Raw genomic sequence first — 51,743 nt, forward strand, 5'->3', positions numbered from 1 at the left:
TCCTGAAAAATCAAGTTATTTTATTTATTACGTTCTTAAACGGTATAAAGTATATTTATATATATATATATATATATATATATATATATATATATATATATATATATATATATATATATATATATATATATTTATATATATATACAATATATATATATATATATATTTATAAATATATATATATATATATATATATAAATATATATATATATATATATATATATATATATATATATATATATAAATATATAAATATATATATATATATATATATATATATATATATATATATATATATATATATATATATATATATATATATATATATATATATATATATATATATATATATATATATATATATATATATATATATATATATATTTAAATATATATATATATTTATATATATATATATATATATATATATATATATATATATATATATATATATATATATATATATATATATATATATATATATATATATATATATATATATATATGTATATATGTATATATATATATATATATATATATATATATATATATATATATATATATATTTATATATATATATATATATATATATATATATATATATATATTTATATATATATTATATATATATATATATATATATATATATATATATATATATTTATATATATATATATATATATATATATATATATATATATATATATATATATATATATATATATATATATATATATATATATATATATATTTATTTATATTTATATATATTTATATATATATATATATATATATATATATATATATATATATATATATATATATATATATATATATATATATATATATATATATATATATATATATATATATATATATATATATATATATATATATATATATACGTATATATATATATATATATATATATATATATATATATATATATATATATATATATATAAATATATATTTATATATATTTATATATATATATATATTTATATATATATATATATATATATATATATATATATATATATATATATATATATATACATATATATATATATATATATATATATATACATATATACATATATGTATATATCTTTCAAACTGTTTTCTTTTTAATATAAAGCATAAGTATGAAAATCATTTTGTATATAATAAATATTATTACATGAATTAAAAATCAACAATAAAAATTAACAATAAAGTTTTGACAAGAGTCATAATAATTCATGATCGCATTTAAATCAGGCCATAGAAAATTTCAAAAAGAAATATTTGTACAAATATTTTACATCCAGACAGTAAAAATATTAGGTTTCTTACCATTGCTCAGCTAGAATTGATCGTCAAGACTCGATCTAACTGCGCAGCATCCACGAAAGCGGAACTATACCTGATCGAGAGGGTGCGTAATGACGATTTCTCCGTCTGTAACTCCAAGATAAAAGAGTATGCGTACTGCGTCTACCAGACTCTCGGCCTGCTGACGGTTGATGGGAAACTTGACTTGATTGCTGGGGTCAACATGCTTCCGGGAGAGACCAACCCCTTGACCTTCATAGCTGTTGCGGAGGCTTGCAACAACAGGTTTGGGTTTACCAAGCCTGGCAAACTGTGGAGTATCTTGGTCTGCTACAATAGGAAGTTTCCGGGAGATGTATTCGTCCTGTAATTTAATCTTGTTCATATTTTTTCAACCCTAAATTACGGGACATTCGTAAAAATTACTAATGACAACATTTTTTTCAATTGTTAATAAAGACACTTTTAATAAAGATATTTAGTATATTAAAAGCATTTTATTAAAATTATATTCTTGAATATACCACTTTAATGAGTTTTAATTCTATTTACGACTAGTTTCGAAAACGACAGATGTTTTCATCTTCTGGTACAAATTAAAACAGTTTTAATTTGTACCAGAAAATGAAAACATCTGTCGTTTTCGCAACTAGCCTTAAATAGAAATAAAACTCATTAAAGTGATATAATCCAGTGCTTAATTTTAATAAAATAATCATGTCATTCCACAAAGTTAATGCCGAATCAATAAATACATAATATTAAAAGCATTGTTAACATTGTTTTATTTTTTTTAAGAAAAGAGAAATATTTGTGTTTTTATCATTTACAGAAACACTTAGTAAATCAACAAAGTATAAGTGATTTTTTCATTATAATATATATTCAATATTACCCTGGACTAGTATCTGAAGCGGAGGGCTGATCACCTTTATTTCATATGTTAACGATCAAGATAACAATGTGTTTATATGATGACTTCCTGTAAAAAAAAATTATAGAAAAGAAAAGTATTTGTTTTTAATTTTTTATAAATAATACTTCAATTTCATACTTTTTCTGAGAGCGGCTCATTACTAGAAATAGGTATCAAATTGTGGTGGAGTGGGTTCGAACCGAGAAACTCTGACTCGAGAGTAAATAACACTAACCACGGGACCACAACCCGACACAATATAACACTATCCTTATCATTCATAGTTCATTTTGTATAATACCCTTTTAATAAACACTAGTTCATTAAAAACCTAATAATTAATAAAAACCTAATAATAAAAACCCTTATCCGCACCCCAATGGTGCATAGGGCACTGTGTCATATTAACGCAGTGTTATCTTGATCGTTTACACATGAAGGAAAGGTGATCAGCCCTCCGCTTCAGGTACCAGTCCATGGTGATATTGTATAAATATTACAGTGAAAAAATTACTTATATTTATTTTACTCCCCTTGGGAATCGAACCCGGGACCTCCAGAACGGTAGCCGAGCGTGCTGACCATTACGGAGGCGGACAATAAAAACCTAATAATTAACAAAACTAAATTTAACACCAAGTTCACACAAGTTTTAAAATATTCCCATTGTGATTAATTTGTCTGCTTTGTCTTTTTAAAAACAAATATTGTACATATGTCAGACCGTTATTATTTTATTATAATGACCTGATTATGGAATGATTATCCCGATACAGGTGGTCACAGTCACGTTAAATAAATTGGTATTATACAAAGTGAACGTCAAATGAAAAGGAGTGTTACACCTATTTATTACTACTGGAGTATTATATTTAGTTTTTTAATGACTAGTTTCGGAAGCTACAGATGCCTCCGAAACTAGTCGTTAAAAAAATATAATACCCAAGTGGTAAAAAAATATTTTTATTTAAAATTTAAACATGTGTTACCGCAAAGTGAATGCCGAAGCAATAAATAAAATGACTATATTCTCCATGGTTTTTTGTCCACTTTTGGATGACACTTCTAATGCTAGACTGCGGTCCATACGAGATGTCATGTCTTTGCCAACTTTATAGCTATTTTGCATCAGCGTTGTTAATTTTTTCGTACACTTTCGAAGCGTAAGGGCCAGCACGCTCGGCTACCGTACTTGGTAAAATGTGACTTTTTCCTACTGTCGTAAATTTTACGATAGTCTCGTATTAAGGTACTTTTAAACAAGTTCCGCGGTGTATGGTTTAATGAGTAGCAAATAAATATCTTACTTTGGAATTTATACAAATAATTAGACAAGGTAGCATTTTTTTAATGTATTTTTTAAGGAATTATTATCGTGTGTATTTGAGGGAGCATTATATAAAATTGTTTTGTTTTTATGGTAATGTTAATAAATAATTATGAGAAGAAAAAAATTTTTTTTTTTATCCAATACTTTTATTTTATTTTCATACAATCAGAGGGTTTTTTAACATTAAAAAACATAATTTCAATTTACTGATGTATTAATTAAGCAAATAATTTATATTTTATCAAATATTTATGAAAATTACAAATTAATTATAGTAAGGAAGGCAAAGGGAGAAGGGAGTTTAGGGAAAGAGGTAGAGGTATAAGCTAAGGGATTATGTTAGATGGGCAGTAAGGATTCTAATGATTGACAGTATAGCCAATCTGGCAGTGCACAACGGAGTCCTAGTTCCAACTCTAATGTATGGAAGTGAAACATGGAGTTGGCAAAAGAAGGATGAAACTAGACTGAATGCAGTCGAAATGCGATCTCTCAGAAAAATGTGCGACAAAACGATGTATGATAGATGTGCGAATAGTGAAATAAGGAAGGAATGCAAAGCTGAGATAAGCATTATCGAAAAAATTAAGAAAGGTGTGTTGAGATGGTTTGGACATGTAGAACGAATGTGTGAGGAAAGAACGGTAAAACAAATTTATGAGGCGAATGTTAGTGGGAAAAAAAGCAGAGGAAGACCGAGAAAAACATGGCACGATTAGGTATGCTAAATACTTGAAAGTGGTCAGGTTAGGAGTCGTAACAATCGGCGGGTATGTATGAGGAGATGCATGAACGTGGAAGAGGCGAAGAATGTTTGCAAGGACAGAGTGGTGTGGTGCTCTATTCTCTCTGCCTACCCCTGCGGTAAGCGGCGTGATGGTTAGTTAGTTAGTTAGTTAGACAGTATAATATAACATTTATGAATGAATTCCAAAATTTGGGTAGCATGGTTGTCAATCATGGGTAAAATGGTGAATGTTACACGTGTGTACAGTGATCACTTGACCAGGCTATGACTAGTCATAAGCCGTGTTTCCTTCCCAGACTTTCCTATTCTTCCTCATCATTGTTGAGATGTCAAAAGATATAAAATAACCCGTCGAGAAACCCAGATCTGTGAACAAGTATTTCGACCCACTCATTTTTTTATTGAAATATGTATTTACAACATTTTGAGTGTGTCCAAATACTTGTTCACAAAATCTGGATTATCTCCAATTACAGGAGTTATTTTCATATTATTTTTTGACATCTCATCAAAGATGAAGAAGAATATGGAAGTCTGGGCATTTACGGGGCTGACGACCGTCATAGGCTGGCGTTTCTCATGTGTGTGATTATAATCCAGGATTCGGACCTCACATACTAATATAAGAGCTTCTGCTTAGTAAAAAGCTTCTTTACATCTCACCAATAGATGTCTCTAGTGAAGTTCTAGTGATTCAAGAACAAGGTTTCTAAATTGGTTCATATATATACAGAACTTCCAAGAATTTGAGTAGTGTGGTTGTCAATAATGGGTAGAATTGGTGAATGTTACACGCGTGTAAAGTGGTCACTTAAACCAGCCTATGACGGTCGTCAGCCCCGTAAATGCCCAGACTTCCATATTCTTCTTCATCTTTGATGAGATGTCAAAAAATAATATGAAATATGTATTTGTTTACTATACATTTATTTACAACATTTTGAGTATGTCCAAATACTTAATAAATAAAAAAAATTAAAAAAAAACTATACATTTATATTCATATGAATACATGAATACAAATATTTAAAATTTTAAAAACATAATTATCTTTTTTTTTGTTGCTGAAACTCACCAAGCTACCTTGTGCGTCTTGTTCCCATTTTCAATATTTTTGTGGATTTTACACCCAAGAGTTTATTCCATATCTTAAAAAGGATAAATAATCGCTTGGGCAGGAGGGAAATCGCTGTCGTGGACCCTATTAGTGGTGTTACAACTGCTAGTAGTATCTCTTTGGAAAAACTTGGATCTCATATCGCTCACTCCTTTCAACAACGTCATATATCAAAAATCGTCAATTTTCAGTTGTGCCTGTTTTCGGAATACCCAGAAAATGTAATATATCCCAGCAAAAGCGGCTAATTTTTAACTTAATATTTACCCGGTACAGGGCAGAAAGTGTTGTTTTTGCATTTTGAAGAAAGGTATTATTGAATTATTTGTTTAAACATACTAAATATTTTTCAAATAGAGAAAAAATTCAGGTTTTACCTAAAATGATCGTTGCACAGCAAAAAGTTCAATAAGTGGGTTGGTATTTATTTTTAATACATTGTATTATATCTTCAAACTTTTAAAACGATCTCCTGAAAAATGAAGTTTCTTTTTATATATGACGTTGTTGAAACGAGTGAGCGATATGGCTAGGGGACCAAAGTGTTTTAAGAAGGTGCTGATCAACTGACCTGTTTCTTTCAACAAGACGAGAGAATCACAAAGATTTTTTTTTTTATTCTTCATCTTATTATTTTTTGTAATTATATTATTATTATTCTTTTTAAAGATCCTCAGGATCTGTCTGTACCTTCGACTTCGTCTCCGCCTGTCGCTCTTAGGATGTTGACTCCCAGCTGTCTTTCCATCTTTTCGGAGGTCTGCCTGGGGGTCTGCGTCCTTGAAGGGCGATTCGTGGAAGTCTGTCTTCTGGAATTCTGTTAACATGCTCATTCCAGTATCGCCTTCGTTGTCGTCCCGAACTCACGATATCCTCCGTCTTACAGATGCCCCAGATATCACTGTTTCTTACGCGGATTCGCAACGTGTTTCCGGTTATAGATCGGAGACTTTGCATCTCTGAGATTCGAAGTAGAGATTTTGTTCTAGAAGTATCTGCTCTTGCTGAATTCATTTTATTTATTAATTTATTTAAATTATCCCGACAATTTAGAATAACATATTATTTTCGTATAAAAAAATGTTTCTGCGTAAAAAATTGTTATGACAAGTTGATAATAGATATACTAAAAACTATTTATTCGTTACTCTCAAAAATAGGTATCAAGGTTCAACTGATAAATTATGTAGGCAAACACGTAAAGAAATAGAAAAAAGTCATTTTGATACGGAATTATGTTTTTTTTTCTAAAGCCAAGATCGTCACAACTCGTAGGTTCGTAGGTGAAAAAAAAAACATTTTGTTATTTTTCCTATACATTTTTTCAGACCAACGTACAGTGAGGAATTGGGATGCGAATTTTGATTTTTGAAAATTCTACTTAAGTAATCTAAGTGTCCGCTTCCGTAGTGTGATGGTCAGCACACTCGACTACTGTATAGGAGGTCCCGGGTTCTTTATTCCGGGTATTTATTTTTACCCTTACCCGCATGAATCTGGAAGACGCAAAGGATGTTTGCAAAACATATTGGTGTGGCGTTTTTTTATCTGCCCAGCTCTGCAAAAAAGTAGTGTGATGGCTAGTTATTTGCTTCATAAAAAGAGTAGGTAATTATAATTCATTGTAAATTATGTAGATACATTTGATAAAGCTGATAAACCTTTGAAAACCGTAAAAACAACATTTTAAAAAATGTCCTACAAAAAAAGCATACACGCAAACATTTTGCAAACGCATTTTGTATTGAAAATGAACTTTGATTATCATTTTTTTATTATAAGCTGATTAAATGTGTTGATTTTTTTAAAAATCATTCGGCTTAAACCATCACGTAGTTGAATAAGAACGTCATTAAACGAAATCGTATATAAAGCTTGAAAATTTCAAAAAATATCATCAGTTACTTCTACGTAGTCTAATCAACCATTCAACATGAAGTCCGCTATTATCTTGTTGGTGATTTCAAGCATTTTTGCTTTGGGGATGGTAAGACATTTTTCATATCAACATTAAGATTCAAAAATAAAATTAAAACTATTTTAATATCAATTTACATTTCGTAGATACTGTTGAATGGAACTACTTTTTAATGATTCGTATATTCTCGATTCTAAAGATATCGACGATTCATTGGGTGTATTTCCTTATCTCCCCTTCATTATTTATTGATTTATTGTATATTCAAATAAAAAAAAACCCAAACACTTGTTTTATACTACTTTCGAGTTTATTAATCTATACACGACTAGTTTCGGACACTACAGATGTTCTCATCATACTGAGTTGAAAAACAGTTGAACAGGTGAAAAGTCATACTGACTTTCTCAACATTGAGAATGCCTTGTGTTCCTCGATCTTTCTCAGCTCCTTTTCCTAACTACATTTGCCTAATAAATTTGTTTTACCGTTCTTCCTACACTCATTCGATCAACACGTCTAAACCATCTCAACACACCTTTCTGAATTTTATCGACAATGCTTCTCTGAGCTTTATTTTTTCATTATTTCCCCATTGGAAGATTTACTCCATTGTGTACTGTTAGTTTAGTTTTCTTAAACTTTTCTCGAACCATAATTTCAGTAAATTACGTATTTACTCCTTTTTGTTTTAACAATAGACTTGTGTATAATAAAAACATATAATTTTTTAGTCTTCCTCTAGATGTCTTCCTCGAAAGACGTCAAGAGAAATACCAAAAAGTTATGGTCATAGATGCTACATAAAAATAGCATGATTCGAAGACATGTCCTATCCAAGAAGGGTGAAAAGCCATAAAAAAGAAGAAGAAGAAGACATGGCCTAGGTGACGTTGTATATGATAGAAGGACCAACGACCTGAGGACGAAGAGCGCTCACCCCAACGGCCTACAAAGACAATAAGTTTGAATGGAATCAAAAATAATATAACAGACTGTTTTTCATTTTTGTTTTTAGGGCCAAACAATCTTACAATGGGCGAAGATTTTAACAGCGCGTGGAGCCTGCGAGGCTAGCTCAGGAATCACTGATCCAACACTCGCCAATATCCGTGCGGGAACTTTGAATGTCACAGACACTCCGTCACAATTGTACTCCTTCTGCGTCTACAAAGCTCTTAACCTCGTGAATACTGCCGGAACTGTGAACGCCACAGCTGTAGCAGAAATGCTTCCCTCTACCATCGATGAAGCCACATTTACCGCCGATGTAGAGACCTGTAATTCCAAGTTCTGCGTCACCCCAGTGTGGAGACTGTGGAGCGTTCTCAAGTGCCTGGCTGCTATAGAACCTGACTACACATTCGTGCTGTAATTCCCTATACTGCGAACATTCATCATTCTCGTTCGAGTCAATATCACAAATTTCAGGACATTTAAATTTTTAAACCTTCTTTTTTCTTGATCTTATGAATTTCTTTGAACAGAAAAGAGCTCTACCCATTTTGACCAATCTTACAATTCATGATTCTGTACTTAAAAATTGAGTGAGCACATCCAACTCTACGATCAATATAGCTATTTTTGTGATATTTTCTCGAACGAGAGCAATACTTGATGCCTACCACGTCGATATAACTTGTAATATAATACCTTCTCCCTCAAAAAGTACAATGCCAATGTTTATCCTAAAATCAAGGACTACCGCTGAAATATTTTTTTCAGTTTTTCATAAGTCCCGTTACCGGATATTTTGTATGTGCAAGTTATTTCGACGAATGAAGTTTCTTTATATTGAGGTATTTGGCTGATTCCTTTCCTTTTTAATGTATTAGTTTAGTTTAGCAATTTATATTTATTTGATTAGCAAATAAATTTTCAACGAGCATCCACAACTTTTGTTTTATTATTCAAACACCCTGTTATCATTTTTCCATTTTTGACTGTTTATTTAATAAAATACATGCACATACATTACATTGCTGATAAATAACTATGCACATGCCTACCCAAAAAAAAGTGCATCAAAGAAGGTTGTGAAATTACATATTATTATTCATTAATAAATTTCGTGACATAACACTATTTTATTTTTATTTTAGAAGCTATTTTTTATTAAATAAATAAAAAATTAACACAAGTACACTTTTTGAAGTTCTGTTTCAAGTTTCAAGTTTTAACTTTCTAACTAACCATCATGCTGCTTGCTCGCAGGGGTATGCAGAGATAATAGAACGCCAAACCAATCTGTCATTACAAACAATCTCGTCATGCATACCTCATATAAGAAAGATCAGTAAAATAACATTTTTGGCAAATGTAGTTAAAATATGAGTAGAAGAACACCGATAAAAACTTGGCACAATAAGAATTTTAAAAACTTTTAAAGAAAACATTTTGTGGTGACTAATTGCTCTCGCGTTCTTCCCCGTAGAAGCAACTAAAATATATTTTTTTCATTAATTGATTCGGCATTCATTTTGTATTAATCAACTCATTTTTAATTTTAGTTTTACTTGCTAAAAAACCACTTATTTCTAAAATCTGTTGACACGTGTTTCGATGCAATCCGCATCATTTTCAAATAGCAAACAGTGTTTGAAAATAATACGGAATGCATCCAAACACGTTTCATAATAGATTTTAAGAAATACTACCAAGTACGTAATAAATTATAAATAAAATAAAAATTAAAAAGGATACTCCTATATATATGGACAAAAAACTCTCGTATCTATGCAAGAAAATGCGACAAAGCAGGCCGTATATCAATAACTTCAAAAGAGGATCTCAAGAAAATTACATAGCGATTACTGCCTTCCCACTCCAACAAACTCTACTTTATAAGTATCCTAGTGCAAGCTCATTCCACATCTCACCACTCTTAAACATACAGAATCTTATTCCATATAAATACATCACACAACACACCTTATTCATATCTCTTACAACGCTTGGTGCTCAAAAACTTATGGCCGCTCTGTGCTGGCTCTCCATCGGAGGCTCCCAAAAGATCAATATTTTAACACAATCATACCTCTCAATTAATTTCTTTAATATTTTCAGTGTGTCAAACCGCAATTATGGCTGCAAGCAATCTTAAAATCTATCACGCCTTAAGTATATATTATTAAAATGTACGTGGTTTGAGAACCAAACTTCTTGAATTTTCACAAAATGTACTTAATAATGACTATGACATAATTGCGGTCACAGAGAGCTGGCTTACTGATAGCATATCTGATTCCGAAATATGAGACGAACGCTTTGATCTGTTTCGTTGTGACCGTGATAAGACTGTAACTGGACATTCTCGTGGAGGTGGGGTCTTCATTGCAGTGCGACGTACAATTCGTGCCCAAATTAACGTCAACTGGAAGTGCGAGGCTGAATGTACTTGGATAACCATTCCTTCGGATAACTTTAACCATAATAGTCAACTTCACAAGTCTTGTATTTATATACCTGGAGGTCCCACTCATGCTTCTCAGTTACATTATTTATGTGATTTGGTTGGCCAGCTCACTGTAGACAAAAAAATGATCGGTTCTTGGTGATGGGAGATTTCAATTTACCACATATTGTCTGGGAACGAGATCCTGTCGCGTTATCCCTTATACCGCATGCTATAGGTAGTGCAGATTGTATACTGAGTGAGTGCATATCATTGTCTGGTTTGCATCAGTACAATAGCATAGTGAACTCAAATGGCAGGATTCTTGACTTAATGCTTAGCAACACGGAATTGAAAGTACATCGTAGCGATTTCACTTTTGTGAAGGAGGATTGTCATCATCCGGCACTAGCTGTGGAATTGAGTACACCAGTCACCCGTTCTCTTCCCGAAGTGGGACGTGTTACGTACAACTTTAGACGCGCGCAATATGAATCTATTAACAATTCTCCGTCAACTATAAACTGGGAACATAAATTTACCAATTGTGAATGTGTAAACTCCGCTGTTGCAGAATTTTATTTGGTAATAAATAATGTTCTGGATGAATTTGCACCATCTAAAACTGTAAAAAACAACTCATATCCGCTTTGGTATAGTTTTTCGCTCATAAAAATAATCAAAGAAAAATCAAAATATCATAATAAGTGGAAAAAATTCAAGAAAAAATTCAAAAATTCAATAATTCATAATTGATTGTGAAAAAGCCATCATTGACGACCCAAAATCATTCTGGTCTTATATCAAGGGTAAACGTAACTCTAACAACATTCCATTGAATTTGCAGTATCAAAACCATATATCAAACAATGCCCAGGAAGTAGTTGACAACTTCTCAAGATATTTTAATTCAGTCTATACCCAAAGTAACTCGGTCGATAAGGCCTCTACTGACTCTACATTCTCTGAGCGTTTATGTAATATTAAATCATCAATCTATGCCTCTCCTGATGACGTACTCAAAATTATTACTGAATTGGATGCTAGCAAAGGTACTGGAAGTGATGATACTCCGCCTTTATTTGTTGTTAAATGTGCAAGTCAACTCGCTTTACCTCTTTCTAACTTAGCCCTGTTCACGACAGATATTACTGAATATATGGCCGGAGGATTGCAAGCTGACGTGATATACACGGATTATTCTAAGGCATTTGACCGTGTTGATCATTTGTTAATTATAAAAAAAAATGTGAAAGGAATTGATATATGTAATGATCTTTTAGGTTGGTTAAGGTCTTATATAAGCAATAAAAGTCAAGCAGTCGTAGTTGGGGGTCATACTTCTGAGTTTTCGTTGCTTCCTTCAGGCGTCCCCCAAGGTAGCCACCTAGGGCCACTTACTTAATTGTTATTAACTGTACTACGTAATTGTTTTATTAACTGTAAATTCATAATGTATGCTGACGATATGAAGGTGTACTTAAACATTCGAGATACTTATGGCTGTCATAGAATGCAAGAAGATCTAAATAGATTATCCGTGTTCTGTAAAAATAATATGTTATCTCCTAATCCGGATAAATGTTTGAAGATTTCATTCAACAGAAAAAAACGCTATCAGTTACAATTACAACTTAAATAATACTAATATTAAATCTGTTTCAATAATTCGAGATCTAGGTGTAATACTCGATGAAAAATTAACTTTTAATCATAACATTGAGAGCATAACCAACAAAGCACTCGGAACACTTGGATTTATATTACGCACAATTAAACCGTTTAATAAAACGATCACTCTTAAAACTGTATATTTTTCTTATGTGCGTAGTTTACTTGAATTTTCGTCGCCAATTTGGTCTCCTTCTCATAAAAATCACTCTGATAAAATTGAAAGAATACAAAAAAAATCGTAAAAATCTTAAATCGTAAAGAACATCTTTTTTTGCCGACTACCGCGAAGCGTGCTCATTCCATAAAATCCAAACTCTTGCTGATAGACGTACGATAGCCGATATGGTTTTACTGGCTAATATCCTTTCTGATAAAATAGATTCACCAGAACTGGTTACCTCCATCCATTTTAGGGTACCGCAGAGGCAAACGCGTTATAATCAACTTTTTCATGTACCTAAATGTAATACTGATTTTTCCAGATACACTATAATTAACCGCATTATGGATACTTATTATAAAATGTTTAATGACGTAGATATATTTGGGAAAAGCACTAATTCCATTAAAAATGACATAACCAGGAAATTAGGTGAATGATTGATCGTTGCCTTTTGTTCAACAAGCCAACTGTTTATAATCTCTGTTTGTTGGATGATTTATGTTGACATGGAATAGGTACTACACACACACACACACACACACACACACACACACACACACACACACACACACACACACACACACACACACACACACACACACACACACACACACACACACACTCAACCAACATAACTTTCATAAGAATAGCATTATCGGAGGATTTTTTTAATTGGCCATAGTTTTGTTAATTAATATTGTATAATATATTGTTTGGGCTGTAAAAATCCCAAATAAAATAAAATAAAATAAAATAAAATTTTCTTTCGGGCTGTTATTTCTTTAATCATACACCTTGTTTAATTAGACACCCTTATAGAAAAGATACTGTCGTGCAGACATGGCTCTAATTTAAGAGAGAGTGAGTTCACGCCATGCTAAACATATCCCTTATATATCATTTTTTGACATCTCATCAAAGATGAAGAAAAGTATGTGAGTCTGGGCATTTACGGGGCTGACGACCGTCATAAACTGGTTTATTATATTCTTCTTCATCTTTGATGATATGTCAAAAAATGATATGAAAATAACTCCTGTAATTGGAGATAATCCAGATTTTGTGAACAAGTATAAAAAGTAAGAAGGCTGAAGTTGAAAGTTCAGGTACTTCTATATCTGAGCACGTGTATCTGAGGAAAGATGGACCAAGAAGGTGCTTGATCACCTTGCCTTCATGCAAGTAATGATCAAGATAACACTGCGTCAATTCGAAGCAATGCACCATTGGGTGCGGATAATGGTTATTAGTAAGTAAAAACATGAATGAATGTGCAGCGTGGATCTTAGATCGTCGGAAAAAATATTTTTTCAACTCCTAATTATATAAAATTTATTTTTACCCTTATCCGCGTGAATCTGGAAGACGCAAAGCATGTTTGCAAAACAAATTGGTGTGGCGTTTTTAAAATTTCTTCCTAGTTCTGCAAAGAAGCAGTGTGATGGTTAGTTAGTTGCTTCATAAAAAAGCGCAGATAATTAATTCAAGGTTAATTATGTACATTTGATTAAACTGAATTGAAAACCGTAAAACCAATATTTTTTTAAATGTCCTACAAAAACAGCATACACGTGTACATATTGACGCATTTTGTATTGAATATGAACTTGGATTACCACTTTTTTTAATGATAAGCGGATTAAATGTGTAAAACAGTTTTTTTTAATCATTCGGTTTGAACCATCGCGTTGTTGAATAAGAACGTCATTAAACGTAATGTAAGAAAACCGTATATAAACCATGGAAATTTCATGAAATATCATCAGTTACTTCTTCGTAGTCAAATCAAACATTCAACATGAAGTCCGCTATTATCTTGTTGGTGATTTCAAGCATTTTCGCTTTGGGAATGGTAAGTAATTTTTCATATTAACATTTGAATTTTAAAAAATATATAATAAAACTATTTTAAATGGAGTTACTTTTTAATGATTGTTTATTCTCGATTCTTAAAATATCGATGATTCTTTGGGTGTATTTCTTACCTCAACGTCATTATTTATTGATTCATTGTTTTACAACATTTTGAATGTGTCCAAATACTTGTTCACAAAATCTGGAATATCTCCAATTACAGGAGTTAATTTTGTATTATTTTTTGACATCTGATTTTTTATTTTTCATCTCACCAATAGATGTCTGTTGTGAAATTCTAGTGATTCAATAACAATGTTTTAAAATTGGTTCATATATATAGAACTTCCAGCAATTTGAGTAGTGTGGTTGTCGATAATAGGAAGAATCGGTGAATGTTACACGTGTGTAAAGCGATCACTTAAACAAGCCTATGACGGTCGTCAGCCCCGTAAATGCCCAGACTTCCATATTCTTCTTCATCTTTGATGAGATGTCAAAAAAGAATATGATTTATTGTTTGTTCGAATAAAAAGCCGAAACACTTGTTTTAGACCACTTTCGAGTTTATGAATGTATACACGACTAGTTTCGAACACTACAGATGTTCTCATCAACAGGTGAAAATTCATACTGGGTTTCTCAACATTGATCAAACCTTGTGTTCCTCGGTCTTCCCCTGCTCCCTTTTCCAACAACATTTGCCTAATAAATCTCTTTTACCGTTCTTCATACACTCATTTGATCAACACATCCAAACCATCTCAAAACGCCTTTCTTAATTTTATCGACAATGCTTATCTGAGCTTCACTTTTTAATTATTTCTCCATTTTAATATCAACTCCATTATGTACTGCCAGTACTGACATTATGTACTGACTTGTGTTTTATAAAAACATATAATTTTTTGTTCATATCTAGATGTATTATCTAGATGTATTATCTAGATGTATCAAAAAAAAATCATGAATGCTACGGAAAAATAGCATGATTCGAAGACATGGCTTAGGTGACGTTGTATATGATAGAAGGACCAACAACCCGAGTACGAAGACAGCTCACCCCAACGGCCTACAAAGACTATAAGTGTGAATGGAGCCAAAAATAATATAACAGACTGTTATTCGTTTTTGTTTTTAGGGCCAAACACTCGTACAATGGGCGAAGATTTTTGCAGCGCGTGGAGCCTGCGAGGCTAGCTCAGGAATCACTAATCCAGCACTCACCAATATCCGTGTGGGAATTTTAAACGTCACAGACACCCCGTCACAAGCGTACTCCTTCTGCGTCTACAAAGCTCTTAACCTCACCAATCCTTCCGGAACTGTGAACGCCACGGCTGTAATAGAAATGCTTCCCTCTCAATTCGATGACCAAACATTTTACGCCGATGTAGAGACCTGTAATTCCAAGTTCTGCGTCACCCCAGTGTGGAGACTGTGGAGCGTACTCAGGTGCCTGGCTGCTATAGAACCTGAATACACATTCGTGCTGTAATTCCCTATACTGCGAACATGTCATTCTCGTTCGAGCCAATATCACAAATTTCAGAATATTTGAATTTTCAAACCTTCTTTTTTCTTGATCATATGATTTTATTTGAACAGAAAAGAACTCCACCCATTTTGACCTATCTTACAATTCATGATTCTGTACTTAAAAATTGAGTGAGCACATCCAACTCTACGATCAATATAGCTATTTTTGTGATATTTTCTTGAACGAGAGCGATACATGATGCCTACCACGTCAATATAAATTGTAATATAATACCTTCTCCCTCAAAAAGTACAATACAAACGTTTATCCTAAAATCAAGGACTACCGCTGAAATATTTTTTTCAGTTTTTCATAAAAGTCCCGTTACCGGATATTTTGTATGTGCAAGTTATTTCGACGAATGAAATTTCTTTATATTGAGGTATTTGGCTGATTCCTTTCCTTTTTAATGTATAAGTTTAGTAAAGCAATTAATATTTATTTGATTAGCAAATAAATTTTCAACGAGCATCCACAAATTTTGTTTTATTACTCAAAAACCCTGTTATCATTTTACATTATATTGCTGATAAATAACTATGCACATGCGTATCAAAAACGTTAAAGTGCATCAAAGAAAGTTATAAAATGAAAGTTTTTTTATTCATTTATTAAATTTCATGACATTACACAATTTTTTTATATGTTAGAAGCTTTTTTAATGAATAAAAAACGTGCATTCAAATGCACTTTTTTAAGTTCTGAAAACTAACTAACTAAATAAATAACCATAACGCCGTTTCCCCGCAGGGTAGGGAGATATTAATAGAAAGCCACACCAATCTGTCTTTACAAATAATCTCCTTAAACGTACACGCTGGTTAGTTATATTCTTCTTCATATTGGATGAGATGTCAAAAAATGATATGAAAATAACTCCTGTAATTGGAGATAATCCAGATTTTGTGAACAAGTATTTGAACACACTCAAAATGTTGTAAATATCCCTTAGAGACCGAAAAACGAATGTTTGGATGAGAGAAAAGACCAGGGTAACGGATATGGCTTGAAAAATCGAAGAACAAAAGTGGAATTAGGCACGTCATGTAGCAAGTATGTCTGAGGGTAGATGAACGAAAAAGGTGCTTGACTGGAGGCTTAGAAGCGTGGGTAGACCTCAGACAAGATAGTCCGATGACTTATGAAAACGCGGGCATGCACTGCAAGAGAGTCGCGTCCAACAGGGAACTGTAGAAGTCCAAAATGAAGACCTTTGTTCAATACTACACTCAAAAAGAAGGCTGAAGTTGAAAGTTCAGGTACTTCTTTATCTAAGCACGTGTATCTGAAGATAGATGGACCAAGAAGGTGCTTGATTGGAGGCCTATAACAGGATGTTATTATTAACTTTAAACTATTATCATAGTATTACATAGATTCATGTTTGATCCTCTCCGCCTCCGTGGTATAGTGGTCAGCGTATTAGCTACCGTGCTGGTGGTCCCGGGTCCGATTCCCAGGGGGGTGAAAATAAATATTAGTGATTTTACACTAAAATATTTATTTACCCTGGACTGGTACTGGTTCCTAAAGCGCAAGAGTGATCACCTTGCCTTCATGCAAGTAATGATCAAGATAACACTGCGTCAATTCGATGCCGTGCCCTATGCACCATTGGGTGCGGATGATGGTTATTAGTAAGTAAAAACATGAATGAACGAATAGTGCAGCGTGGATCGTCGGAAAAATATTTTTTCAACCCCTAATTTTATAAAATTTATTTTTACCCTTATCCGCGTGAATCTGGAAGACGCAAAGGATGTTTGCAAAACAAATTGGTGTGGCGTTTTTAAAATTTCTTCCTAGTTCTGCAAAGAAGCAGTGTGATGGTTAGTTAGTTGCTTCATAAAAAAGCGTAGGTAATTAATTAATAGTAAATTATGTACATTTGATTAAACTGATTTGAAAACCGTAAAACCAATATTTTTAAAAATGTCCTACAAAAACAGCATACAGGCGTACATATTGACGCATTTTGTATTGAAAATGAACTTTGATTAACACTTTTTTAATGATAAGCTGATTAAATGTGCAAAACCGTTTTTTTAATTATTCGGTTTGAACCATCTCGTCGTTGAATAAGAACGTCATTAAACGTAATGTAAGAAAACCGTATATAAACCATGGAAATTTCATGAAATATCATCAGTTACTTCTTCGTAGTCAAATCAACCATTCAACATGAAGTCCGCTATTATCTTGTTGGTGATTTCAAGCGTTTTTGCTTTGGGGATGGTAAGTAATTTTTCATATTAAAATTTGAATTTAAAAAAACATATAGTAAAACTATTTTAAATGGAGTTAATTTTTAATGATTATTTATTCTCGATTCTTAAAATATCGATGATTCTTTGGATGTATTTTTTATCTCAACGTCATTATTTATCGATTCATTGTTTTACAACATTTTGAGTGTGTCCAAATACTTGTTCACAAAATCTGGAATATCTCCAATTACAGGAGTTAATTTTGTATTATTTTTTTGACATCTGATTTTTAATTTTTCATCTCACCAATAGATGTCTCAAGTGAAATTCTAGTGATTCAATAACAATGTTTCAAAATTGGTTCATATATATAGAACTTCCAGCAATTTGAGTAGTGTGGTTGTCGATAATAGGTAGAATCGGTGAATGTTACACGTGTGTAAAGCGATCACTCAAACCAGCCTATGACGGTCGTCAGCCTTGTAAATTCCCAGACATCTTTGATGAAATGTCGAAAAATAATATGATTTATAGTTTTTTCAAATAAAAAGCCGAAACACTTGTTTTAGACCACTTTCGAGTTTATTAATGTATACACGACTAGTTTCGGACACTACAAATGTTCTCATCATACTGAGTTGAAAATCAGTTTAACAGGTGAAAAGTCATACTGACTTTCTCAACATTGATAATGCCTTGTGTTGTTCGGTCTTCTTCTGCTCCTTTTCCTAACTACATTTGCTTGATAAATTTGTTTAACCGTTCTTCCTACACTCATTTGATCAACACGTCCAAACCATCTCAACACACCTTTCTTAATTTTATCGACAATGCTTATCTGAGCTTTACTTTTTCATTATTACTCCATTGGAAGATTAACTGCATTGGGTACTGCCAGTTTCGTTTTTTTTTAACTTTTCTCGAACCATAATTTCAGTAAATTACGTATTTAATCATTTTTATTTTAACAATATACTCGTGTATTATAAAAACATATAATTTTTTGGTCTTCCTTTAGATGTCTTCCTCGAAAGACGTCTAGAGAAATACCAAAAAAAATCATGAATGCTACGGAAAAATAGCATGACGCGAAGACATAGCCTAGGTGACGTTGTATATGATAGAAGGACCAACAACCTGAGGACGAAGAGCGCTCACCCCAACGGCCTACAAAGACAATAAGTTTGAATGGAATCAAAAATAATATAACAGACTGTTTTTCATTTTTGTTTTTAGGGCCAAACAATCTTACAATGGGCGAAGATTTTAACAGCGCGTGGAGCCTGCGAGGCTAGCTCAGGAATCACTGATCCAACACTCGCCAATATCCGTGCGGGAACTTTGAATGTCACAGACACTCCGTCACAATTGTACTCCTTCTGCGTCTACAAAGCTCTTAACCTCGTGAATACTGCCGGAACTGTGAACGCCACGGCTGTAGCAGAAATGCTTCCCTCTACCATCGATGAAGCCACATTTACCGCCGATGTAGAGACCTGTAATTCCAAGTTCTGCGTCACCCCAGTGTGGAGACTGTGGAGCGTTCTCAAGTGCCTGGCTGCTATAGAACCTGACTACACATTCGTGCTGTAATTCCCTATACTGCGAACATTCATCATTCTCGTTCGAGTCAATATCACAAATTTCAGGACATTTAAATTTTTAAACCTTCTTTTTTCTTGATCTTATGAATTTCTTTGAACAGAAAAGAGCTCTACCCATTTTGACCAATCTTACAATTCATGATTCTGTACTTAAAAATTGAGTGAGCACATCCAACTCTACGATCAATATAGCTATTTTTGTGATATTTTCTCGAACGAGAGCAATACTTGATGCCTACCACGTCGATATAACTTGTAATATAATACCTTCTCCCTCAAAAAGTACAATGCCAATGTTTATCCTAAAATCAAGGACTACCGCTGAAATATTTTTTTCAGTTTTTCATAAGTCCCGTTACCGGATATTTTGTATGTGCAAGTTATTTCGACGAATGAAATTTCTTTATATTGAGGTATTTGGCTGATTCCTTTCCTTTTTAATGTATTAGTTTAGTTTAGCAATTTATGTTTATTTGATTAGCAAATAAATTTTCAACGAGCATCCACAAATTTTGTTTTATTACTCAAAAACCCTGTTATCATTTTTCTATTTTTGACTATTTATTTAATAATATATATGCACACACATTATATTGCTGATAAATAACTATGCACATACGTATCAAAAACGTAAAAATGCATCACAGCAAGCTATGAAATGACAGTTTTTTATTCATTTATTAAATTTCATGACATTACACAATTTTTTTTTATATTTAAGAAGCTTTTTTTTAATGAATTAAAAAAACATGCATTCAAGTACACTTTTTCAAGTTCTGAAAACTAATAAATAACCATAACGCCGGTTCCCCGCAGGGTAGGGAGATATTAATAGAAAGCCACACCAATCTGTCTTTACAAATAATCTCCTTAAACATACACGCCGAATAATTCGACTTCTGATCGTGCCAAGTTTTCCTCGGTCTTCGTCTACTGATATTTCAACTACATTTGCCCGAAAATTTTGTTTTACCGTTCTTTCTTCGTTTAATAGTTTCATATGTCCATCTTAACACACCTTTATTATTGATTCGGCATTAACTTCGTGGAATGACATGATTATTTTATTAAAATTAAACACTTGAATAATCCACTTAAATGAGTTTTATTTTTATTTACGACTAGTTTCAAAAACGACAGATGTTTATATGTTCTGGTTCCTTAACCCCCCTCCTTTTATTAATTTACCTACACCTAAATATATTTTGTTCGACACCTAAATATATTTTGTTCGACAGTTATATACACCTAAATATATTTTGTTCGACAGTTTTAATTTGTGCCAGAAGATGAAAACATCTGTCGTTTTCGAAACTAGTCGTAATTAAAAATAAAACTCATTAAAGTGGTATATTCAAGTGATTAATTTTAATAAAACACCTTTATTATTATTAAAATGTTACTTTGTTTTAAAATCACTATAAAATAGGGATTTTTAAACAATGTTACATTTAAACTACAAATTGGAAAATCACAAAGTTAGTGCTTCAAATAAAAAATATATAAAATAATAATAAATTATATCCGCTCCCTAGGTGGAGCATATGGAGTCCACAAACTGTCCCCAGGCTTATATACACCTTTTTAAATTTTTATCAAGTTTATCAGCCTTACATTCTTTCATTATATCACCATTCAAAAATCTATCATAAATAGTTTTGCTGCACATTCATCTTAGAGGTCGCATTTCTGAAAAAGTTAAATGAATAGATCATGAAATTATATATTTTTTTGAAATCAAGTGTTTGAAAATAATGCTGAATGCATCGGAACACGTGTCACAGTAGATTTTAAGAAATAGTGGTATTTACCAAGTAAATGATTTATTTAAAATTTTTAAAAAATTGGATTGTTATTTCCTTGAATATTTTTGGTACACCTTGTATAATAAGACACCCTTATAGAAACGATACTGCTATGCAGACACGATTCTAGGTCAAGAGAGAGTGAGTTCAGGCCATACTAAACATATCCCTTAGAGACTAAAAAACCTATATAAGGATATGAGAAAATACCAAAGTAACATATCGCTCACTCCTTTCAAGAACGTCATTAATCAAAAAACGTCAATTTTCAGTTGTGCATATTTTAGGAATGCCCAAAAAATGTACTATATCCCAGAAAAAAAGGCATATTTTTAACTTAATATTTACCCGCTACAGGGCAGAAAGTGTTGTTTTTGCATTATGAAGAAAAGGTATTGTTTAATTATTTTTTTAAATAAACTAAATATTTTACAAATGGAGAAAAAACCTTCAGGTTTTACCTAAAAAGATCTGTTGCACAGTAAAAAGTTCAGTAAGTGACTTGATATTTATTTTTAATACATTGTATTATATTTTTAAACTTTAAAAACGTTCTCCTGAAAAAATAAGTTTTTTGATTTATGACGTTCTTGAAAGGAGTGAGCGATATGTGGCTCGATTTGCGGAACGTAATTAGAATTGGGCAGGTCATTTAGCACATATCGCACACACCTTTCAACAACGTCATATATCAAAAAACTTGATTTTTCAGGATATCGTTTTTAAAGTTTAAAAATATAATAAAATGGATTTAAAATAAATATCAAGCCACTTATTGAACTTTTTAATGTGCAACAGCTCTTTTTAGGTATAACCTGAATGTTTTTTTTCCATTTGAAAAATATTAAGTATATTTTAAAAAATAATTCAACAATACCTTTTCTTCAAAATGCAAAACAACACTTTCTGCCCCGTAGCGGGTAAATATTAACAACATTTTGAGTGTCTCCAAATACTTGTTCACAAAATCAATTACAAGAGTTATTTTCATATTATTTTTTGGCATCTCATCAAAGATGAAGAAGAAAATGGTAGTCTGGGTATTTGGTCGTCAGCCCCGTAAATGCCCAGACTTCCATATTCTTCTTCATCTTTGGTAAATATTAAGTTAAAAATATGCCGCTTTTGCTGGGATATAGTATATTTTCTGGGCATTCCGAAAACATGCACTACTAGAAATTGACAATTTTTGATATATGACGTTGTTGAAAATAGTGAGCGATATGTCTGAGGAGAGATGGATGAAAAAGGCGCTTGACTGGAGGCCTAAGCATGGGTAGGCCTCAGACAAGATGGTCCGATGACATTTTTGAAGTAGCGAGCCTGCAATGCAAGAGAGTCGCGTCTAACAGAGAACTGTGGAAGTTCAAGTTGGAAGCTTTTATTCAATACACAATAAGAAGGCTAAATTAAGAAAGTTAGTCCACCCCTTTTTTGCCACGTGGTGTATTTAAAATTGAAAAAAATATCCGACATAAAATGCCCCCGCGCACATATTTACGCATTGTGTATTGAAAATGAACTTTGTTTTTCACTTTTATGATGATAAGATGATAAGCCGAATAATAAATTAATAAATGTGAAAAATAAGCATTTTATGGTTCAATATATAACGTAGTTGAACGTCATTTAGAAAAACCGTATATAAACCTTGTAAATTTCAAGAAATATCATCAGTTACTTCTCCGAAGTCTAAACAACCATTCAACATGAAGTCCGCTATTGTCTTATTGGTGATTTTCAGTATTTTTGCTTTGGGAATGGTAAGAAATTGTTGATATTTACTTTAAAATGCAAAAATGAATTGAGTTTTATTAATATAAGTTGCTTCATATTATTTTTTGACATCTCATCAAAGTTAAAGAAGAATAAGGAAGTCTGGGCATTTACAAGGCTGACGACCGTCATAGGCTGGTTTTTGTGACCACTTTACACACGTGTAACATTTACCAATTCTACCCATTATTCACAACCACACTACCTAAATTCTTAAAAGTTATATATCTAAACCAATTTTGAAACATTGTTCTTAAATCACTAGAACTTCACTAGATACATTTTTTGGTGAGATGAAAAGAATCTTTTTTTTGAGCAGAAACTCTTTTATTGGTATGTGAGGTCCAAATCCTGGATTATAATCACACACATGAGAAACGCCAGAAAATATCATTTTCATTTTTATTATTTAAGCTTATAAATTACCAGATAATTTATTTACAACATTTTGAGCGTGTCCAAATACTTGTTCAAAAAATATGGATTATCTCTAATTACAGGAATTATATCCACATTATTTTTATATTTATGAATGTAAGTAACTCCAGTAATTGGAGATAATCTGGATTATCTGAAAAAGTATTTGGACACACTCAAAATGTTGTAATATAACTTGCCATTTTTTCCTCTAAAATGAAGTGACCTTTTAACCCCTAAGCTGCTCGATTTCGAGTGTCAAACTTTCCGTCCCGTGCTGGATTTTACATTACAATATTTTTGAGAAAAAAACATATTTTTGCATATTTTTTGTAGTGAAACTTTCGGAAGTCGCTAGGATATCTATTATAAATGTTCACAGTACACAATTCAGTTAACTTATTATGTTTTTATAGTGTATTTACACCAAAATATTAACATTATCGGACTCGCGGCAGAAAATTTGACGGTTGTATAGAAGACGCGGCTGTCGTATAGTTCATTCGTTGCGTGCGCGCAGTTTTTTTGCGTTATATTAAAAAAAAAAATGAAATTTAGAAAAATATTTTATAACAAAGTTTATATTAAAAAACGGAAATGATTTATATTTCGAAATTTTGTGAAAATTTTCAAAACAAGGATTGGAACAAAAATGCATTTTGCATGTGGGACATCAAAATTATATGATTTTATTCCCTTTCTCGCGTATTGGTAATGATCGCTTTCACCATTTTTGTTTTCAAAATCGTTGTTTCTTATAAAAACATGATATTTTAATATTTTAGTATAAATTTTAATAGGTAGAGACATATTTATGACGATAAAAGTTATAACATTAAAAAAAATGTTTCCAATATTCGAAGCATCGCACGAAAATAAACAAAAAAATTGTATAAAAATATCACAAAACACCGTGTTACACAATCGCTTGTAAGTTAATTATAATACCCTTCTCGTTCCACACAGTTAATAAATATAATAATTATGAAAAAAGTTAATGATAATTTAGATCGCCTAAACTGATTGAACAGACTATAGTTAGTAAATACCCAGACTTCCATATTCTAAGTTGAGATGTCAAAAATGTAAAACGCATTTATTTGTTGGTATGATATATATAAAACATTTTTTTATTTATTTTTAGGGCCAAACAATCACACAATGGGCAAAGATCCTATTAGCCCGTAACGCCTGTGAGGGTCCGTCAGGAATCGATGACGTCACACTCAAGAACATCCGTGCGGGAATTTTAAACGTCACAGACACCCCGTCACAAGTGTACTCCTTCTGCGTCTACAAAGCTCTTAATCTCATCAACCCTGACGGGACTGTGAACGCCTCGGCTGTAGGAGAAATGCTTCCCTCTACCATCGATAACGCCACATTTACCGCCGATGTACAGATCTGCAATTCCAAGTTCTGCGTCACCCCAGTGTGGAGACTGTGGAGCGTACTCAAGTGCCTGGCTGCTATAGAACCTGAATACACATTCGTGCTGTAATTCCCTATACTGCAAACAGATCATTTTCGTTCGAGCGAATATCACAAACAAAAGGACATTTCAACTTTCTGGCATTTTAAAGAAGCATACTGCAAACAGATCATTCTCGTTCGAGCGAATATCACAAACAAAAGGACATTTCAACTTTCTGACATTTTAAAGAAGCATACTGCAAACAGATCATTGTTGTTCGAACGAATATCACAAATATAAGGACATTTTAATTTTTTGACTTTTTAAAGAAGCATACTGCAAACAGATCATTCTCGTTCGAGCGAATATCACAAACAAAAGGACATTTCAACTTTCTGACTTTTTAATGAAGCATATCTGGCAAGAGTCTACGAGACAGAATAAGGAACACAAGGATAAGGGAAATATGCGAGATCGAAGATTTTAGGTGGGGAAGGCAACAAAAGAGACAATGGTATGCGCATGGGAGGAGAATGGAATCATCCAGACTCCTCCACATTGCACTGTTCGGCAGACCACCAAAGAGATGGATTGACAGCTGGGAATCGACATCGCAGGAGGCTAATACATCTTAAAAACAGGCCACAGGGCCTAAACTAAGCAGCAGAACAAAAAGACATTAAACCTTCTTGTATTTTAGTGATAAAATGCTTAGACAATCTTTCTGAAAGCTTTCCTCAAATTCCCAGGTCCGGTATAGAAACTCTTGGTTTCCATTCGAACCCATCCATGCAAAAGAATATTTATTTCATATTTCCTTATATCGATATTTAATCAATCAAGCTTAGTATTTCCGCGATTTAAGATGAAAATAATTACTAATGCTTTCAAAGTTCCTTTCACTGTCAGCGGGACATATAAGTTAAAAATTACTAGAGTGTAAAATCCAACGCCATATTCTAATGATAATACCCAGGGTGATAAATTAGCAATCCTACTATGCTCGACTGCCTACAGCGTCTCTAATTCAGAAAAGAACGACACCTTCTTGTTTCTCAATCATAGGAATGTCTATGAACTATAGTTTAGAAAAAACTCCACCCAATTCGACCAATATTAAAATTCACGATACTTTTCTTAACAACTCTATGATCAATATTGCCATTTTTACGATTATAAATATTTTCTTGGACGAGAGCGATACATAATACTTACCACGCCGATATAAAATGTAACATTATACCTTTTCTGTCAAAAAACACGTTACTAACGTTTATCCAAAAATCTAGGAATATTTTTTTGAAAAAAACAAAATAAAAACACGTTAACTGTAATATTTTTTTCAGTGTTTCATTTAAGTCACATTACCGGATATTTAGTATGTGCAAGTTATTTCGGCAAATAAAGTTTCTTTATACTGAGGTATTTGGCTGATTCCTTTCCTTTTTAATGTATTAGTTTAGTTTAGCAATTTATATTTATTTGATTAGCAAATAAATTTTCAACGAGCATCCACAACTTTTGTTTTATTACTCAAATACCCTGTTACCATTTTTTACTATTTTTTTAATAAAATAAAATCTTTGTATTGAGGTTTTGGCTAATACTTTTCTTTAGAATAGAATTGTGTAATTATTGGATTAGCGAATAAACATTCAACGAGTACCCAACACCGTTGTTTTATTAAACTACTCGTGTTTTGGAATTCTCCCATATTAAATGAACGTAATAAATAACAAATACAATGCTTCTTATAATGTTTAAAACGACAGTAATATAATAAAAATAGAGTACATAATCAAATACGTATGGGACCGATAAACTCAACTAATTTTGAAGTAAGGTCCTTACAATATTTGTATTGCCTATACCCAAATTACACAGCTGCCTGACATGTATAAAATGTCAACCCAATCAAGGGTTAATTTTCCATAAAATGAATGAATGAAAAAATACTTAATTGAAAGATATTTGTGTTCAGTGATCAGTTATATTTTCTCATTCTCACTTTAAACATGCTTCTAATCATAAGTTTTATACCTTTTATTTCTATTTCTATACCTTTTATTGCTTTATATTTTAAATTTTGTGTTTTTTTTGTTTGTTATTTTCTTATCTGATTATCAGCATTATTAACCTAATCCTATGTCCCAAAATGAATAATGGAAATTACTCATAGGGAATATTATATATAGCTCACTCCTTTCAAAAACGTCATATATAAAAAAAACTTGATTTTTGTGGAGATCGTTATTAACTAACTAACTAACCATCACGCCGCTTCCCCGCAGGGGTAGGCAGAGAGAATAGAGCGCCACACCACTCTGTCCTTGCAAACATTCTTCGCCTCTTCCACGTTCATGCATCTCCTCATACATACCCGCCGATTGTTACGACTCCTAACCTGACCACTTTCAAGTATTTGGCATACCTGATCGTGCCATGTTTTTCTCGGTCTTCCTCTGCTTCTTTTCCCGCTAACATTCGCCTCATAAATTTGTTTTACCGTTCTTTCCTCACTCATTCGTTCTACATGTCCAAACCATCTCAACACACCTTTCTTAATTTTATCGATAATGCTTATCTCAGCTTTGCATTCTTTCCTTATTTCACTATTCGCACATCTATCATACATCGTTTTGTTACACATTCTTCTGAGAGATCGCATTTCATCTCTCTCAGATCGTTATTAAAGTTTAAAAATATAATAAAATGTACTAAAAATAAATATCAAGCCACTTATTTGAACTTTTTACTGTGCAACAGATCTTTTTAGGTAAAACATGAATGTTTTACCTCCATTTGAAAAATATTTAATATATTTTTAAAAAATATATAAACAATACCTTTCTTCAAAATACAAAAACAACACTTTCTGCCCTGTAGCGGGTAAATATTAAGTTAAAAATATGCCGCTTTTGCTGGGATATAGTACATTTTCTGGGCATTACAAAAACACGCACAACTGAAAATTGGCGATTTTTGATATGTGACGTTGTTGAAAGGAGTGAGCGATATGTGACTAATGTTTGTAATATGCTATGACTTATGCGTAAATAAAGAAATTTAAAAAAAAAAACAAAATCCTCTGTATCCAGTGGACCAAATGACACCAAATGTTAGTCTACATGAATATATTTTCGCAAAGACCCGACAGATGGCGCTGTTATCTAGTTATTATTTTTAAAATGTGAATTTTTTGGATTTGCGATAATAATAATGTGTATATTTCACACCGTAAGTCAGATATAAACAACACAACAACAAAACAACATCCAGAAGTTTGTTTTTCGACGCGTTCGGTTCTGTTCAAAGTCGAAAAACAAAAATAATATGATATTCGATGGGTTTTATGAAATTCGATGCCAAAAATTAAACAACTAAAAAAACTTTCTACGAGGCATTAACTGTTTTTTCTGCCGTACTTTTTTCCTTTATATTTTTTCATAAAAAATATGATAAATAAAAATTAAAAATTGTGTAATTTTTAATTTATTTTATTCGACATGATATCATTTTTAAAAAATCTATCTTTTTTAATTGTATATATTATAATTAATGTTATATTTGTACAGATGGCATTAATATCAATATTTCTGTTAAACTTTTTTTCAACGAATGCTGGACCTTTGAGTTTTTTTAATTAATCGAGTTCATCCCTTAATCATATTCATCCAGCACTGTGATATAATCGAAATTTATGGCGTTGAGGCATTGGAGAATCCTGTACAGCCTTCCTATCTTGGTGATGGCCTTCCGTTCGTTGCAGAGAGCGATGTCCAGAGCAAACTGAGCGGAAGTAGCAGATCCGCTATAGTAAATATTCGCATTGGTGAAGTCGATAGTACCGTCTTTGTTCATGATCCCGTGAGTTTTGTACACGCAGAGAGCGTACATCTTCAAGACAAAGTTCTCACTCGAATAGTCATGGTCTCTGAGCTGCTGAGCTAGGTCTGGATTGACTTTAGTGTACGTCGCGCAGGCGTCTTGAATCATAAACGATCGAAATGACGCTGAACCCTGAAAATTGAACATACTAGCGTTATTTTTCAATTACAGGAGTTATTTTCATATTATTTTTTGACATCTCATCAAAGATGAAGAAGAAGTCTGGGCATTCACGGGGCTGAGGAACCGACATAGGCTGGTTTAAGTGATCACTTTACACACGCGTAACATTCACCAATTCTACCCATTATTGACAACCAAATTCTTGAAAGTTCTATATATTAGAACCAATTTAGAAACCTTGTTCTTGAATCACTAGAACTTCACTAGAGACATCTATTTTATTATTTTATTTTTCATCATACACGTATTTGCAAGGGTCACAAATGAAGACTATAATGAGCACATCGGGCAAGAGTCTACGAGATAAGGAGATTATATATTTTGTCCGCCTTCGAGGTGCAATGGTTAGCCTGTTCAGCTACCGTACTAGAGGTCCCAGGTTCAGCATTCAGGTTGTGGTAAGACGTGACTAAAAAATATTTATTTGTGGTAAGACATGAAAAAAGAATAATAAGTGATAATACATGATAAAATAATAAATTGTCAGACATAATAAAGAAGATTAAATTTGTGATATGATATGATGAAATATATTAATTTGTGGTAAGACATGATAAAAAAAAATATTTGTGATAAGACATAATAAAATATTAATTTGAGGTTAGACTATTGATTAGATATTAGATTATTGAAAAAAAGCTCACTAATATAAATATATTCACTGCAAAAAGTATCACAGTAACAATAAATAAATAAATTGAATATATAATTCAATTGTAACTTTCTTTTAAAATCACCATTTGAAGTGATTTAAAAACAAAGTTACATTTTAATTATAAAATGGAAAATCACAAAGTTAGTGCTACAAATATTTAAAAATAATAATAATAATAATTCAACATACTAGTTTTTGTATATGAGAATGTTGTTTTTTATCAGTGACATTTTATGAAATCTAATATATCGCTCACTCCTTTCAAGAACGTCATAAATCAAAAATCGTCTATAAAAAATGTACTATATCCCAGCAAAAGCCGCATACTTTTAGCTTAATATTTACCCGCTACAGGGCAGAAAGTGTTGTTTTTGCATTTTGAAGAAAGGTATTGTTTATATATTTTTATGTTTAATTATTTTTTTAAATATTCTTAATATTTTTCAAATGGAGAACCTTCAGGTTTTACCTAAAAAGATCTGTTGCACAGTAAAAAGTTCAATAAGTGGCTTGATATTTATTTTTAATACATTGTATTATATTTTGAAGCTTTAAAAGCGTTCTGCTGAAAAATCAAGTTTTTTGATTTTTGACGTTCTTGAAAGGAGTGAGCGATATGTAATATATTGTATAACGCATACAGTAAAAAGTTGAAGAAATCTTTTTTTTAAATAATAATTTTAATCAATTGCTTTGTTTACTAAATTTAATAAAATTGAGTGATAGGAAAAAACTTTTTATCTGATTAATTTATACTTAATTTTAAATAATATTTAAGATTGTCCCTTTTTATCACAAATGATAAATAATTACGCCCCAACCAGAAACACAAAATGCGTCATATATTATATTGTAATAACAGCTGGACAGTGTCTGGATATACTTCTAAATATCGAATACAAAAAGTAGGCAATGATTTCGTGGACCATTTCAATATCTGGAATTTGTCACTTCCTAACTATAAAGCTATGATAATTACAATATTTCAGGCTAATGCACAATTCCTTGTTTTTTATATGTTCGTCCTTCAGATATTTTTCGAACCAATAATATACTCAAAAAGATAAAACTTATTATATTCTCTTAAAGGATACAATCATAAAAGCTCGATGATTTGGGGACCACACGAGCTTAAGTACTCTCTTATGGTAGAGAAAGTCCAAAAGAAGTTTCTGGAGTATCTCTACATGAGAGAGTACCGCTATTATCCTTGGCTCTACCCGACCGAGTTTCTCCAGGGTATGCTTGGCTACAATAGTTTAGAGACTAGAAGGAATGTGTTTTGAAACATTGGTCTATATGTTCCCGATAGTTACCTAAGACAGCGTCGACATAGATTGTTTCACATTCCTATATACAGAACCAACCTGCCGATGGTTATGCCTGCAGGAAGAGCTACCGCTATGTTGAACAATATCACATTGGATATTGATCTGTTCCATGTGTCCGAAGGAGTTTTCCGAAGCGGGATTCTTCTACACCTTCTTCTTGCTTACTTTTAATATATGTGCCATGAATATTGTTTGTTATGTATTTATTAATTTTTTGTTGTTGAAATAAATTGAATTGAAAATAAAATTAAAAGTACTTCCTTACTACACTACAGCATTGTTGCATGGGGGGGGGCAGCTTATAACAACGCCTTGAACTCTATCAAAACGTATTATTTTTTTGACATCTCATCAAAGATGAAGAAGAATATGGAAGTCTGGGCATTTACGGGGCTGACGACCGTCGGATCGCATTTCGACTGCATTCAGTCTGTTTTCATCCTTCTTTTGCATACTCCATGCTTCGCTTCCATACATAAGGGTTGGAACCAGAACTCCATTGTGTACTGCCAGTTTAGCTTCCGCTGATAGATTTTTATTTGCTAAAACTGATTTTAGTGCACCATTCACTCTGTTCCCAGCATTCACTCTCCTTTCTATGTCTTTATCAATCTTTCCATCCCTAGAAAACATACTACCCAAATATATGAAATCATCTACCTGTTCCAAAATCTCCCCATTTACCAATATTTCACACTCAGATCTACATTCATCTCTTTCAAAAACCATGATTTTGGATAAACTTTGGATAAACTTCAATAAACTTTCTATAAATATAAAAAATATTCTTCTTCGAACCCTTATCCGCCTTTCTACTTTCTTCATCTCACCAATAGATGTCTCTAGTGAAGTTCTAGTGATTCAAGAACGATGTTTCAAAATTAATTCATATATGTAGAACATCCAAGAATTTATGTAGTGTGGTTGTCAATAATAAGTAATATTGGTGAATGTTTGTTTTTTGTGAACTTTACACTTGTTAAGTTAGTTAGTGTATGTTAAGTGATCACTCAAACCAGCCTATGACGCTCGTCAGCCCCGTATATGCCCAGACTTCCATATTCTTCTTCATCTTTGATGAGATGTCAAAAACTAATAGGAACACTTCTTATTATTTTTTGACATCTCATCGAAGATGAAGAAGAATATGGAAGTCTGGGCATTCACGGGGCTGACGACCGTCATAGGCTGGTTTGAGTGATCACTTTACACACGTGTAACATTCACCAATTCTACCCATTATTGACAACCACACTACTCAAATTCTTGGAAGTTCTATATATATGAACCAATTTAGAAACCTTGTTCTTGAATCACTAGAACTTCACTAGAGACATCTACATATTGGTGAGATGTAAAGAAGCTTTTTTACTAAGCAGAAACTCTTATATTAGTATGTGAGATCCGAATCCTGGATTATATTCACACACATGAGAAACGCCAGAAAATACCATTTTCATTTTTATTATTAAGCTTATAATTTGACCAGATAATTTATTTACAACATTTTCAGTGTGTCCAAATACTTGTTCACAAAATCTGGATTATCTCCAATTACAGGAGTTATTTTCATAAAAATAACTCCTGTAATTGGAGATAATCCAGATTTTGTGAACAAGTATTTGGACACACTCAAAATGTTGGAATACTTCTTATTGCAAATAATGTCGTTGCCTCTTGCATTTTTAACACGTTTCCAGGTGTTGGTCCAAAAGATGATTTTTTTAAGTATGCTTTTAATAAGGTTCACGTTTAACAGAATGTTAGCATGAACACATTATCTTAGTTTTGGAGTTTTAATAAAATAAATATTTAACGTATAAAATATATTTTCTCATGTAAAAAACAAGTTCATGTATTATAAACGTGTACGAGTATATACATTATACAAAAAACTTTTTAAGAAAATCAAATTCAGCATCTCAATCATCGTAATGATCCAGCACTGTGATATAACCAAAATCTATGACGTTGAGGCATTGGAGAATCCTGTACAGCCTGCCTATTTTGGTGATGGCCTTCCGTTCGTTGCAGACGGCCAAGTCTACAGCGAACTTAGCGCTGCCAAGAAGACTGTAATAATATTGACTGGCTACGGTGAAGTTGATGGTTCCATCGTTGTTCAACATGTCCAGGGTTTTGTACACGCACATGACGTACATCTTCAAGATGAAGCTCTCACTCGAGTAGTTATGATCTCTGAGTTGCTCCGCGAGGTCTGGATTGACTTTAGTGTACCTTGCGCAGGCGTCTTGAGTCAAAAACGCTTGGTATGTAGCAGAACCCTTAAAATCAAACACTTAGAGTCAATAATCATATCAAATAATACATAACAATAATCAAAAACAGTCGAAAACATTCTTATCGAAATCTTAAAAGATGTACGTATGAATGAGGTGTCGTGGATAAAACATCTTGTTCTTCTTTTTCTCTTAATGTAGACCTTCTGGCCTATTTTTAAGACGAATCGACATCGCAGGAGGCTAGATGTCGATTCCCAGCTGTCAATCCATTTTTTTAGCGGTCTGCCTTGGAGTTAGCCATGCAGTGCGATGTGGAGGAGTCTGTATGGTTCCATTCTCCTCACATGCGCATACCATTGTCCTCTTCGTTGCCTTCCCTACCTAGCAACATCTTCGATCTCGCATATTTCTCTTATCCTGGTGTTCCTTATTCTCTTTCTTGAAAAATGTGCTCCTTGGATTTTTTCGTGGATCTGTTGCTTCAAATCTCCGCCAAGAAGTATTGGAATGAAGCAAGGTAAGAAGTAATTGCGAGAAAAGAAATGGTTTTAAAACTGAAGGAAACTATATACTAAAGAGATTAAAAACTGTTCTACCTCGTATGCTGGACATGCGTATTTTTATTTTTTTTTAATTTAGACTAGAATTATTTGATTTTAGCAGAAAACAAAAAATCACAAATATGAAAATGAAGAATGTTAGCAAATATGTACTTTATCAGTTATACGTATAAGAGAAAAAGGGGCTTACATCTGTTTTTAAATAAATAATTTCAGCGAAATTTCAAAGCGAGTTTTTTTCAACAAAAAAAATTGTGAAATTCATCAGTAAAAATGCATGAAATCTCATGAAATACGAATAAAATAATGTATAAATATATATACACTCAACAATAAAAAATAAACTTTTTTTCAATATTGACATCTCAACATAGATGAGGAAGATTATCATAATATAGACAGGGCTTATGACCTGTAAGGGGCTGGTTAAGTATGACATCCAAATTCTTCTTCATCTTTGTTGAGATTTAAAAATGTCATAGTAAATCCCAAGTGGAGAAACCCAGATTCAAAATGTTGTGTTTCTTAATTTTTTTCTTCAAAATAAATAAAAATCTCACAATTAAAAAAATAAATAAAGTCAAATTCGATACCGAAGAGTTAATCTTCTTTTTGGATGAGATATAATGAGATAAGATTAAGATAAATTAAATTAATGAATATCTTACATGTCCCAAAGCAACCACGCTGGCAATCACTAAGCAAAGGAGAGTAGTCTTCATGGTGAGCTGTAGGAAGAACTTCGCAGAAGGAACTAATGATAATTCCACGAATTTCCATGGTTTATATATGATTTTTAAGCATAAAATTTGAGGAATTTTCATACAAAATGAGTTTTTTTTCATAATAACGCTTTAAATAGTTTTTCAAACTTAATACGCGTGTCTATAAAAAAATATAAAAACGGTTGTAAGATTAATTCCATAAATAAATACAGTATTATTTAAATATAAAATTTATGAAAATGAATGAGGAAACGCGCAAATGGATATTATATTTACGCACAATTGTTGTTTGATTTTTTGTACATAATAATAGTGTTTTTTATTCAACATAAATCACTAACACACCCCTACACTTAACCCTTTACATCACCATATCGCTCACTCCTTTCAAGAACGTCATAAATCAAAAATCGTCAATTTTCAGTTGTGCATGTTTTCGGAATGCCCTGAAAATATACCATATCCCAGCAAAAGCGACATATTTTTAACTTAATATTTACCCGCCATAGGGCAGAAAGTGTTGTTTTTGCATTTTGAAGAAAAGGTATTGTTTAATTATTTATTTTAAATATATTAGTTATTTTTCAAATGGAGAGAAAATCTTCAGGTTTAACCTCAAAAGATCTGTTGCACAGTAAAAAGTTCAATAAGTGGCTTGATATTTATTTTTAATACATTGTATTATATTTTTAAACTTTAAAAACGTTCTCCTGAAAAATCTGTTTTTTTTGTTTATGACGTTCTTGAAAGGAGTGAGCTATATGTCGAAGCAGAGCAAATTAACCAGCATTTTCCAAAAACATATTTTTTTAAAGTGATATAATGTGTTTTTATTATTTTTTAAAAAATCACTTCTATTTTCAACTATTTCTGTGAGCATAAGCGGCTCATTATTAGAAAAAGGTATCATAATACATAGGGTTCCAACCAAGAAACTCTGACTCAAGATTTTGCGACACTAACAAAACTACAACTCGACACGGTAATTATTATATTAATTATTGATTCGGCATTAACTTTGTGGAAAGACATGATTATTTTAATTAAATTAAACAATTGAATAATCCACTGAATTGAGTTTTATTTTGATATTGTTAATGTTGAATGTTTTAATTTGTACCAGAAGATGAAAATAATTGTCGTTTTCGAAAATAGTCGTAATATCAAAATAAAACTATATTCAGTGGATTATTCAAGTGTTTAATTTAATTAAAATACGGTAATTATTATTATTAATAATATAATATTTAATATGAATCCCTTACTGCACTCCAATGGTGCATAGGGCACTGCTTCATATAAACGCAGTGTTATCTCGATCGATTACACATGAAGGAAAGGTGATCAGCCCTCCACTTCAGGTACCAGTCCAGTGTAATATTTAATAAATATTAGAGTGAAAAAAACACTTATATTTATTAAACCCCCCTGGGAATCGAACCCGGGACCTCCAGAACGGTAGCCGAGCATGCTTACCATTACACTACGGAGGCGGACAAAATTTACTTTATTTATAATAATTACCTTTTATCTGAAGTTTTTTCAATAAGAGTAAAAAGAATTCACAACATTTTTGGGAGTGTCACTATTTTTTTACATTTCTGGGTTTCTCCATTCATGAGTTATTTTTACATAAATTGTGAATAGGATAATCTCGTCAAATTATAATTTCTTTAAATAACTCCTTAGTTGAGAAACCCATATTTATGAACATGGATTCGAACACACCAAAAATTATGATTAAAATAATCTGGTTAAATTATGTGCTGCACGAAAATCTAAAATCATGTTTTCAGGCGTCTCCTCGTGTGTGAAATAATCCAGTTAAGATCTTGCATACATCCAAATAAAATAGCCTAGATCTAGATAAATTTAAGCTTATTCAAACCAACTTTCATTGAACTCATATGTATAGTGTCATGAGATTAATGATATATCGCTCACTCTTTTCAAGAACGTCATAAATCAAACAACATGATTTTTCAGGAGAACGTTTTTAAAGTTTAAAAATATAATACAAGTATTAAAAATAACTATCAAGCCACTTATTGATCTATTTACTGTGCAACAGATCTTTTTAGGTAAAACCTGAAGGTTTTTTCTCCATTTGAAAAATATACTGTATATTTAAAAAATATAATCAAACGATGCCTTTTCTTCAAAATGCAAAAACAACACTTTCTTCCCTGTAGCGGATAAATATTAAGTTAAAAATATGCCTCTTTTGCTGGGATATAGTACATTTTTTAGGCATTTTGAAAACATGCACTCCTGAAAATTGACGATTTTTGATTTATGACGTTCTTGAAAGAAGTAAGCGATATGTGAGAGTACAAAAAATTGGAGAAGAGTGATTGTCAATCATGAATAGAAAGGTGAATGTTACACGTATGTAAAGAGATTACTTAACCAGCTTAAGACAGGTCATAAGCCCTATAGATTTCCATATTCTTCTCCATCTATGTTGAAATATCAAAGAAAATGTAAAAATAATGCGTTTTTTTAAGATAAATATTTTTTTTTATTATTTACAAAAACACTTCAATTTCATAATTTTTTTGTTAATCTAAGCGGCTCATTATTAAACATAGGTAACAATTTTTAGCAGAGTGGGTTCGAACCCTAAAACTCTGGCTCAAGAGTCCGCGACACTAACCACTGGACCACAACCCGACACAAATAAAGTATGCATTTTTACAATTCATTTTCTCATTTGATTTATATGGAAGTATATGTCATAACATATGGGATCGAATGTAGAGCGCCATACTATGTGACAAAAATCGCGCATCTGGCAAGAGTCTACGCGACAGAATAAGGAACACAAGGATAGGGGAAATACGCGAGATCGAAGATGTTAGGTGGGGAAGGCAACGAAGGAGACAATGGTATGCGCATGTGAGGAAAATGGAACTATCCAGACTCCTCTAAATTGCACTGTACAGTAGATCACCAAAGAGATGAATCTACAGCTGGGAATCGACATCGCAGGAGGCAAATCCCTCTTATAAACAGGCCACAAGGCCTACACCAAGCAGAATATATTTAAGTACTAACTTTGTAATCATTTCTTTTTAATTCAATGTGGTCAGATTAACCCGGGACAGACGGGTTGACAAGACGAAATGTTACCAACGTCACTTGGTGTAAAAAGTCTCGTATAAAATATATTTTCAAAAGGAAATGTTTGAAATAATAACACCTCAAAAAAATTAAACCGCCTACCTCGACGCTTTCAGGAAATCAATGATATAAGGCACGTACTCGTATTAACGATTAAGTACGCAGATGTTTATAGTACGTCAGATATTTTGTATTTTAATCAATGTTTTGTTTGTAGATTCACGTGTAAAATTAGATAGTTAACAGCAAAAAAGTTATTCGTGAATTTTTATACAAAAAAACTAATTGAATATGTAAATCCTAATAATTTTCAGTTTAAAATTTGTATATAAACCATGGAAATTGGTAGAAATATTAACAGTTCCTACTGCGAAGTTCTTCCAGCAGTTTACCATGAAGACCACTCTTCTTTTCTTAGTGATTGCCAGCGTGGTTGCTTTGGGACATGTAAGAATTTTATTTACTTAATTTTTCAAAAACTAAAAATATTTTAGTAATATTTTTTACATTTACATTATGATCATAGTAAATTTTACTTTTTTTGCAAAAATGTTTGTAATGTTAGTATATAACCACTCACAAAGATTTAAGTGATCACATTACATACGTGTAACATTTACAAATTCTACCCATATTTTATTTATTGTTCGGCATTAACTTTGTGGTAAGACATGTTACAATGACTAAAGAAAACACTTTGTTTTTTACCACTTGAGTTTTATTATAAACTACATGTTTCAGAAGTTAAACTTCCATCATTCAGGTCTGTATAATAACTAAAATATAAAATATAAAATTTTTCTATAAATAAGGAGAAAAATAAAAACCTGAATTCTAATAATAATTTATTAAATAATATATTGTTTCAAAATTCTTCGCCATTGCTTTCAATTTTTCCTTTGTTTTCAAACTCCGTTCCTTGACTAACCCCTTCCCCTTACTTTCCCCTCTCCTTATTTATAGAAAAATTTTATATTTTATATTTTAGTTACTATACAGACCTGAATGATGGAAGTTTAACTTCTGAAACATGTAGTCTATAATAAAACTCAAGTGGTAAAAAACAAAGTGTTTTCTTTAATTATTGTAACATGTCTTACCACAAAGTTAATGCCGAAACAATAAATAAAATAAAAATATTTTAGTAATATTTTATACATTTACATTATGATAAAAATAACTAACTAACCATCACGCCGCTTCCCCGCAGGGATAGGTAGAGAGAATAGAGCGCCACACCACTCTGTCCTTGCAAACATTCTTCGCCTCTTCCACGTTCATGCATCTCCTCATACATACCCGCCGATTGTTACGACTCCTAACCTGACCACTTTCAAGTATTGGCATACCTGATCGTGTCATGTTTTTCTCGGTTTTCCTCTGCTTCTTTTCTCACTAACATTCGCCTCATAAATTTGTTTTACCGTTTTTTCCTCACTCATTCGTTCTACATGTCCAAACCATCTCAACACACCTTTCTTAATTTTATCGATAATGCTTATCTCAGCTTTGCATTATGATCATAGTAAAATTTACTTTTTTTTACAAAAATGTTTGTAATGTTAGTATATAACCACTCACAAAGATTTTTTTCAACCGGTTTCAAGGCGTACCCGTCTCTTCGTCAGAACAATTACTAAATCAATGATAACTTCATTGATTTAGTGATTTAGTGTGCGGCAAAACCATGTTTTATATGATAGATGTTCGAATGGTGAAATAAGGAATGCAAAGCTGAGATAACCATAATCGATAAAATAAAGAAAGTTGGGTTGAGATGGTTTGGACATGTGGAACGAATGAATGAGGAAAACAAATTCATGAGACGAATGAAGTTGGAAAAAGAAGCAATGAAAGACCGAAAAAAACTCGGCACGATCAGGTATGTAAATTAATTGAAAACGATCAGGGTAAGAGTCGAAATAATCGTCGGGTATGTATGAGGGGATGCATGAATGTGGAAAAGGCGAAGAATGTAACCAAAGACAGAGTCGTCTATCCCTACGGGGAAGAGGCGTGATGGTTAGTTATGCGGTTAGTGCTTGGATATAAATATAAACGAATAAACAATCAATCACTATTTATATACAGCATGAATGAACAACATTTTTACAAATGCTAACAAATTGGAGATGAAAAAAACTTTGAATTATCGATTATTTTTTTATATTTTTTTATAAGGGTTAACAACATCATATGTAAAACAAAACAATTAATATATAAACATTAAACAAGCCAAATATAGCTAACCGCAGAAACATAAAGATTAATACAAAATATTTAGTGTACACCTAGCAAATGAATGAATGTGCGTGTGTGTGTGTGTGTATGTGTGTGTGTGTGTGTGTGCGTGTGCGTGTGCGTGTGTGTGTGTGTGTGTGTGTGTGTGTGTGTGTGATGTTCGTATGAAATTGAATTATGTAGTATGTTTCGAATTTCGTAAGGAAAACCAATATAGCAAAATGACTCATCAAATAGTAGGATAAAATACTATAATTATTTCTACTACCAATCTCTAGAACAGAATATACAATGTTTGTATGAAATTTTTTTTAAAATGTATAAATTACAAGAATTCGGCTGTGGTTCATAAGTTATGTCTCGAGCTGATTAAAAGTCATAAGTCCACGATTCAATTTCTGTAATACCACAACTTGATTCATATGTATGTACAATCACAAGGAATATGACATTTTGTTAACACAAATACACGATATCAATAAAAAATAATAAATGTTACGATTGTCTTGTTAGTATATTGCAAAAATTTATTTGCAAATTAAATTAAATTAATACCCCTAATGTTTTATTTTCAGGGTTCAGCCAGCTATGGCGCGTTTCTGGCTCAAGATGCCTGCGCTAATAAATATAACGTCAATCCAGTTCTAGCGCAGAAGCTCAGAAACCACGACTACTCGAATGAGAGCTTCATCGTGAAGATGTACGTCATGTGCGTGCACAAGACCCTCGACATGGTGAACAAGGATGGAACTATCAACTTCGTCGTGGCCAGTGTATATTATGGCAACATCCTCGGCACCGCTAAGTTCGGAGTAGACTTGGCCCTCTGCAACGAACGGAAGGCCTTCACCAAAATAGGCAGACTGTACAGGATTCTCCAATGCCTGAACGACATAGATCATGCTTATATCACGGTGCTGGATGAATACGATTGAATTCGATTTGGTTACATAAATACCCTTGTATAAAGTATGTACTCGTACGTTATATGTGTACTTATTATCTATTACTGCGCGCCAATAAAATTACTACAGCAAACTTGTGTTTTATAAATCTTTCGAATTTGTAATTTTTTTGTTTATATTTATTTTATATGAATCCATCTGTTTTCCAAATATACAATACTACTTTTGAGCTCGATAAATTCAATAATTTGATGAAAATATGTGATATTTTCAACAACAAAAAAATATTCAAAAAACTATAGCACTTGTCAAGAAGAATGCTGTTCTTATTAGCAATTTTTAGTATTGTGCTACCGTTTTGTATTGTTAAAAAAAAAACAGACATTTTCAGCTGTCACATGTATACAATATATGGTATAAAAACATGCATCGTATATATATATATATATATATATATATATATATATATATATATATATATTTATAGATATATACATATATATAAATATATATATATATATATATATATATATATATATATATATATATATATATATATATATATATATATATTATAAGTTAAAACTTATGTTCTGTTTAATGAACGAAAAAATAAACAAAATATTTAGGTGTAACAATACCATAGACCAACACATAAAATTTCACACCCACATTAGTGAACTGGTAAAAAGAATAAGGAAATGCATATCCACATTTGTTTGGCTAAGAAACATTTTATGTATAGAAAACTTAAAAAGAGTGTATAATGCCATTCCCTACATATTAATTAACCTATGCAAAAAATATCATTGTCAACATGCTATATCCCAAAAGTTAAATGTTTTAACCCTATTCAAGAGAGAAAATACTTGAATATAAAGAAAAATTTATCTTCGAGATACTAAAATGATATTATTTATTGATTCGGCATTAACTTTGTGGAATAACATGTTCATAAGTTTTACTATTCAATTGTAGATTAAAACATCGGTCATTTTGGAAACTAGTCGTATGTTATGAAATGAAACTCAGTAAGCGGTATTATACAGGTGTTTATTTTTTTAACAATACCATAATGACTTAACAATACCAACATGCAGTACTAAATAATTCTAACAGAATTTCAAATATTTGGGAACAAAAAAATCTCCCGTCGTTTCTTTTAATATTCATTCTAAGTCTCTTGCTTTATGATGAGAATTTTAACTACAAAATATTATTCAAAATATGTCAAAATTGCTGTCATCATTCAGTCTTAATTTTTTAAATGTAACTTCTACTTATGTGTTTAAAAAGGTTACACGCGTTAATTTTTAAACCATGTGTATTAATTTTTTTTTTAGAATATTTTTATTGCCTTAGAAAATTATTCTTGCCAATTATGTGCATTGATTTATAGCATATTTAGATTATATGTCTTAAAAATTACACTGGATGTGTTTAGTTCATAATAAATCAATAAGGTTTATCTCTACAAAAGATACAACAATACAAAAGATAAAAAGGATTCAGTCAATCAAGATTAGTTACATAATTCATTTGTTCGTCTTATTCGTGTTGTTATATTTTTCTAAATCAGCCACCACTAAATCGGACAGATTTTTATGCCCTATTGCCTCATCAGTTTGTGTCAACTACATACCTTCCTTTGCAAATTCTGTTTCCAATTTAAAAGGAATCTTCACAAATTGGACATATCCACACTAAACGTTGAATTTATCCAGTGCAATAAAGTAATGTATGTTTGTTCTTTTCTTTTTTAATCTACATGTGGTTGTTTGGGGCTCTGATGTTGCCTTGAACGGGAGGCTTCCTCCTTATACATATATATATTTATATATATATATATATATATATATATATATATATATATATATATATATATATATATATATATATATATATATATTATATATATATATATATATATATATATATATATATATATATATATATATATATATATATATATATATATATATATATATATATATATATATATTTTTATATATATATATATATATATATATATATATATATATATATATATATATATATATATATATATATATATATATATATATATATATATATATATATATATACATATATATATATTTATATATATATATATAAATATATATATATATATATTTATTTATATGCATGTTTTTATATATTATATACCTGTGACAGCTGAACATGACAGTTTTTTTAACAATACAATACGGTAGCACAATACTAAAAATTGCTAATGCACAGCATTCTTCTTGACAAGTGCTATAACTTATATTTAAATTTTATTTAAATTTTATTTTACTTTTATTTAAAAAAAAATTTTTTTTTGAAGATTTCATATATTTTCATCAAATTATTTAATTAATTAAGCTCAAGTGCAGTATTTTATATTTTTAGAACAGTAGGATTAAAATAAAATAAATATAATACAAAAAAATTATAAATAAGAGAGATTTATAAAACACAAGTTTGCCGTAGTAATTTTATTGGCGCGCAGTCATAGATAATAAGTACACATATAACGTACGGGTACATACTTTATACAAGGGGATTTTTGTAATCAAATCGAATTCAACCATCGTATTCATCCAGCACCGTGATATAAGCATGATCGATGTCGTTCAGGCATTGAAGAATCCTGTACAGTCTGCCTATTTTGGTGAAAGCCTTCCGTTCGTTGCAGAGGGCCAAGTCTACTCCGAACTTAGGGGTGCCGAGGAGGTTGCCATAATACACACTGGCCACGACGAAGTTGATAGTTCCATCCTTGTTCACCATGTCGAGGGTCTTGTGCACGCACATGACGTACATCTTCACGATGAAGCTCTCATTCGAGTAGTCGTGGTTTCTGAGCTTCTGCGCTAGAACTGGATTTACGTTATATTGATTAGCGCAGGCATCTTGAGCCAGAAACGCCCCATAGCTGGCTTCACCCTGAAAACAAAACATGGGTTATTAATTTTTTACAACATTTTGAGTGTGTCCAAATACATGTTCAACAATCTGGGTTATCTCCAATTATAGGAGTTATTTATCATATATATTTTTTGTTCGTAAGCTCCGTAAATGTCCATACTTCCATATTTTTCTTCATCTATGTTGAGATGTCAAAAAAAAAAGTTTTTATGTATGTTTACAACATTTTGAGTGTGTCCAAATACTTGTTCACAAAATCTGGATTATCTCCAATTACAGGAGTTATTTTCATATTATTTTTTGACATCTCATCAAAGATGAAGAAGACCCAGACTTCCATATTCTTCTTCATCTTTGATGAGATTTCAAAAAATAATACAAATTTATGTTATTTAATCACAATACAACCAGTATTTTTCTTATTAATATCTAAGAGTTACAAGCACTATCCGTTCTAGAGTTCCGTATTAGGAATATAAGCTTAATAATAAAATGAAAATGGTGTTTCTGGCGTTTCTCATGTGTGTGATTATAATCCAGGATTCAGACCTCATATACTTATAAAAGAGTTTCTGCTTAGTAAAAAGCTTCTTTACATCTCACCAATAGATGTCTCTAGTGAAGTTCTAGTGATTCAAGAACAAGGTTTCTAAATTGGTTCATATATATATAACTTCCAAGAATTTTAGTAGTCTGGTTGTCAATAATGGGTAGAATTGGTGAATGTCACTCGTGTGTAAATTGATCACTTAAACCAGCCTATGACGGTCGTCAGCCCCGTAAATGCCCAGAATTCTATATTCTTCTTCATCTTTGATGAGATGTCAAAAAATAATATGAAGAATACTACTATAATTGGAGATAATGAACAAGTATTTGGACACACTCAAAATGTTGTAAATTTAAAATCAAGTTATCCGATGAGTAAATGATCCGGGGTTCAGATCTTGCATTTATCTAATTAAAAGGATCTCTGCTAAATTAAATCTTTCTCAATCCAACAAAGATTGCTGTTGTGAAATCATATGTACCTACTGTGTCATGATATTCATTGTGTATCTAGGAGTTAAAAAATTGAGTAGAGTGATTGTAAATCATAGGTAGAATGGTGAATGTTACACTTGTGTAAAGTGATCAATTTACCAGCCTATAACAAGTCATAAACTCTGTAAATATTCAGACTTCTATTCTTCCTGTCTACCATATCAGGGAAGCGGCGTGATGGTAAGTTTAGATATTAAAAAAAGTTATAAAGTAAAGTATCCAAAAGAACACTTATTATTGCGAGAAAATGAACATGTTAAAAAATAATAGGAATAATAATAGTATTTTATCCTACTATTTGATGAGTCATAATAGTTTTTTTTAATGATATTGCTAATTCAATATTTTTTCATCTCTAATTTGTAATTCTTTGTAAAATGTTTTTCATTCATAACTTGATCAATTGTAATTGATGTTATTTTTTCGTTTATATGTGTAACCAAACATTATATCATATGACTAGTAATTCAAACGGCTGTATACTCGTATGGTTCAAACTTTAACAAGTATGTTTTGATTGGTTGAAAGATATTGCTTCTCAGCAATAAGCCTGGCAATATATCAACGGGGAATTTAATAAAAATTAAATTAAATTAATAAACATGATATTTTTTCGACATATCAACATAGATGAAGAAGAAAATGAAAGTATGGACAATTACGGGGCTTACAACCGTCATAGGCTGGTTTAAGTGATCACTTTACACAGTTGTAACATATAACAATTCTGCCCATTATTGATAACCCACTACTCAAATTCTTGGATGTTCTGTATATAAATATATGATTATATTTCGAAACATTGTACAAGAATCACTAGAATTTTCAAAAGAGACACCTATTAGTGGGTTAATCTAGGATTCGGCCCTCACATGCAAATATAAGAGTTTCTGCTCAATATAAAAGCTTCTTCATCTCACCAAAAGATGTCTCTTGTAAAAATTCTAGTGATTCTTGTACAATGTTTCGGAATTGAATAATGCATATAGAACTTCCAAGATTAACTTTCAAGTAGTGTGGTTGTCAATTATGGGTAGAATTGGTGAATGTTACACGTGTATAAAGTGATCACTTAAACCAGCCTATGATGGTCGTCAGCCCCGTAAATGCCCAGACTTCCATAGTCTTCTTCATCTTGTGATGAGATGTCAAAAAATAATATGGATAATACTCCTATTATTAGAAATAATCCAGATTTGTGAACAAGTATTATTGACGACCACACTACTTAATTTCTTTGAACTTCTAATAAATATGTTGATCGAACTAGAAATACAGTGTTTAAATTCACTTCAATTTACTAGAGACATCCATGGTGGGATGAGGTAACCTTTTTTATTAATGAGGAACTCTTTCATTTGTATGTGACGTCCGACGCCTGGATTATATTCACATACTCGAGAGACGAAGAAGAATATTCTTGTTCATCTACTTTGAGATGTCAAAAAAATAATGCCAAAAATAACTTCTAAATGGAGATGAGACAGATTTGTAAAAAAAGTATTTGGATAAACTCAATATGTTATATAATTAATGTACTCGTTGTGTACGTTTGTTATATAAACCATTTATGCATTTTCACGCCTCCTCCGCCTCCGTAGTGTAATGTTCAGCACGCTCGGCTACCGTTTTGGAGGTCCCGGGTTCGATTCCCAAGAGGGGTAAAAATAAATATAAGTGATTTTTTCACTGTCATATTTATTCAATATTACCTGGACTGGTACCTGAAGCGGAGGGCTGATCACCTTTCCTTCATGTGTAAACGATCAAGATAACACCGTGTTCATATGACGCAGTGCCCTATGCACCATTGGGGTGCGGATAAGGGTTTTATTATTGTTATGCATTTTCACACATATAAAAGGCGAAAATTTGAAAAAAAAAATTTAATTTAAATAAATTATTTCCTTATTTTACCATTCAAATATCTATCATACATGGTTTTGCCGCGCATTTAATCACTAAATCAATGAAGTTATCATTGATTTAGTAATTCTTCTGACGAAAAGACGGGTACGCCTCGAAACCGGTTGAAAAAAATCTTTGTGAGTGGTTAAATACTAACATTACACGCATTTTGTAAAAAAAGTAAAATTTACTAAAACCATAATGTAAATATAAAAAATATTACTAAAATATTATTATCAGTTTGTGAGAAAAATTAAAAAAAATTAATATTTTACATGTCCCAAAGCAACCACGCTGGCAATCGCTAAGAAAAGGAGAGTGGTCTTCATGGTGAACTGCTGGAAGAACTTCGCAGAAGGAACTGATAATATTTCTACCAATTTCCATGGTTTATATACGATTTTTAAACTGAAAATAATAAGGTTTTACGTATTCAATTAGTTTTTTTACATAAAAATTCACGAATACCTTTTTTGCTGTGAACTATCTAATTTTACACGTGGATCTACAAACAAAACATTGATTTAAATACAAAATGTCTGACGTACAATAAACTTCTACGTACTTAATCGTTAATATGAATACGTTTATAAACCTTAATAATGGTTTCATTTTTTTGAGGTGCTATTATTTCAAATATTTCCTTTTGAAATTATATTTTATACAAAACTTTTTACACCAAGTGACGACGATTACATTGAATCTCGTCAACCCCGTCTGTCCCGTTAATTTGAATCCATTGAATTAAAAAAATATATCACAAAGTAAGTACTAAAAGATCTTTTTCTTCTGCTTGGTGTAAGCCTTGTGGCGTAGTGTGTGTTTTTAAGAGGGATTAGCCTCCTGCGATGTCGATTCCCAGCTGTCGATTCATCTCTTTGGTGGTCTGCTGTACATTGCAATGTGGGGGAGTCTGGATGGTTCCATTCTCCTCACATGCGCATACCATTGTCTCCTCCGTTGCCTTGTCTCCTTCGTTACCTAACGACATATTTGATCGTGCATATTTCATATTATTTTTTGATATCTCATCAAAGATGAAGAAGAATATGGAAGTCTGGGCATTTACGGGGCTTACGACCGTCATAGGCTGGTTTGAGTGATCACTTTACACACGTGTAACATTCACCAATTCTACCCAATATGGACAACCACACCACTCAAATTCTTGGAAGTTCTATATATATGAACCAATTTAGAAACCTTGTTCATGAATCACTAGAACTTCACTAGAGACATCTATTGGTGAGATGTAAAGAAGCTTTTTATTAAGCAGAAACTCTTATATTAGTATGTGAGATCCGAATCCTGGATTATAATCACACACATGAGAAACGCCAGAAAATACCATTTTCATTTTTATTATTAAGCTTATAATTTGACCAGATAATTTATTTACAACATTTTGAGTGTGTCCAAATACTTGTTCACAAAATCTGGATTATCTCCAATTACAGGAGCTATTTTCATATTATTTTTTGATATCTCATCAAAGATGAAGAAGAATATGGAAGTCTGGGCATTTACGGGGCTTACGACCGTCATAGGCTGGTTTGAGTGATCACTTTACATATTTCCCTTATCCTGGCGTTCCTTATTATTATCTCGTAGGCTCTTGCAGATACACTCTTTAGAGCAAGGGTGGCCAACCCGCGGCCCACGGGCCGCATGCGGGCCGCCAGGTGACTAATTGCGGCCCGCGGAGTATTTCGCATATTTTTTCTTTAAGTGTACTTTAAACCACCAAAAGAACATTCCACCGTGCGAAGTTCATATCATATCTCATATATGGAAGTATTTCACTATCGTGACAATTTCAAGACCCATATAATGGCGTCAAGTAGTAAAGACGTTGAACCAAAGAAGAGAAGAGTAACATAAGAAATAAAAAGTTTTCTGATTATTTTTTGTATTGCCTAATTCTAATTTAAAAAAACATGTTTCAGTCTCATTTTTGTTACATCTACAGATGATTTTTTTTTTAATGTAAAAAAAATTATCTAAATATATAAATATAAAGATAAATATATATAAATATATATATATATATATATATATATACATATATATATATATATATATATATATATATATATATATATATATATATATATATATATATATATATATATATATATATATATATATATATATATATATATATATATATATAAATATATATACCCGTGCTCTATGCACCCTATGCACCCCAATGGTGCATCGGGCACTACATTATACAAACACAGTGTTAACACGAAGGAAAGGTGATCAGCCCTCCGCTTCAGATACCTGTCCAGGGTAATATTCAGTAAATATTATAGTGAAAAAATCTCTTATATTTATGTGACCCCCCTGGGAATCGAACCCGGGACCTCTAGAACGGTACCCGAGAGTATTGACCATTACACTACGGAGGCGGCGGGTTTATTATGGTATCTATTTCTAATAACGAGTCGCTTAGGCTCACAGAAATAGTTTAATATCAAATATTGCTTGCTTATTTGCTCTACTTCACCATACCAGTCTGATGATGTCGGTAACGACGAAACCCGGTCGCTGGTCAAATAAAAAAGTGGAAAAGCTAAAAATATTGGTTTTAATCTAATAATAAATTATGGTGAAGTGAAGGGTTAAGTGTAGGGGTGTGTAATGAATGAAAAACACTGTTATTAAGTTTTAAAAAAATTAAACAACAAATATGCGTAAATATAATATCCATTTGCGCGTTTCCTCATTCATTTTTTTTTTAATTTTCCTTTACAATAAAACTGTATTTGATTATAGAATTAATGTTACAAACGTTTTTTTGTATTTTTTATGGACACGCGTATTAAGCATGAAAAAGTAATTTTGGGCGTAATTATGAAAAAAAAACTCATTTTGTATGAAAATTCCTCAAATTTTATGCTTAAAAATCGTATTTAAACCATGGAAATTCGTGGAATAAACATTAGTTCCTTCTGCGAAGTTCTTCCAACGGTACACCATGAAGTCTGCTCTACTTTTCTTGGTGATTGCCAGCGTGGTAGCTTTGGGACACGTAAGACATTCATTATTTATTTTATCTTTATCGTATATTAACTTTATCAACAACAAAAATCACGATCAGGTATGCCAAACACTTCAAAGTGGTCAGGTTAGAAATCGTAATAATCGGCGGGTATGTATGAGGAGATGCATGAACTTGGAAGAGGCGAAGAATGTTTGCAAAGACAGAGTGGTGTGGCGTTCTATTCTCTCTGCCTACCCTTGCGGTATTCACATTCATTATTCGTATTTTAAGATATTTCATTCAGTGATGAATTTTACAGCCTTTCGTTGTATGAATTAGATTTTAGAAGGGTTAATTACTTTTTTTTTAATCTATTTAAATTTTTGCTTACATTATTTGTTATTTATTAATTTTTAAACAATAAAATCACAAATATTTCTCTTATTAAAAAAAAAAATGCTATACGCATGTCTAACGTATAAGGTAGAACAGCTTCTAATCTCTTAAGAATAACCTTCAGGTTTAAAAACATTTATTTTCCTACTCGCAATTACTACATACCTTCCTTCGTTCCGATCCTTCTTGGCGAAGAGTTACGAACAACAGTTTTATCTACATAAAAAAAATTGATTGATTTTTCACTGTATTTTCACTCCAAGAAAGAATAAGGAATACCAGGATAAGAGAAATAGTCGCTAGGTAGGGAAGGCAACGAAGAGGACAATGGTATGCGCATGTGAGGAGAATGGAACCATCCAGACTCCTCCACTATTCTGCAAACTCAAAGGTAGACTACTAAAAAAGTTGATTAACAGCTGGGAATCGACATCCTAGGAGATTAATCCTTCTTTAAAAAAAGAACTTGCCAGAAGACCTACATTAAGAGAAACATAAGAATAAAAAGAAGTTTTATCCACGACACCTCATTCATATGTACCTTTTTTAAGATTTCGATAATATTACTTTCAATTACAATTTGGTTTTATTTGATTTGATTATTGACTCTAAGTGTTTGATTTTCAGGGTACCGCTACATACCAAGCGTTTTTGACTCAAGACGCCTGCGCAAGGTACACGAAAGTCAATCCAGACCTCGCGGAGCAACTCAGAGATCATAACTACTCGAGTGAGAGCTTCATCTTGAAGAAGTACGTTATGTGCGTGTACAAAACCCTGGAAATGTTGAACAACGATGGAACTATCAACTTCACCGTAGCCAGTCAATATTATACCGGTCTTCTTGGCACCGCTAAGTTCGGCTTGGACTTGGCCGTCTGCAACGAACGGAAGGCCATCACCAAAATAGGCAGGCTGTACAGGATTCTCCAATGCCTCAACGTCATAGATTTTGGTTATATCACAGTGCTGGATCATTACGACGATTGAGATGCTGAATTTGATTTTCTTAAAAAGTATTTTGTATAATGTATTTACTCGTATACGTTTATAATAAAACAAGAACTTGTTTTTTGCGTGAGAAAATATATGTTATACGATAATTATTTATTTTATTTAAATATTGAAACTAAGATTATGTATTCATGCCTACATTTTATTTCAAATATGAAACTTATAAAAAGCATACTTAGAAATTGTCTTATGAACGAGAACCTGGAGACGTGCTAAAATGCAAGAGGCAACGACATTGTTCGCAACAAGAAGTGTTTTTTTAATACCTTACTTTAAAACATTTTTTCAATATCTAAACTAACCATCACCCCGCTTCCCCGCAATGGTAGACAGAAAGAATATAAGTCTTAGTATTTACAGGGTTTATGACTTGTTATAGGCTGGTTAATTGATCACTTAACCCAAGT

At 31.8% G+C, this 51,743-nt stretch overlaps 4 protein-coding genes across 4 annotated transcripts; all 4 read left to right on the forward strand.

Moving 5' to 3' along the window:
• The first annotated feature begins 7,324 nt into the window (after window positions 1-7,324).
• On the forward strand, window positions 7,325-9,247 carry LOC148299025 (uncharacterized). Its single transcript, XM_088276439.1, has 2 exons — window positions 7,325-7,415; window positions 8,365-9,247. The coding sequence occupies exons 1-2, from the start codon at window positions 7,362-7,364 to the stop codon at window positions 8,719-8,721; spliced, it is 411 nt and encodes a 136-aa protein (XP_088132565.1). The 5' UTR covers window positions 7,325-7,361; the 3' UTR covers window positions 8,722-9,247.
• Window positions 9,248-14,362: 5,115 nt separating this feature from the next.
• Window positions 14,363-16,006, forward strand: LOC148299026 (uncharacterized). The gene is made up of 2 exons (XM_088276441.1): window positions 14,363-14,429; window positions 15,573-16,006. Exons 1-2 carry the CDS (start codon window positions 14,376-14,378, stop codon window positions 15,927-15,929), a joined length of 411 nt encoding a protein of 136 aa, XP_088132567.1. The 5' UTR covers window positions 14,363-14,375; the 3' UTR covers window positions 15,930-16,006.
• Window positions 16,007-18,115: 2,109 nt separating this feature from the next.
• On the forward strand, window positions 18,116-20,292 carry LOC148299027 (uncharacterized). The gene is made up of 2 exons (XM_088276438.1): window positions 18,116-18,206; window positions 19,415-20,292. The coding sequence occupies exons 1-2, from the start codon at window positions 18,153-18,155 to the stop codon at window positions 19,769-19,771; spliced, it is 411 nt and encodes a 136-aa protein (XP_088132564.1). The 5' UTR covers window positions 18,116-18,152; the 3' UTR covers window positions 19,772-20,292.
• Window positions 20,293-23,246: 2,954 nt separating this feature from the next.
• LOC148299028 (uncharacterized) lies at window positions 23,247-26,712 on the forward strand. Its single transcript, XM_088276440.1, has 2 exons — window positions 23,247-23,350; window positions 24,925-26,712. The coding sequence occupies exons 1-2, from the start codon at window positions 23,297-23,299 to the stop codon at window positions 25,279-25,281; spliced, it is 411 nt and encodes a 136-aa protein (XP_088132566.1). The 5' UTR covers window positions 23,247-23,296; the 3' UTR covers window positions 25,282-26,712.
• Window positions 26,713-51,743: the final 25,031 nt, after the last annotated feature.

Source organism: Brachycentrus maculatus, unplaced genomic scaffold (assembly GCF_059751285.1).
Source record: "Brachycentrus maculatus isolate JH-2025_06_01 unplaced genomic scaffold, ASM5975128v1 h1tg001409l, whole genome shotgun sequence".
NCBI lineage: Eukaryota > Metazoa > Arthropoda > Insecta > Trichoptera > Brachycentridae > Brachycentrus > Brachycentrus maculatus.

Excerpts from the sequence above, each read along its gene's own strand:
- LOC148299025 (XM_088276439.1), top strand. The coding sequence starts at position 7,362 with ATGAAGTCCGCTATTATCTTGTTGGTGATTTCAAGCATTTTTGCTTTG. Across the intron at positions 7,416-8,364 it reads GCATTTTTGCTTTGGGGATG|GGCCAAACAATCTTACAATG; the intron begins GTAAGACATTTT and ends TTTTGTTTTTAG.
- LOC148299026 (XM_088276441.1), top strand. The coding sequence starts at position 14,376 with ATGAAGTCCGCTATTATCTTGTTGGTGATTTCAAGCATTTTCGCTTTG. Across the intron at positions 14,430-15,572 it reads GCATTTTCGCTTTGGGAATG|GGCCAAACACTCGTACAATG; the intron begins GTAAGTAATTTT and ends TTTTGTTTTTAG.
- LOC148299027 (XM_088276438.1), top strand. The coding sequence starts at position 18,153 with ATGAAGTCCGCTATTATCTTGTTGGTGATTTCAAGCGTTTTTGCTTTG. Across the intron at positions 18,207-19,414 it reads GCGTTTTTGCTTTGGGGATG|GGCCAAACAATCTTACAATG; the intron begins GTAAGTAATTTT and ends TTTTGTTTTTAG.
- LOC148299028 (XM_088276440.1), top strand. The coding sequence starts at position 23,297 with ATGAAGTCCGCTATTGTCTTATTGGTGATTTTCAGTATTTTTGCTTTG. Across the intron at positions 23,351-24,924 it reads GTATTTTTGCTTTGGGAATG|GGCCAAACAATCACACAATG; the intron begins GTAAGAAATTGT and ends ATTTATTTTTAG.